This window comes from Thamnophis sirtalis, unplaced genomic scaffold (assembly GCF_051295495.1).
Source record: "Thamnophis sirtalis isolate CommonGarterSnake01/CBP01778 unplaced genomic scaffold, rThaSir2_p1.2 scaffold_8, whole genome shotgun sequence".
In the NCBI taxonomy this organism is placed as follows: Eukaryota; Metazoa; Chordata; class Lepidosauria; order Squamata; family Natricidae; genus Thamnophis; species Thamnophis sirtalis.
Genome location: NW_028261388.1, coordinates 54,577,685 through 54,649,773, shown reverse-complemented (window position 1 = coordinate 54,649,773; position 72,089 = coordinate 54,577,685). Strand labels below are relative to the sequence as shown.

Genomic DNA, 72,089 nt, shown 5'->3' with positions numbered 1-72,089 from the left:
TCTGGGCATCAACAGTTGCTTGGAGGAGTTACTACATTATTTCTATTGATATCCTTTTGTGCCACTTGTCTATGCTGATGATTGAGAAGTCTAACCAGGTTTTCATGGTACATTATCCATACTTAAATGAACTGAGTTCCCAAGATCATATGATTTAGGTTCTCTCACCATATTGGGCTACAATGTAGTTAGTGAGTGGATCAGAGAAAGGCATTTGCAAAACATGCTATTACAAAAAAGTTATATGATTATATCCATCTGGCCAATAAATTCTCCCCAAGATAATTACTCTTCAATGAATAGTGTGTTGTGAGAAGAAAGTTTTTGTGAATGCTAACTCTAATATGATGGACCATTTTTCTCAACCAAAGGCCATTCTTGACCTTTCAGTGGCATGATATAGGGTAAATTCCATGAAATAGTTGAGGTCTGAGGGTGGGGGTGGGGACTAGATTTATATTTAATTATATTAAATGCATTGAAATTATTATACGGGCATTTTTTACTATTTTCATACAAATCAATTTCCTTTTGCCCTGCTGTCATATGAATTACAATTTAACAAAATAATTTGAATACAGTAATTTTTGGGGTCTGCATACAAGGCTTTCAAACACCATTTGAACTGGGCTCTCAGGTTGTGAACCTGTTTAATAAAGCTCTATCAGAAATATTTCTTCAGAACCAATCTTTATATTATTAAAGAAATTTAGAACTAATTGTGGTCAGAATTACAATTTTGAGCATGCTTTTGTGTATTCTTTTTTTTTAAAGGGAAACATCTGACTTTAATTTCCTCAAGCTATAAGAAAAAAGCAATAACTTTACAGGAAGTTTACAAATAAGTTATCTTCTTATTCCAACACTAAAACATGTATTTTATTTTTAGTTTGAAAATATAAATGAATGTATAAAAAGCTAATATCTCTAGAACAAGGTTCATACACATACAGTTCAGTGGTGCCCGGCGGCATCCACACAGACATGTGCAGTGCGCACATGCATCTTAGCACCTCTGTAAGTCTCCGCGACGCTCCAGATGCTCAGCGGAGCGTCGCACAGGTGCTGTACGCTCCATGCACATGTGCGGAAGCACCGAAGATTTAAAATACCGGTAAGGAGCTCGGGTGGGTGGGTAGGCCCTCTGGAGCACTGTACTGGAACGGTATCCGGTGCTCCAGGCATACTCAGGTATGCCCTATACACAAATTTGCTCATTCCCATTACCACAGCATTTAGCTTGATTTCTTTTAAACTGTGCACAACGCTTCTGAATCATACTTAAACCAGTAACACAAAGGTTGACTTTTATAGATTAGAATTCTCATTTCTTTCAGCCACTTAACTATATTTTATTTTAGTAGGGCTTGTGTTAGAAAGTCTCCAACTATTGAATGTCTACTATCAACTCTTACCAAAAATGCTCTCCCCACCATGAAGTCTAGATTTAGTAGAAACTCTTCTACTAAGCCTTATTTAATAAATATATATATTGCTTCAGAGGTGGGTTCCTACCAGTTCGCACCGGTTCGGTAGAACCGGTTCGTCAAATCTTATCAAACCAGTTAGAAGAGGTTCCACCAGTGGACCTGGAAAGCAGGCCACACCTGCAGAAGAGGTTCCAAAAAATTTTGAAACCTACCACTGACACACACACACACAGACTCAAACAGAGAAAGAGAAGAAAGAAAAAAAGAAAAAGAAAAAGAGATGAAAGGAAAAAGGAAAAAGGGACAGAGAGAGAAAAGGAAGGAGAGAAAGAGAGAGAGAGAGAACACATGGCCAGCAAGCCACTCCCACAAAGGAGGCCATACCCACAGATTTGGTTTCGAAATGTTTTTGAAACCCACCACTGTATTGCTTGTAATAAAAGAAATATCAAAATACATTTTATTTACAATAATATAAGTATTTTTTGTATTATACAAACAATATAGGCATTGATTTATTGCTCAGATATACATTCTATTAAATATAGTTCATACATTCTAATTTAGAACATAACATGAGATAAAGATTCAAAATTAAAAATATCACAATATGCATATTATGATATATAACTATTTTAGCTATATGTATTTAGTTTAATTACTATTTGCAAATTCATACCATATTTGCAAAAATGACATTTGAAATTAAAGTTCATTAAATAATTGGAATTCTACCCTAGCAAAGATTTATCATTATCTACATATGAATGTAGATTCTAAACAATAAAATTTTAATATTTTATTTAAAATGAGTGCTATACTATAAACCCTGTTCATAAATTAATCTTTCTAAAAAGGTATGAAATAAGAAAATTCTAAAAGGAATCATTCTAAATTTGCATGCCTAAGTAGCAAATACATATGAACAGTGTAGCATTTTAACAAAAAACTTGTTTTTGTTTTTGTAAAGTGGAATGGATAACAGCCCAAGTGGTTCAGAAACATCTTCAGTTATTTAACTGTGGATACTGGTTACTCTAAGTAGCATTTGGTTCAGTGAAAGGTATCTTTTTATCATCTTCCAATAATTGCTTATTGAAAATCATATCCTATTTTTAAAGATGCATCTGCTTCTTCCATCTTTCCTAATTAGGGCAGCAATGTTCAAGTTTTTTTAGGGAAAAGCACTGCTGCCTCTGGCACTGTAAAATAGCTGAATATATCCAGTAATCCTCATAAAACCACAACAGCAATTGAGCTCAGCAAATCCTAATAAATCCTACCTGCCAATACAGTCAGCCAGTGTTTTTTATTGCGAACTACATCACACCCTTTTAATTATTAAGATTTCATCATAAGATCTTCTTGTGTTTCTTTGAATGATGTACCTCTTGGATTATATGTAGACAGAAATAGAAAGAGGAGATGTTAATGGTTCTGCAGTCATAAGTAATTAAATTGATTTTTGAAATAACATGATTTACTAAACCAGGGCCTTTAGAAGCTACAATAGGCAATATGGTCTTAAATTGATAGTCAATTATTAATATTTAATTAAAATTAATTTAGCATTAATCTTTTAGCTTCTGCTTGTTGTGTTAGAAGAGCACTGTTTACATTTTATTGCCTGAATGTTGGATACAATTAAAGCACACTAATTTTCTTCTTCCTGCAATGGTAATTATCTAATCAGTATTAAAACCAAATATATTGCTGACCACAAATGCAACAAGGAAGTCATTTTTAATAGAATAGCTGGGTTACTTTATGTTTCCCAGTAATAAAGGAAGATGAGCACTCTATAAGGTTCTAAATTCACCATTATGAAATTCAGTACATTTCATACACTGAAAAAGATATCTAAAATTCAACTTTCCAAGGTTGATTAAAATTATTTTACTTTTTAAAAAAGCCATTGAATTCAGTAGATCCAAATAGTATCCTATTCACTGTTTTAGCACTTGCATGATAAGCTGTTGAGATATTAAAATTTCCAGATTTTTTTTATAGTTCTTGTATATGAATTGTGTGGAATGCATAAAGTTTGTATTTCTGTGAGCGGTTTTTTTATAGTACTTTACGCTTTATTGTCCTTAGATGATTACACACAAAACCAGTTTCATTTTGAGTGTCTGTAAAGTGATTCTGTATAGCCAACAGACTAAATTTAAATGCTTGACAAAAATAGATTTTTAAAAAATATGACAAGAGGCCTACTTTTTTATGATATTGCTGTCTAATTTTGGGGACTACATTAGAAAAGCACGTGGAGTAATCATGTCCAAGAAATAACCAGGAATATAATTTTAATTCTATTTTGAGTTTTTTCTGGTTTTAAAGTAAAGATATGTAACATAAATCTGAAAGCTGTTGTTATAATTATGTATATCTTGTATACATCATTTTGTATACATACATTTACTATGCTAACTTTAAAGTAGAAATCTAACTTTTTAGAATTGAAAAGTCCTAATTTCCCATTCTTTTAATGTAATGTTGCTCTTTTGTATTACTTTTCTACTGTATGTTTTAATTATATAGTTCATTATTAAGAAAATATGGAGTAAAATAAACTTGTTCTCTAGAGTGATTGTCTCATATTAAATATCATAACAATATTCCAGTGGTTAATAACAAAATAAAGTCCTTGTTATTCAAATAACCAAAATCACCAAACAGCATTATGTCTTGGTGTCATAAAATGTCACCCTGTTCATGGCATGTTTACTTGGGATAAAGTAAATGCAGATTAACAGTTATATTTTATTCAGGCTGCTCAGATGTAAACCCTAAATCAGGGGTATCAAATTCAAGGCCCAGGATCTGGATCCACGCTGTGGGGTGCTTAGATCTGTCCCACAGGGCCACCCTGGAAAGGCAAAAGGATTGGCCAGAAATGCCTCTGCCAGTGAAAAGGGAGCTTGTGAAGGCTACGGGTGGCCCTCCCAAGCTCTGTTTTCTCTGGCAGAGCTCTCGGGCCACCACAGATGCCCCTGACACAAGTGACATTGAGCTGGCCATGCCCTCCTTGGCCATGCCCACTACACACACACAAACACACACACAGCACACACACACACAGCACACACACACACACACACACACACACAACACACCAGGTCAAACATAAACCTGATGCAGGCCTCAATGAAAGTTTGACAGCCTTGCCCTAAAGAGTTCAGTTAAGCATACTTACAGATAACTACCGGTATTAGGCTTCATTCCCCCATACATAAATGGAGTATTGAAACTATAAACCATGCACATTTACCTGAATATATCCTACTAAATGTAGTTAGATCCTTTTTCAATTAAATACAGAATTGGAAGATACTTAGAAATTTTTCACATAACCTGAAGTAATAGCTAGATGAGAAAGTAGCACATAAATTATATCCTTCCAAATAGTTTTTCATAATCACATTACATATTGTTCTTCTACTACCCTTTTCTGTATTATCAAAGTTATATGATCTGTCATGAGAATTTGAAAGTGATTGCTCAAACTTCAGTTCTCCAACATTTAGCAGTGGCATGACTGCCATCTATTGGTTAATAATTCAACAAATCAATAATTTAGGATAAGTAAAAATATATCACCATTTCTGATAAGCAATAACTAGAATTTGAAAGCAACATTAATCATGGTTTCAATTTAGGCTGGTGCTAAGCAGAAATTGTGGTTCTGTATTCAGACAACAGGAAAACTACCAACTATGGATATGGAATCATGCAGGATAAAAGTAAGGTGTTACAGAAATTTCCATGAATCATCCAGAAAGACTTAGCATATTGTGTAGATGTAGTCTAGATTCTCTCCCCCCAACTCCCTCCCTCTTTCATCTGTATTGTCTATGGGGTGGGGGGTTGTTTATAAAATAAACTCAAAAAGGTCTGGTTGCAAGCTCTGGAAATGTCGCGGCTCCTTCACTTAATAATCAAGAAAGAAACCCCTCAACTCCCTTTTGCAGAATTAAGTGTACTTTTACTGATTTTAAGTAATGAGAAGCTAAGCAAAGCTGGATCTGAGCAAAAGAGCGCGAAAGCATTAGATATCAATACATGATTCATTCCCCTCCCCCTTGGTACCCCAATCGTATATCTCCACAGCTGTCAGGTGGGAGACATCTTCAAAAATCATCAGGTTGGTATGCTGGACAGTTGGCCTTGGCGGGAAACTTCCCTCCTTCCACATGCGCAAACGAATGGTGTGAGCAACTCCCAATTAACAGTCCTCCTGCACAGATTATTTCCCTCACCCAAATACCATGCCCCCCCTCCAAGCAAGCAGCAAAACAGAGGCTGACAGGAAAGTTGTAAATTTGCATAGCTCTCTCACTCAACAGGGAGGAGAACTGGCATGCTGGCCTCGATCAGAAGCTCAGATCCTGAGGATCCAAGCTTCCTTTCGCTGGCCCAGGATACCAATCCCCTTCTGTGGTGGGCTGGAAAAATGAAACCTGGATGTAAGGGATCCAAACTTCCTTGGAAGAAGCTTGGGCCTTCTTTTCTCTGGCCCTGTGTTCCAGTTCTCTTCCTCACAGAGGGAAGAGGAACACCTGCAGTAGGCTGAAGAAAAAAAAAACTCGAATCCTATAGATCCAACTTTAGTTTATCCAGCCCGACAGAGTAATTCCCTTCTGCACATGGAGAGAACTGCCTGCCCGCTTTCAGCAGGCAGATCTTTCACTCCATCCATTTAATGTGGTTGTTTAGTTTAGTTTTAGTTTTAGTTTTCACTTTATTTGTATGCCGCCCTTTTCCCTGGGGGGACTCAGGGCGGCTCACAGTTCAAAGGGGGGGAAAGGACAAACAATTTACAACATAAAGACACAACATCATTTAAGAACTCAACAGTCATACAATTCGAGTAGGGGTTAGAATCTTTAACCCCAGGCCTGCCGGGATAGCCAGATTTTAAGGGCGGTGCGGAAGGTCTGGAGGGTGGTGAGGGTCCGGATCTCCACGGGGAGTTCGTTCCAGAGGGTCGGAGCAGCCACCGAGAAGGGTCTCCTCCGGGTAGTTGCCAGTCTACACTGGCTGGTTGATGGAATTCGGAGGAGGCCTAATCTATGCGATCTTATCGGTCTAGTGGAGGTAATTGGCAGTAGGCGGTCTCTCAAGTACCCAGATCCAATACCATGAAGGGCTTTGTAGGTGACAAGTAGCACCTTGAAGCGCACCCGGAGATCAACAGGCAGCCAGTGCAGCTCGCGGAGAATAGGTGTTACGTGGGTGAATCGAGGTGCACCCACGATCGCTCGCATGGCCGCATTCTGGACCAGCTGAAGTTGCCAAATACTCTTCAGGGGCAGCCCCATGTAGAGCACATTGCAGTACTCCAGCCTAGAGGTCACAAGGGCACGAGTGACTGTTGTGAGGGCCTCCCGGTTCAGGTAGGGACGCAACTGGTGCACCAGGCGAACCTGGGCAAATGCCCCCCTGGTTACAGCTGACAAATGGTGTTCAAAAGTCAGCTGAGGGTCCGGGAAGACTCCCAAGTTGCGAACCCTATCTGAGGGGTGTACAATTTGACCCCCCAGCCTGAGAGATGGAATACTTGGCCAATTCGTGGGAGGGAAGCACAACAGCCACTCGGTCTTTTCTGGATTGAGCACAAGCTTGTTAACCCCCATCCAGTCTCTAACAGCCTCAAGACCCTGGCTCATCACGTCCATCGCTTCATTGAGTTGGCACGGGGCGGACAGATACAACTGTGTATCGTCCGCATACTAGTGGTATTTTATCCCGTGCCGTCGGATGATCTCACCCAGCGGTTTCATGTAGATATTGAAAAGAAGGGGGGACAGGACCGAACCCTGCGGCACCCTATGCGTTAGGGGCCTAGGGGTCGATCTCTGCCCTCCGACTAACACCGACTGCGACCTGTCTGAGAGGTAAGAGGAGAACCACCGTAAAACAGTGCCTCCCACCCCCACCTCCCGCAGTCGTCGCAGAAGGATACCATGGTCAATGGTATCAAAAGCGTTGCTAGCGCTGTATCTTGGAGGGCCAGGGTAGCAGGTGTTGAGGGAGGGAATCATGTGGACACCTCTCTTAATGACCAAAACCAAAAAATGACCAATTTACAATCCAAATTCCAGACCCAATTGTGGTCATAAATTAAGGATTATCTGTGGTCTGACTTCTGTTGAAGGGAATATGCAATAAGTTGAACTTTTAAAAAAGTTTTCAAAGTGCTCCAAATATGCTTCCAGGGACAGACTGGAAATGGTTCTACAAAACGTGAAGCCAGTGTTTCTGGCTAATAACAGATAACCAACAAGTAGATTGGCTTTTTCAACACTCTGGGCCAAATGAGGATGTAAGATCACCCAAGCTGTGCTCCACAGTTATAAGAAGACTGCAAACATCTGGATTGAAAAATATTCTGCACTGGGTTTACTTACAGTTAACGAGGTGTTTAAGCCTTCTTCCATGGAGTTTCAGTATCTGTCCTAATCTGAGAGCATTGTATCGAACTGTCCTTTCATTTAAAGTAAGAGATGTGAGTTTGTTCTCTTTAAGGGAGAAAAGTCCCTCTTTTTATTTACTTTATTTACTTTTGTTCATACTAGGATACTGGAACCACTTTATGCCTTTTAAATGTGCATTTGCTTACAATTAAGAATCAAGATGTAGAATGCTGAGTTCTAGATCTGTTAATCAATATAATCAATCTATGTTTGGGCTCTGTTTTTTGCTGATACCTGGACTGGAGAAGATGTTTTTTTATTGGATTTGCCTAAAGTTAAGGATGAGTTATGGGATAAAGAGTTTTACATCTGTTAATTAAAAGGAGATGGAGAGAGTACTTGCTTTCTTGGGTTTTTTCCTCTCTCTCTCTTTTCTTGTATTCTTGCATCCTTTTCTTTATTTTTAACTTGTTTTTTATTATTGTAAATACAGCATTTAATAAAATTATTTTAAAAAGTACTCCAAACAGAGATCAAAGATGCTTTACTTAAATTAAGTTCCAAGGTCTGTACTCTCTTAATGCACTTCTGAAATTGGGTAACTTCCAGATGTGCTAGGAATGTTGGCTGAGATGCTGGCTGCAAATTCTGCAAATATTTTCCACACATCTGAAGATTACAAGTCCTGGAAATGACACTGAATTAGTTTCCATCAAGGTTACATTTATGTTAGAAATGTTATGTACTACGTTACTCTGATAAAACATTGCTTTGAAATGTGACATGTATAAGGTGACCAGATGTCCCGCTTTCAGCAGGACAGTCCCGCTTTTTAATAATTTGTCCTGCGTCCCGTGGCATTTTTAAAAAGTCCTGATTTTTGGCAAGTAAATTTTGGCAAGTAAATACATTGTTTTCTGGACATGGACTGTAGTCTCTGTACTCTGCAGAATGGCCGTGGAATCGTGAACGAAACCCCCTCCAGCTAATCGCAAACGGAGACTGCTGTTTGCCCTATCAGTCAACACTTGCCGGCTTTCCATTGGACTTGGAGGCATTACTGCATAGCCTGGCATCCATCGCGCGTTGTCATTGACTGCTTTGCTTGGGGGAGTTGTTTGTGACATGGCAGAAGCGATTTTGTGGCAGGTGGGATCTCAGGGGCTATTATTTCTTAGCACGGGCCAGGGACGCCGAGTGGGTTGCTCGCATTGGGACCACAAATGACTGCAGTGTCGTTTGCCAGACACCGACTGCAGTCTGCAGAGCGGCTGCACAATCGTGATTGAAACCCCCTCCAGCTAAACAGGAGTCTTGAGGTGCAGCATGGCAGCAAAGTGACTAGGTTGAGGGCTTGTGGTGGCTCGGGCTTCCTGGAGCAACTATTTAGAGGGAACATTGCCCACAGCTGCCTTCGCACAAGTTTAAGAGGGCGAAATTTGTCTCGTTGGGTGGGGGAAAGGGAGTGATTGGCCGAAACTCACTGAAAGAAAGTTCCATGTCTTTCTGACCCGTGTGATTAATTCAGCCTTTGAGATAAACTTATTGTGTGAAAGCAGCTGGCTTCCCTTCCTCTCCATCATCCATGCCTCAATTAACACATAAAAGCCCACAAGGGGTGGGGGCTGGTTGCGAACCAAGAATGAGCTAACTAAGCTGAGCGTGGGTTGCTCCGCAGAGAGCAACCCATGCTCGAGAGAAACGGCGGCTGTGAGCCTCCTGCCTTTGCTTTCTACCTCTCCGCAACAAGGTAGAAAGCGAAGGCAGGAGGCTCACTGCCGCCGTTTCTCTCGAGGCTACCCACCTGAGGCTCGCATTCCAGGGTGGTGCGGCAGCGATCCTAAACTCCCACCTAGAGCAACTGTGCCACAGAATCCAAATGCAAGAAGCAGGGTCTGTTTCCTTGCGCATCTCTCTCTTTCAAAGAAAGCCTTCCTTGTTCTATCTCTCCTGGCTGCAATCTCAGCTATCTTTGAGTCTCCCACTGGCCAAGTGACATCACATGATATTTGATAACTCATTGGGATTTTCAAAGTCATTGAAATCTGCTTTTAAGCTAATTAAACATCCTATCTGTCAGTTTATCTGTGCAATTTTGTTGGATATTTTTCAGTGACATGCGGTGAGCTTCATGGCCAGTGAGGCAAGCGCAAAAGCCCCGCCAAAGCCCCGGCACCGCGTCCACCCTATAGTGGGACCGGGTCCTGCTCTATGGTGGACGTGGCGCCGGGACTTTAAAGTCCTGCCACCAGTGCCTGCTGCCACTTTAAATCCCTGCCGCTGGGGCCTGAGCGGCCATGATTCCCCCCTTCCCAGCCAGCCAGCCCAGCCAGCCCATTCCTCCCCCCGCCACCGCTGTGTCCAACAGGCCAGGCGTTTCGCATTTATGGTGGACATAAACACGAGACATCTGGCCTATTGGACACAGTGGCAAGAACGTTCCTGGCGCTGCCGCGCTCTGCCGCCTCGCCCCCCGAAAGAAACACACACACACACATACACACACACACACACACACAAATTCCTCACAAAAAATTACAAATTAAATTATCATTTTGAATCCCCCCCTCCCTCCGTCTGATCCACATACCTTTTCCAGCTGTGGATTTCAACTCTCCTCTTTTCTGCCCACCATGATGAAAATGTAAAAAATTAAATAAAAAAGCAACTTACTTAGGCAAGGCTGCCAAGGCATGATTTGCTGCTCCCAGATCAGGAGGCAGGAGAATCACGTGCCTCCTTTGCATAGGGAATTTTTCGCCTTTTAACCTTTGCTTAACTCTGAGCAAGCGTTAAAAGGCAAAAAATTCCTTATGCAAAGGAGGTCCATAGTTCTCTCGCCTCACCCTACAGTTAGCACTAAGCAGATTCAGGGTCACTGTGACTCTGGAGTCTGGCAGCAACTACCTTAGCCTTTTTAATTATTTAAAAAATTCTTGTCTTTTCCTCATGCCACTGGTGAGGCCTCCCCTGCCTCCCCTGACTGCACGTCCCTGGATATTTTGGGTCACTAGTTACTATCACTAGTTATATGCAGAATTGTCTCCCAGAGTTCAGTAGTAGTAGGTTACTACAAGTGAAACCACTTGTATAGAGAGGAACAAATTGCCACAATTTTTTAAACAGTCAGCAAGCATTGTTGAACAGACAGGCAATAAATCCTTGAGTTTACAAATTAATGATGGAAGAAAACTGTTAGACTTTATGCATTGGGATTTTAATCATTTTACTCATTTAAAATAACAAATTGCATATGATACACTAAAATGAAGTATATCAAGTGAAATTCATTAAAATGAAGTATATCAAACATTTACTATTTTAATATTACCAGTATTAAGTGCCATTTATATATTCATTTCAAAGCTCTTTTTTATTTAATCCAAAATGAATTTGAAAAGACAATTGTAGTGAGTTTGCTTTTGAACAAATATTTCTAAATTTATTTGTTTACAATTTTATTCATTTTAAAATTTTATTAGTTTGATTTGATATAACTCCTATTTCGTTGTTGTCTTGGGTGACATCTGTGAAAAAAAATCAGGTGCTCAGGCATGAAAATGTGCCGCTCAAACGCTATACTTTTCCGCCCACACTGGAAAAAAAATTAGAGGGAACATTGATCGGGACTGAAGGGACTTTTTAATATTGGAGAGGGAGGTGAGCTGGAAGAGGACCTGGTGGAGGACTTCCAAGCCAAGGTCGTGGCTGCGGGAAATGAGTACATCGCGATGAAGCCTACCCTAAGCTTGCACAAGTTGCAGATGCTTTGTTAGAAGAAGAATAAGGGCTTGGCTCTTGCCCTCATCTTCCTTCCTTCTCCCGTGATGATGTCCGGGCTTATGCCCGCAAAGCATTTCTTCCTTCCTGTCCCCAACTGTTAAATGTGTTTGTATATTGTTTTTAATTTGGGGTGGGGGAACTCCCAGGCAATTAAAATGTGGGTATAATTGGAATGAAACTCTGAATTGTCGAAATAAAATCCTCTGATGAACTCTAGCAAATTATGAAGACGGAGACTTGCAGGGTGCGAAAATTCCAGGTCGGCAAGGCGGCAGCATACAGCAAACTCTTTTAAAGATTGCTGGTGCTTACTGGTCATTTTTAACTCAAATATAGTAAGGTGGTCTTAACATATCGCATGAACAGCAGGTTCGCGGCAGTATTATATGCCTGTGATTTGGAATACATGACATTAAGTTTAGAATTGTTTTATTTAGTTATGCAACTAAGTATATTTCCCACTGGTAATTTATAATGTCTTCTAAAGTCATCCCATAATAAATTTGAAAGATCAGTAATGCATATGGTTTTATATTTCTTCAAAATTGGGTGAATGGCCCTGAAGCTTTATAATTCATTAGTGAGGAAATGAACTTAATCTTTGAGCTTTAATCCTCCCTTCATTCAAAAGCTCAAAGCAATGAACTTTGAACTCCCTTCTAATTTTCCTTGCAGCAACCACCCTGCAGTGTAGGTTGGAATGAAAGAAAGTTAATGGGGGTGCTAATGGAGGCTAGAGATTCTCAAATATTTGAAGGGGTACAAGTAGTGTTACCTGAGGCTCTAAATGTAAACTTTTACTAAACCAGAGAATTATGAACAATAATTCTCAATGATTCTGAATTATGAACAATAATTCTCAACTGAAAAATGATATCAGAGAATGTTTTCAGATTCCTGTTTGGTTTTCATTAGGGACATAGTCTTTCAACAATGCCATGATTTTATCCTTTATTTTAGGTTATTCTTAGGTCAGGTTTTAAGTGTTTTTAGCTTATTAATAATGGTATGCTAAAATGCTATGCACACATTCATAGAAAATCTTTAAAAATGATGTTTTCTTTATAGTGCTATTGTTTAATCACTACTTTTAAGCTTTCTTTGACAGAAATAATTATATTGATTGATTGAAGGCTAAGAAATGGCTAACCGATCCAATATAGAGTTTTATCTTTTGGCCCTAAAAATATTGTCACCGAGGATGACAGTCTAGTAGAAATTTCTTCATCATTGCTATTGGCCTCAAGTAGCAAATAATTAAACATGGTTTTTAATGTATTTAGTTAGCCATCTGCTTTTTAACATTACATCATGGTATCAGTTTCAAGAATGCATGCATTCCTGAAAACTTGTAACAAACTTGTTGAAGGGCCTATGAAATATTTTCTAGTTTAATGTAGAATAAGTATTCTTAATAAAAGAAAAAGTCATTTTTATTTAATCAATTGCATTCCTTTTTATAATGACATTAACTAAACTGGATATAAATCTGTTTTGCTAGAGTTTTAAAATTAAAAAACCTTACATTTTGTTGCTATTATTTTAATCAGAGTTTTGCCAAGTGAAATTATATAATGATTCCCCATGTCTCTGTAATTTTCTAAGTTTCATCCAGAAGTACCACAGAATCTGGCATTTTCAGCAGAATGATGCTGATGCTAATAAAACATTCTGATTTTTGGTGAAAGGATGGAAGGAGGAAGGAAGGGAAGGGGAAGAAAGACAGAAGGTAGATAGGCAAGAGGAAGGAAGGAGAAAGAATCGAAAGGGAGGAAGGCTAGAAGGAAGAAAGAGGGAGGAAGGAAGGAAGGAAGGTGAAAGGAGGAAGGAAAGAAGGGGTACTTCCACTTGTAGGCCTGGGACTGAATGCAGGAGGAGTCTCTCCATAGGATCAGCTGCTCCTCTGATCATGGTCTATGAAAATGTTACTGCCTGCCTGATGCAAATTTAGACAGACGGTGCTTTGGGCTGCCCCTCAAATCCCCCCCTTTACTCCTCCCCCTGTAGAATTCAGCCTCCTGAGCAGTGGTGGGTTTCAAAAATTTTTGGAACCTCTTCTGTAGGTGTGGCCTGCTTTCCGGGTCCACTGGTGGAACCTCTTCTAACCGGTTCGGTAGATTTGACGAACCGGTTCTACCAAATAGGTGCGAACTGGTAGGAACCCACCTCTGCTCCTGAGTTTTGCCTTTGAGGGGCATCTAAATGTCATGTGTAGTTATGGCGGATGGCAGAGTCAGCTGGAGGTTGAGAGGGGATTGGGGGCTTTTGTCCACCTGTGGAGTTCTCCCCATGGACAGGATGGGATGTTGGCATGAAAGGGATCCGGGCACAATCTCACCTGTTCCAAGTAAAGTTGCCTTTTGCAATTGGTTACCGGTAATCCTCGACTTACGACCAGGATTGATCCCCCAATTTCTGTTGTTAAGGGAGATGTTTGTTAAATGAATTTTGACGCATTTTGCGACCTTTTATTGCCACGTTAAGTGAATCATGGTGGTTGTTAAGTCAGGAACATGGCTGTTAAGTGAATCTGGGCTTCTCCATTGGGTAAGGTGACCAGACATCCCGCTTTTGGCGGGACATTCCCGATTTTTAACAATTTGTCCCGCATCCCGCGGCGTTTTAAAAACGTCCCGATTTTTAAAAAAAATTTAATCAACACCCCCCTCCCCCCCGGTCAATGGTGTCCCTCTTTACCAATGTTAAAATCTGGTCACCTTAGACATGTATTATTTATGAACAAATCTGTTAAGTAAATCTTCTGGTATTAAATCTTTCCTATGGATACAAAAGTTAGAACTCTAATTTCTCTACTTATTGGGTTTACTGAGTGAGATAAGACAATCAAAACAATACTGGAAAGTGCCAATAGTTACAATTTACAAGCAAAAATAGGCAGTCTATATTGCTCTTTTGAAAGCATAAATACATAAATCATTTCTGTACAATCGTTCCAATTGTTGTGCACTGCCCAGAGTCACTTTTGATGAAATACAAATTTTATTAATAAAATAAATGTTTATAAATTAATTTTGGTGAAATACAAATTTTATTAATAAAATAAATAAATTTCTAATCTAAACCATCTTGAACTCAAATTGTCCTCTCTTGTGTTGTATGTAAAACAGCTGTGTTGAATCAAAACAGACTACTTCAGTCATTTTGGAGCTGGTTTGAACTCAAGATACACCTGAACTGAGCCAAACAATTGTTTTGAACTTGCAATAGAGTTTGTTTAAATAATTAGAAATTATTTAAATTCAAAATATTTTATACAACACTATGTTGGAAGGAAAATCCATCTGGTTCAGTTCCAAGCTGGGAGAAAGATGCTGGAAATAAAATGGAGGTTGGAGGCTGATTGGAAAGAAGGTCCATTTATGAACAGAACCATCAGGCTTTGTGGCTCTGGGGCAGCTGACCAAGTGGTTGAATGAGTGGATGGGTCTTTATAGGTTTCTATGACTTTGAAATCTGAACTGTTCTGGGGGTTGTGCAATGAAGGGGCTTATGTTCTGAAAGGGTACAATTCCTATTGTGTCTCATGGCTTTCCTCCTGTGTTGGATCATGGGTGAGGGGGTGCTTGTTCTAATCCTACCATTCTGCTTTTGTTAGCTGTCAAACTTTCCTGTCTTGAATGGGCTTCTGCTGGCAATATTTGCTTTGCTTATGAATGGAGCCATCTAGATAGTTGGCTTCCTCTTTCAATAAGCTCTTTATCTCCTTAAGTGCTGGCATCTGCTGTGGGCTATTGAGAAAGACTGGGGGCTGCTTTCTGCCTCTAAAAACATGTTTCCCCATTTCTCCTTTAGGGAAATATAATATTCTGCCTTTTTAAATATTTTCCAAAATATGAAATATTTTAGTGGGTGGGGGTTTCCCACAACTACTTGAAATTTTCTGTCTACACAATTTTACTTTCTGTTACTCTGTCAAAACAAAGATACTAGGCACCGATATGCCTCTTTTCAGCATATACTTTGGCACAGCAGAGCATCAGTGTCAATATTTTTTTTGTTTTCAAGAGTCGTACTATGGATGATGGAAAAAAGCCTGTTTTGCCTTCTGGCTAATGTGCATTTTCACTGGCAGCGTCCATTATGGCAGCCATTTTGTGAACATACATACCTTCATTCATTTGAGATGTCCATCTAGGCCAGGGGTCCCCAAACTTGGCAACTTTAAGACTTGTGGACTTCAACTCCCAGAATTCTCCAGCTGGCTGAAGAACAATTCTAGGAGTTGAAGTCCACAAGTCTTAAAGTTGCCAAGTTTGGGGACCTCTGATCTAGGCTTTCATAAAACTTAAGGCACATGGAACCTGTTTTATCCCTAGATTGTGACCATAATTTTCATTGCAAAATTCATGGATCCATTCCTTCTAGGAGCCATTGGCCTTTATGGATGTTATACTGAATTTATTTTAAAACTGGGATGTTTATTTCTTTTGAATTATGCAATATAGTGAGGCTGCAGTAAAGCAGACACAAATGATAATGTGCCAGCAGATAGCATGTTTAGTGGCTTTAAACTTCCCTATGCTCCCTTTTTATTTTAAAAAAAGTAATCAGAACGGTGGGGTGTTGTCAAGTTACAAAGCAAAATCTTTCCTTCTGAACCCCAAATGAACCTTATAAGCTATCTTTGAAAATAAAATTGACGGATAGCTTCCCTGTTTTGCTGAAAACTGAAGGATCTGTTTTGTTTAGAGTTGAGAAAATCAAGCGGCGGACAAGGGCAATAACAGGGTGAGGTATGGCTTGGCAGGGGCCTTTAGTGCAGTGACTTTGAAAAGTACAGATTCTTTTTGTCATGGGAATAGCAATTCTTTGATACTCCATATGCTGAGAAAATGCATATTCCCAAGACACTCAATAAATTGATATTAAACATAACAGGTAAAAAGAAAAAAAAATACTCCAGAGAAAAAATTAGGTTCTCTCTAGAGCAGTGTTTCTCAACCTTGGCGACTTTCAGTCCTTTGGACTTCAACTCCCAGAATCCCCCAGCCAGAATTCTGGAAAGTTGAAGTCCACAGGACTGAATGTCGCCAAGTTTGAGAAACACTGCTCTAGAGTATAAAAGGAATATAGCATGAAGGGCAGGAAATTTCTGGCATTAATTCAGGCGAGGTACTGGTGATTCCTCCCCCCGCCCCCATTGGTACATAATGCTGGATCAGTAGGAAAAGACGGAAGTAAAGCCACCATCCATTGCCCTGAAATATCCTGCAATCAAAACTGTGAAAGGTTGTTGAGGCACAATAAAGCTCAGCTCCAAGATGGCTTTCTTAAGACTGATGACACGTCCTCACACCAGTGCCTTCATCTGAGGGTCAGTCTGCCACTAAAGCAAATGCAGGCTGTGTCAAAGAGATCCAGAAGGAAAGTAGTTTCCATGAAAAATCAGTTCAAGTCCTCCTTTCTGTCACCATATGGATTCACAGGGAGGGGAGTGAAGGACCATCCCCTCCCATCTGGCCACAGATGTATCTCCATGGTCATTTCCCCTTTGGTTGCTGGAAACAGCAGAGCCTTGTGGGCAGTCAAGTTGTTCTGTTCTCTTTTTGGTTCCACTGAATGCCAACATTGTGGAAGGTATTCCATGGGGTCAATGTTCTTACCAGCCACCTCCAGTGCATTTGCGGGGTGGGGGTGATAGGGATGACAGCCCAACAAAGCAGTGTTGCAGCTTTTCAAATCAAACGCTGCCACTTTTCCATCTTGTGATCCTGCACATACAGGGTGCAAAACAGGTAGAGCCTGTGGGATGACACTGCTTTTGCCGGTCTTAGAAAAGCATCTGAATCTTTCAGATGCCACTGCCTGTCTTCCACCAAGATATATCAGCCTTTATTTCCGCCAGTGCTGAAGAGAATGACTGCTGCCTCCCAGCATCAGGGGAGTGGCAGTGGTGATCCCAGGGACTTTTCCTAGTTCTTTGCAGTTGCAACCTACCCTCCTATGTGGCAACAATTTGGTTGACCTCGTTTTTGAGACACAGCAAAGGGACAGCTGTTGTCCAGTGGAAGGCAAGAAAACCCCAAGCCAAGGGTGTGGTGAAGAGCCCTTTGATTCTAATGCAGGGATTGCAGTCAGCACCTTGAAAGGGCTCTAGGATTTGAGCCAACATCCCGGAGCTATGCAGTAGAGTGGCCTTAGAGCATAGAATAACAGGGTTGGTTGGTTTTCTACTCAACCTCCTGCTCGAGCAGGGGACCCGATGCCATTTCGATGATCCAGTCTCTTTGAAAGCCTCCAGTGATTGCGATAAGCCACCAGCGAAGCTCTGTCTCCCTATCGCTCGCGGTCTAAGCTTAAGGGCCCGAAGAGCCGGACAAGAACAGCGCCGCGTCAAGAGCAGGACGTAGCTGGTAGCGGGAGAAATCCCCCCGCCCGGCTCCTCGGGAAGAAGAGGGCGCAAATTGGGTCGCCTCCGCTTTTCCTCTCTGGCTTGGGAATGTTTTCCTTGGGTGACTCGCTTGACCGCTCCTCCCGGTCGTCGCCCGCGCTCGCCTATGCCGCGCGTCAGTCCCGTGAAAGCTCAGCTACGCACGGGGCCGCTCCCGTGACGTTGCCGCTCCCGCTCGCCGCATCTTGCTGGCTGCGCCTCCGACCTCTCAAGCGCGCCCATTTGGCCGAGGCGGAAGGCGAACACCTGGCCCGAGCCCTTTCGTCATCCGGGCGCTTTCGCTCCCAGTCGCGGCTCTGGACTTGTCCCGGGAGAGGCTTCTCTGAGGGACCGGAGGGAAGGACGCATGCCCGGAGTTTGCCGCGGAGGGAAGGCGTCTTGCCATGCGAAGGGCTTCCCCGCTCTTGAGAGGAAGCGAGTCGGCCCAGTAAATATGGTCAGTCATGTCGTGGCTGGCTTGCTGGCTGGATGAACTCCAGCGGTTCTCGCTGCTCTCCTTGTTTACAGCCGCTTTGGCCATCCTGACTGTCTACCTGGTGCAATATGGCCTGAGCGTCCTGCGGCAAGGCGGTGGGAAGCCGCCTCCCCGGCCGTCGCGCCCGGGACTTCTGCAAGAGGACGAGGGGGGCTCCCTTTTCACCTGGCTGATGTCCCTGGACAGCTGGAAGAGCGAATGGCAGAAAGCCTGGATCGCAGCGCTGAACAAGGAAGCTGGATTGCGGGAGGTGAGTGAATGGCAGGACCCCACTCCAGCAGGGATGTGTGGGTGTGTGCGTGTGCGCGCGCGCGCGGGCCACGGGAGTAAAACTAGAACGCAAAGCTCTTGCAGCGCCTTAGTGGTCATCATTGTACTGGGGAGCTTCTACAGCTAAAAAAAAATGTGGCTTGACTGGCGTGTAAAGGTTTGCACTGACCTCTAGTGTTTTCTCTTGTTATGCAATCCTGTTGTGTGTGGGAATGTAGCTTTAAAAAAATCATCAACAGGATCTGCTTAGTAATGGTTCGATCCTAAACTAAAATTATCTTGAATCAATGAGGGGGTCTCTTTCAGGGAAAAGGTGATCGTCTCTTCTTCTCTAACCCTTAAAAGTATAGGTAGTCCTTGACTTACAATAGTTCACTTAGTAACTCTTCAAAGTTACAATGGCACTGAAAAAATGACTTATGACCATTTTTCACACTTATAACCATCACCATTCCCATGGTCACAGGATCAAAATTCAGATGCTTGGCAATTGGTCCATATTCATGACAGTTGTAGTGTCCTGAGGTCATGTTATCAATTTTTGCAACCGTCTTACAAGCAAATTCAATGTGGAAGCCAGATTCACCCTGTTACTAGCTTAACAACTGCAATGATTCATTTAACAACTGTTGCAAGAAAGGTTGTAAAATGGGGCAAAACTCAATGTTTCCATTAGCAACATAAATGTTGGGCTCAATTGTGGTCATAACTCAAGGATTACCTGTATTTGCAGGTATAGTCATGTTGACCCCTTCCTAAATTTCTAGAAAGTAATAGTAAATAGGATAAAATGATCATTAATTTTCCCCTGCTTGTTCTTGAGGAATGGCTGAGAGATTTCATTTATTCTACTTAATGTGCTTTTCCAGCCTGCTATTGTGTATGTTCCAATAATAATTTTTAAAATGGAAAAGTAAACAGTAATTTGGGGAAGAGGGTCAAAGAGTAGGAAACAAACTTACTGTAAAAAGTCTGATAGGAAATTAACAATACCTTGCCTGCGTACATCCTTTCCAAGAAAGCAACTGCATCCTCTTCTTTTTAGCTCACTGCTTGGCAGACAATGTTTCTACTTCCTCACTCAGCCTTCCAAATTCAAAACAATGTTGTCATTGCAAAACTGCATTTGTTTTTGCTGCTTCGCCACCATAACAAACGAGCCTTGGAATAAAGGGAAAGCACATGCCACAGATGTTACGTTCTTTATTATTGTATTTGGCAATAAAGATGACACCTGAGTTCTGTTCTCCACTAGATAATTAAATAAGGTGAACATGTTTGTTCCCTCTCTCTTTCATGCTGTTTCCCATGAAAGTATTTCTTATATTTAAATACATTTGGAAATGTAAAGAATAGAGAGTTTGCAATTATAATATATCAATTCATTTTATTGCTAAACAACCAAGGGTTTTGTGATGAACATTTATATTTAGTATAGCATAATTTTATGTACAGAATACCACAGTCTGTGAAATTAGGCCTGACTGTATAAGATAATAGTTCTCTGCGCCTGACTGCCTTTTGTCAGGAACACATTCGAAACACAAATTAAATCATTTGGTTTGGTCTCTTAAACTAGATGCCAGAAAAGGTTGAAGTTACACGAGTAAAAAAATAATTTATGACTGTTTACACTTATGACAGTTGCAGCATTCACGTGATCACTTAATCAAAATTTGAGTGCTTGACAACTAGCATGTATTTATGACAGTTGCACTGCCCCAGGGTCACGTGATCACAATTTGTAACCTTCCATCTGACTTCCAACAAGCAAAGTCAAAGGCAGAAGCCAAATTCACTTAATGACCACATGATTCATTTAGGAGGTGCAGTGATTCACTTAACAGCCATGGGAAAAAGGTCATAAAATGGGCAAAACTCATTTAACAACTTGTTTAACAATTGAAATTTTGGGTTCAATTGTGGTCTTAAGTCCTCAGTTGTATTCAATGAAACATAATTAAATGATAGTTTAGTGCATTCTGTGAAGCATTCAATGTTTAAATGAAGATGAAAAATTATAGCATTTGTTCTAGGGATTATGTTATATTTAATATATTTTATAGCATACTGTCACATCTCAAAGCAGATTACAATAAAATGCTAAATATAATAATATAAAAGTAAATTAAAAGGAAGTACATAATCATTAAAGAGGTGAGGGAAAAAGCAAAGGAAAGGAAAACCAAAATAAATTCATACTAACAAGACCTAGGTGAAGAGAGAGACCTCCAGAAGGGGACTAAAGGTATTATGTCGGCAAGCCTATTATAGTACGCTGTAGTAATCGTATTGAGAAAACCAGGCAGAAGTAGGATTTTTATCCATAGGGTTTTTTATGCTCTAAATTTGATGGCAAAATTGAACATGAACATCCAGCAAAATGCAGAAAAGGTTTCTTAAGAATACATGCAAATATATTTAACAAATTGCAGTTAGTTACAATTCTAAGTTATTTATTCCCATGGAAGTTTGAAACCAAACGGATGTTTACCCCACCTTATTTTGCTTCACATAATTTAATTCCTGCAGGGGCTGTTGCTTTTTCATAATATTTCTTAATCTAGTGCACTTACAACAGGTAACACAATAAAGAACCAAGAGTGTACACTCAAAACCTGTTTTTAAAACTCTGTGAATCAACACTGGTAATAAGAATAATTTGAATTAATTTCACTAAGCAATAGACTGGCAACATAGTGCAGGTGGTTACCAGGGTCTCCTGGTAATGTATAATTAAATATATTAGCTTTGAATGAAATAGCATTTAATTGAAGATTGGGTTCTTAACTTTATTCCTCAGCATCACAGAATAAAATCTACGTAACATGACATTCTTCTGTATAAATTGTTGTAATTTGGCAAAAGCTCAAGCATCCTATTCAAGGGAAATTGAGGGCTTACACAGAAAGCACGTTGCCATGCATCCTGTTAATAGACATTATCCCAAGCACATCTTTCACTGGTTTAGTCTTCTCCAGTATTTGCTGTTTCACTTTTCAATTTCAGTAATGTTTAGGCCTATTTAATAGCTTTGTGTATCTCACTTTTTCTCTTTTTTTCTATCTCTTCCAGAACACCTGCTTGTTTACATTTGATGAAGATGCAGCTCATCAGAATCAAGAGCTTGGAGTAGAAGGAGTAAGAAGTGTAGTAAAATCTGCTGAAGAAAAGGTGAGCTTTTATTTTCTTGACATCCCTTAATTTATACAGCAGAGCCCCATGTATAAAACTGGTCAGCTCCTTACCATGAGGGCTGATGCATGCTCTCTTGAATCCTGTTTCTCTCCCTCCCTCCCTCCCCCCACCTCTCTCTTTTGTTAATGTCATTAGCACGTACAGGAAAAGGGGAAAATGTTTCAAACTGAGGTGGGCATGCTCTCAAAAACTTCAACTTATTTCGTTAGTTGTTTGCTGTTCTGCGCTGTTAAATATATATAATCTATGGATTGTTATCTATGATATATTAATCCTTACACAAAAAGTGTTTATTAGGAATTAATGCTTAGTAGTAAAGTATTAATAAAGGTGGATTCAGTGGATTGACATTTAGCTGTACTGTAGAATAGTTATAGTGTTTCGAAAAAAAGAGTTGCATAGAATTGGCAAAATAATAAAATGGGTACATTAAATAATCCTTTCTTTAGTAAATATGCTAGTAATTTGGATGCATGACAGAATTCAATCTAAACAAATTATATGATTTAACTGATGATATATGTTTTGAGTTGTTTGCAAATAACAGTTTTCAGCTTACTATTTTTTCACACAAAAAACGTAAGCAAGAATACTGGAAGCCTATTGGTTTACCAGAGTCCCATAAAAAGAAGATATAACTATTTAGTCTTTCTGACATCAAAATCATTCTTATTGTATAAAATGAAAGTATAGTTATGAATAAAGAGAATATGTGCCATTATGGAATAAATATAGAAGTACAGTCTATTCCTATGTAAATAAGAATAGGGTGATATCAGTTGGCAAACCAACCTTTGTATTTATATACTTCTTTATGTAAAATGTTATGCTTTCCTTGGATTGTGGCACACCTTAAGCAAACTTCATATTGCTTTGATTACATTATTAAATACATATTTTCTATCTAGAACTGAACATGCATTTATGTTAATAATTGATTTTTAAAAATCATCACAGAGTACAAATCAAAAGGTTAGTAATTATTGCTATATTTCATGCCCCTAGTGATACCTCCAGCAGCTCTCTGGGAGTCTTTATAAAAAAGCAAAATATGTTAAAAATCATTTAAAAGTGATAGCAGAATTTTTTCTTGATAATCAGAAACTTGGACTAAACATGAAGTTAGGAATATGGGGAAGGATTTGATAATTAGGGAAGAATATGTAGACTTACTCTGGTTTGAAAACAACATTATGTCTGATTATTCAGCTTCCCAATTGGCCTGTACTGACTGTTTTTCTAAAACAATAGAAGCATTAATTTCCAGAAAAGATAAACACTGACAAGTTCCTTAGTGCTTCTATTATAATCTACTAATAAAACTTTAGAATTGTTCCAAGGTTGGAAAAACCCTCTTTCATGTATTCAGAAATAGTTAAGTGTACATATGTTTACTCCTTTAAAGTTTAACCTGAAACCTGTATTTCTTTCTAGATATCATAATGTATTCAAACTTGCCATTCCTCACACATTCCATTTTACGAATATAGCTATTATATAGGCTAATGTTTCAAGATCAAAGAAGCCTATATTCTTCCTCTTGCACCCCTTTCTTTTCTTTAACATCCAGGTATCCCCAAAACCTGTTCAAACTACATACTATACATGAAATTTTGGTTTCTTGCAAAGTTACTTGTGAATTTCAGTTATGGAAGAACATGGCTTTGAAACTGGCAGCGCAATCAACAGTCACTCCTTTGTCAACCATCAGTAGCTTTACTTAGCTTTCTGTGGAAAGTTACAATATCTCTTCCACAAAGCTGATTCCCACTTGAGCAGCAACTGGCAATATCAGTCAATTATGTTCTTATTTAAATCACTTTCTAATAGCAGTAGAGTACTCAAGTTTCTGATTAAAGTTCAGAAGGGTTAGGAGGATAAAGGTAAGCAAGAAAATCATTTATCTGATTAGCGTACAAAGATATGTTTTTAAAACACACAGTCTGATATGGTATGAGTTATATTCAGCCTCTACATTTTCATAGTTACGATATTTCTAGTTCTTTTCCCCAACTTGTTTTTGCAATCTTTTAAACTTCAGTGTGTTTAAGTGTGTGGCAGTCTTTACTTCATAATTCTCTTTTTCTAATCTTTATAAGCTAGTAGATTAATCAATTTATACAGCTAAAATATGGTTTACTGCATACATGTTGCATAAGTATAGAAAACTATTAATGCTAATTCTTTGCTGCCATCTAGTGATAGTCCAGACTTTTGAGCAGCTTAGAAATTAAACTGATTCAGACAACCTTATTGTCAGGATTGTGCCTTCATCAGTTGGAAGTGAATGTAGAGGAAGAAAGAAATTGACAGCATTTTTTTCTCTTTTTTACATATAAGTTTTTTTATTTTTTCATTTTCATAACATAAAACCACATGTATATTATTACATAGCCAACATTGTATTTTATTAGTAAATGTTTACATCAATTCATCTTACCATCAACTCCCAAAAACAATTATTGGCTCTTCTGCTCTCCATACACCATATTTGTACTTTATCCATCACTTTCTTCTTCCTCTCTCCTCCCCCTCCCTCCCTCCTTTCTTCCCTCTGTCATCCTTCGCTTCTCTACTTCCCCTTCCTCTCTCCTTCTCCTATCTCCCCTTCCACTCCTCCTTTTCCCCCACTACCCTATTCTTCTCTTCTTCCCTTACCTTTCTCCTCTACTTCACCCTCTTCATCTCATTTATTTGGTGTAATTCAGCTTCTGAGCGAGCTCCATTTTATGTTGATGGTATTTATAATTCCTTTTTAGTATACATGTTTAATTTTAACATATATCTTCCTCCTTTTTTCAAAAAGAGAGAAGAAATATATACCGTGTTTCCCCAAAAATAAGACATGCCCTGAAAATAAGGCCATGTCAGATTTTCAGGGTGGGCAAAAATATAAGCCCTCCCCTGAAAATAAGCCCTAGTGAAGGGATGGGTTTAACCAGAACAGGGGGCAACCCTTCCCTTCCCCGGTCACCTCAGGGCTTCTTGGCCCCTTAATTGGGTCAGCTGAACCACTCCATTCACAAAACAGCTGATTCACGGATGCTGCTCAGGCCTCTGCCTCCAGCAAACGCCGGTCGCTTTTGCAGCCAATTGTGGCTGCAAAAGAAGCCGGAGGCCAAGCAACACAACCCAAATGCCTCATGCCCTCCTTACCTAACGGTGACAGTCACAGCAGGCAATTCCGTCCATGGAATGGGAAAGGAAGGCATGGAAATCAGTATACCTGGGACATCGGAAGAAGCCCTGCAAGGAGACGCTGCTGCTGATGTGCAGGATATCCCCCCCCCACCTGCAGATCGTCCTTTCAAAGAGAGGTTTCACCAGGATGGAGACACAAACGCTGCCTTCAGCCACCTCTTCGTCCTGGTGAAACTCCTCTTTGAAAGGACAATTTGCAGGTTGGGGGGGAGAGATTTCCTGCACTTTGGCAGCAGCGTCTCCTTGCAAAGTTTCTTCCGATGTCCCAAGTGTATGGATTTTCATGCCTACAGGAAGTCACTTCTCACCTGCATATTCACATAGAAGGCTCAAAATGAGGCATTTTTGTAAATGGCTTGAAAATGTGGAGGAGGATATTCCTGCCTCTCACCCTGTTCTGAAGGTCACCACAGACTGAGAACAGGATAGGAGACAAAATCCTCCCTCCCCAATTTCAAGCGGTTTGCAAAAACGCCCCATTCCAAGCCTTCAGCATATTCCAGGATTGCAAGATTGAAGGCTCGAAATGGGGCATTTTTGCAAACGGCTTAAAAATGGGGAAGGGAGATATTCCTGTCTCTCACCTTGTTCTGAAGTTCAGCGCAGACTCAGAACAGGATAAGAGGGTCCCTCCTGGACCCACAGCTGACTTTTGACCATCATTTGTTGGCTGTGACCAGGGGGGCATTTGCCCAGGTTCGCCTGGTCCGCCAGTTGCGACCCTACCTGAATCGGGAGGCCCTCGCAACAGTCACTCAAGCCCTTGTGATCTCTAGGCTGGAATACTGCAATGTGCTCTACATGGGGCTGCCTTTGAAGTGCATTCGGCGACTGCAGTTAGTCCAGAATGCAGCCGCGCGAGTGATAGTGGGCGCACCGCGGTTCGCCCACATAACACCCATCCTCCGCGAGCTGCACTGGCTACCTGTCGATTTCCGGGTGCGCTTCAGGGTATTACTTACCATCTTTAAAGCCCTCCATGGTAGTGGATCTGGGTACTTGAGAGACCGCCTCCTGCCGATTACCTCCCTCCGACCAATTAGATCACACAGATTGGGCCTCCTCCGAATCCCATCCGCCAGTCAATGCCGACTGGCGACTACGCGGAGGAGAGCCTTTTCAGTAGCAGCTCCGACCCTGTGGAACGACCTCCCCGTTGAGATTCGCACCCTCACCACCGTCCAGACCTTCCGCACAACCCTCAAGACCTGGCTATCCTGTCAGGCCTGGGGATAAGTTTCTAATTCACCCCGCCCGAGTGTTGAATGCTGAATGAAAGTTGTGTTTTTTACTGTTTATTTTAGTCACATACTGTTTTTGTTTTATATTGCACTCCCCCTTTCCCTACGAATGTAAGCCGCCCTGAGTCCCCTCAGGGAAAAGGGCAGCCTATAAATCCCAATAAATACAAATACAAATACAAAATCCCCCCGCCTTTCCTGGCAATCGTTCTTTCCTTGGGAGGTCAGCGCAGACACACATACCACAAATGCTCTATCCGAAGCCTTCTCTGCATCTGTGCAGAGCTCCCAAGGAAAGGATTGTGTGTGGGTATGTGAGAGAGTGATCCCTACCCCCCCCCCCCAAAGCATCCACATCCCTCCACTAACCTGCTTTCCTGCTCCATTCTCCACTGCCACGTACAAGGCAAGAAAAGAAGTTTTTGGAACTACTTCCAACTTTGCGAGATCTTTTTTTTTTTTTTTTGCGAGAAGTTGGAAGGTATTTTCTGGTATTTTTTTTACCACAGGCACAGTCTACTCTTCTTGCTCTGTACGTGAAGCGGAGAATGGAGCTGAAAAGCAAGTTAGTGAAGGGATGTGGCTGCCTTGGAGGGGAAGGGTGTGTTTTTGTGTGTGTGTGTTCCAGTGATGGGTTTCAAAAATGTTTGGAACCTCTTCTGTAGGTGTGGCCTGCTTTCCGGGTCCACTGGTGGAACCTCTTCTAACCGGTTCAATAGATTTGATGAACCGGTTCTACCGAATAGGTGCGAACTGGTAGGAACCCACCTCTGGTGTGTTCTGCAGGAAAAGCGAGGCCAGAGCAGCACAGTCAACTGTTCAACAGGGCAGGGCCTTGGAGGGGAAGTGTGTGTGTGTGTGTGTGTGTGTGTGTGTGTTCTGCAGGAAAAGCGAGGTCAGAGCAGCACAGTCAACTGTTCAACAGCCAGCAAAAGGACAGGTGAAGGCTAGGATTCAAGGAGAACTTGAGTCATTGAGGCCACAGGCAAGCAAGTTGTGGGGCTGGTGGGCTTGCTGCCTCCTGCACCTGAAAAATAATAAGACCTCCCCGAAAATAAGGCCAAGCCCTTATTTGGAGGGTCAAAAGAAAATAAGACCCTATCTTATTTTCAGGGAAACATGGTAGTCATACTTTTAACCCCCCCCCCCTTGCCTCATTTTGGCCGAGATGTAGACCTGGTTACAATTCCCAGCTATTCTCATCATTATGTTTATGTAATTATACATTCTTACACGTCCCCACTTTATAATTCTGTCTTTAAATCTCAATAGTTTCCCATTGCAAATATATTTCATGTTCCCTCTCCATTTTTCCATATCTTTAATTTTTCTATAAATGACAAACCTTACTGTTCAATGTTATTCCCTTAATCTACTATATAGAATAACAAGCGGTACACATCTCACTTTGTTCATCATATATATGTCCATGTTTCATATATTTTAACCCATGCTTAATTGTCCTTCTATTGTCATATTCAGTCAATTAGCAACTCAGTTTAATTATCATGTATAAAAGTGAATCACAAACCTCTACTTTACAATCTCCACAGGAGGGTCTGTTCCAAAAACGGATCTCGGAGACAGTTTGTCAGACAGGGTTCATGTAAGACTCTTTAGAGCTTACATCCCCCACGTCTGCCCAGCTGGAGAATTTCAGATTGACTCAGAAATTGACAGCATTGAGAGAGAAATGAAGTTTTCATGGTGATCCTGGCATTTAAGAAGAGTTGTAGATTTTATTCCAATTAGGCTCCCATAAGTGCTGTACAACTTTCAGATTGTACCTAATTATTAGGACCAAGGAACACTTGAAAGCTGCATATTTTATACTTGCCTAAATAGGTTTCCAGCCTTCAGGAAAAAAAGAAAAGAGAAAGTGTGTATATTTAATTTTTAGATGAAGAGCAGCCTAAAAAGGGAACAACTCCTGGTAGTTGTTCACAAGCTCTTCTATTTTGTTCTATGTTCATCATACTGCATTTAAAAATGAGTACTGTAAGCTATTTTGGAAAGCATTGTGAGTTACTCTAATTGAAATGGGTTTTGTTTTCAATTTTAACTTGGCAAACAAATAGCAATGGAATTTAAATTTGAAACATGGTACGAACAAACAATATAATCAAATAAATGTTTAGCTTGTATGATAACCATAATATATACATTTTTATATATTTTATTATATATGTAGTAGAAAAAACTCCACTCTTAGTAGCCAATATGCATAGAAGTGTGCAGATTCCCCCCTTTTTTTCTTCTTCTTAAAAATTGCTTGCTCTACTTACCTGTGAAAGTTCAAACAAAGGTTTGATTGCAGTGGCAAATCCAACTGCTAAATAGGAATTTGGTTCTGAAATCTGTCTATACAGTACTAAAACAAAAGTCTTCATGACTTTTAGCTGGACAAAATAGTGCATCATAAGGCAACAATTTTTGGATCAAGGTCCCTCTAATAGGTAACTTGTAGAATGCATCCAAAATCTAAAACCCATGACGCCCAAGGGAATGAAATTTGGGGAAATCATGGCTGCTTCAGGGCTACTGGCTGCTGCTGTGGTCATGTGATTATTTTCAGTATTCTGTGACTATTTCTCAGTCAGTCTCACAATTTCTTCCTCCCTCACCCAGCCGTAGTCACTCACCTATCTCTAGGAAAGAGAAAGAAGGGAAGGAAGGAATGGAGGGAGGAACAGGAGGAAGGAACCTCACATACTCTTACTGGCCCATGTACCCCCCTGTACAACTTCCCCAATCAATCCTCTACATGCTTTTCCCAACCCATACTGTTAGATCGGCGACAGGAAAGATGAAGAGGCGTCTGAGGTAACCTTCAAACAGTTTATTACAGGCAAGAACAGAAAGAACAGAAACTGTGAGTAGACCGGCACCTCTCCTCCGTCTGACAGTCTTTTCGTCTGACATCCGTCTGACAGCTCAGTATAAAAGGCTGTCAGACGGACGAGCCAATAGCCTTGCGTATGACAGCCCGGCAACTGACAGGCGCGTCTGATTGGCTAAGATGCGCTTGGCTGCTGCCGAGCTGTCATTCGTAAATCCGAGGACTTACGAGGCTACAACACATACCATTCCCGATCCACACCCCCATGCATCCCTTTGCTTTCTTTCTCACTCAGCAATGGTTTACTTGCCTTTGACCTTAGCATCTTCCTGCTGGCCTCCACACTGACTTTCTTCTTGCAACCTTATTACAAACAAAGTAAATGGAGAAGCCAGCAGAAAGACAGAATCACCCCCACTCTCTATTTGCCCACTATTTCTGTTTCTCAGTCTAAGTAAGGAAATAACTCTTAAATATTGACTCAAGTGGGTAGGAGTTGTCTGATTGGTATGAAATTAACAGGACTGACTCCTTCATGGGTTACTTTCCTTTATTACACAAATTTGTGTCCAATCATACTTCACCAATAAATAATTCTATTCCTATTCCTATTCTATTAACAAACAGTAAATTATTTATAAAGTGCTGCCTGAATAACAGTACAAATGTTTCTGTGTCAAAAACCAGAGAGTCACACTATCCATATTTGAAGCAAAAATGATACCAAGTGGTTAATACGTATCAGTAGAAAAATTTGTTCTCAAAGAAGAAGATACCTTGAGACTGAAAAGCAGAAGTGCTCTATGAGGTTACAGCAGTCTGATATTAACACTTTCAAAGGTTGTGGGAAAGGATTTTCTTCCAGACTCCCAAATAAGCCTAAATATACCTTTTGGTACCCTTAAGCAGAAACAGATAAAAGTGATAGGATTTTTCTCTGATTGCTTGATAGTCCTTAAATGCCTAAATCTTAAATTCCTAAATAATAAGTAAAATATTTGTACCTTTTAAAAGAAAAATAAACATCCTGATATGATAAAGTTGGTACAAAACCAGAAATCTCTGCACTGAATATAGGGTTCTATAGTGTTGGAATGGAATGTGCAGATGGTGGGTTGGGGAAAGAGCAGTGAAAGCTAAAATTTAGGTATATCTTTATCAAATATAATTAAGTATCTCTAACAGAGGGAATATCCATGTGGTAGACTTTATGAGGAGGAAGGTGAAAAAAGCAACCTTACTTCTTAATGTAGCAGTAATGCAATCATTTTCAGATTCAAGTCCTAAACATGTAGACAGAGTCTTAATTTAAATAATTTAGATAAGGAACATGAAAAATAATAGCCTCCTCCTCACCAGCCTGCCAATGAACTCCTCCACATACTACTGTTTTAAACTATTTGGAGCCCAAGTGGAAATATTTCCTTGGAAGGCTGGGAAGGCTTGTCCTGTTATGATGCTACTCAATCTTCTGCCAATATCACTCAAATGATATTGAGATACCAACATCCATGCTGTTATATGTGAATTGTCTTTCATATAAGATAGGATCTTGTTAATGCAACATTCTGATTTGTGTGGAATGAATATACTGTATGTACACACACATATAGCTGTAAATGCAAGTACTTTATTTCTTCAGTTTATCATACTGATGCAGCCATCTACAAACATTTTTTTGAGAATGCTCTGGATAACATAGCTTGAAAAATGATCTTACAACATTTCACTACAGGTTCCTGCTAGCTCCTTTTAGTTTGGTTGTAAAATAATAGCATTAGAATTACATCAATGAGCTTTATTTCCCACGGACAAGATTCTATACAAGCTTAATTCACCTAAGAGACAAGAAACAACCTACTTTTTTGGACCAATGCAACTGCCAAAATTTGAATTCGGATGTTAAAAAATGGCAATCACTTTAACATTCAAATAAATGCTCAGGATGCTTTCTCTATAAATACAGCTTGATGATAAAATTATATTTTATTATTTTAGGTGGTTTCCTGTAATGTAATTGGAAATTCCTTCCATTTTCTTGTCAGTGTATACCAAATTGCACGTCTTACTGGAGAATGTCAGTCTTACAGAGTAAAACTATCTCCACTTCATTTGCAGGTAATATTTTGAATGTAAATTAACAAATCTTGCAGTAAGATATCTTACATATGTATTCGTTCATTTAGTCACCTTGGACATTCTTGTAAGTAACAGTACATAACTTCTTCTGGCAGAGGACATATCTAGTCTTTATGTGATTTGTTGGAGGGAAAGCACTTCTTAAAAATAGTATAGTCTGGATGAAAATTAAATTTGATCTAATTTATATTTACATTGGATTAATATAGTTGATATTTTTATAAACTAGTGACCTATTAATTAATATTTTCTACCTTATTTAATTTAAAAAATTATATATGCTTTATTCAACCATAGGTGTCAGTTGTACTCTTTATGTAACTAGATTCCTCATGTTTAATATTGTTGTCAACCATAGATTTCAGTTTGGGTATTGTATTGAAAACCTACATGGAATCTCCTTATAATTCTGTTCTGCAATTAAGGAAACTTCATTTAATTGTAGTTTCCTGCTTGACCCAAATAATATTTAATGACTTTCAAACATTTCAATTTAGAAGCCAAATTTAAACTACAACTCCATATTATGATTTATTTAGAGACAGGTTTACCACTTTGGATTTATTGGGAATATATGTTTAACTAGCTTCTGATTATTTTATTGCTTGTATCAAGAGAACAGTGAAGCAGTTATAATATATATGGATGCTGGTAGCTGGTGCATGTTTGGACTTAAAATCTTAGAGCCAAGAAAGTTTATTTACATTTCAAATACCTAGTCAGCAGTATAGACAGGAACAGAAACCTAAATTCTTTACATTTTATTGAGTACTTCATTTATAATTGGTATAGAACGAACTGATCAGTAGATGCTAAGCATTTAAATTTTAAATTTACTAAATTCCAATGTGTACCCATCAGAAATTATGTCAAAAATGTAAATGCTAAGCACCTACTAATCAGTTGTCCTACAGTAATTATGTAGTTTGTAGTGTTCCCAGTCTGGGGCTCTGGGGAAAGAGATGCTAGGATCAAACTCTCAGCATTTTGTGTCACCAACCAAAGATAGTCCAACTGGTATGATAAATTATGAAAATTGAGGACTAACTGATCCGGAAGATAGCCATAGTTCACTGAACTGTGTATGTACTAGATTGCATTTGGACTACAGAGAGTGAACATACATAACTAATTAATCTGCTGTTCTTCAAGAGTTTTTAACTATATCTTGCATAATTGTTTACTATTGGAATTTCTGGGAATTGATGCCCAAAGTATTTGAAGAGTATATCAGATTTTCTATCAGAATATATATTCACAAATTTAAATTATATTCATAATTTAAAAATTTCAAAGAAGAAAGATTCTGTATCATAAGCTGAACTGCAATTTATATAAAACTGCAACTGACATTAACACCTGCTTAATTTTGCAAAATAAAAATCACAATCCTTAATGAACTGTCATTATCAACAGCTGAAACTTTCAGCAAAATCTGAAGAGGAAGACATCCAGATCAAGTGGTCTTTCATCTATTCCTCTGAAACAAATATTGAAGTTAAACCTACTAATGTGCAAAAAGTAAGTATGTTGCCATTTTCTTACATGTAACTACAGCTGGTTTAAATAAATAATATTTCTAAACATTTGTCTGTCCCTTCTCTAAACCACTAGCACCTTGATTCTACATTCCAAAGGAGTGGCTTCTAATAAATATAATTAGGAGCCAAGGGTATAAAGCTACGGTTTTTGGCATACTAATGTGGATGTGACAGCTTTTTGAAAGGTTGACAATTATAGGCTGCTGTTAAGTTTTGCATGAGTAATTAATTATATGCTGCTACTTCTAAAACAATTACAATAATAGTCTATAAAGCCTCTCAGAATTGCCACTGAGATAGACAACAACAGCAAACTCAGGTATACATCATTACTATCATTTCCTTGGAAATTATCATTTTTACTATCTATACAGTTGCCTGTAAAAAACACAGGCATTTTTAAGGCTATTTGGGCAGTAATAAAAGAGACTGCTTTTTGTCTCCAGTTGTTTATTAGACAGAATTCAAAATATTGCTGGTGATCTTTGCTCCTAGAGGGAGACTTTAACAGATACTCTCTCTCTTTTTTAAAAAAGCATTCTTAAGGTTCAAATGCTTTGTGCTTCAGCTACGTATAACCTGTTGAATGTTCAGGAATTAAAAAAAGACAGGGCATGAAAGATCTATGAAGTTGGCTACAGTGTATTTATGAATAAAAATTAATGGATCAGAACAGTTTTCTTCAACATAGTGGGCACTAGAGGTGGGTTGCTACTGGTTCGCACTGGTTCGGGTGAACTGATAGTGGAAATTGTGAGTGGGTCACTGAACCGGTATGGATGGCAGGTTGGCCATGCCCCCAAACCGGTTCCCAATCGCCCATGCCATTGCCGGCATGTTTTTAGCCCTTTTTAAATGTTCTGCGCATGCACAGAACAATTTATAGGCAATTGTGCACACATGCGCAGTGAACTGGCAGTAACTCCGGCAGCAACCCAATCCTGGTGGCATCCCCCCCAATTCTATGAAATTACAACCCCATGAATTCATAGAGGGAGGGGGCACCCGCTTGATGAAAGCTAATATAGATGGATATAGGTGACACAATGCCGCAGAGTGAATGAATAGCATTTATATGGAGGTTGATAATGCTGAAATGTACTCTATTGACTTTATTGAGAGAATATTCTGTAATTAAATTTTCTGATTATATATTTATAATTCATGGCTAAACATTGCATAAAAAATCACCTTTGTTAAAAAAACAAAACAAAAAAGTTCTCATCCCCCCTTATTTGTGGACCCCTGCATTAGTCTCTTTCCCATTATGATCTCCATCGAAATAATTCATTCTCTCTCTTCTGTCTCTTTGTCTTTCTCTGTCTGTTTAAAATAACATAGTTATAGCCAGATTGACAATTAAACTCACTCCAAGAATGTGCATAACTAGTGTAGAGAATGGGATGGGTAAAAATATTCCTCAGTTAAATGTGAAGTGTAAGCAACCAAGATCAAGGGATTCAGAATTATTTCTCTGCAAATACAAACTAACATCTTGAAGGGGAGTGATACATGTTGGACCTCTTATTTTCTGAATAAGAGCTACTGTTCCTTGAATACTTCAATGCTTCAAAAACTTCAATTTGTTTTCACATTTGGTTATTTACATCTCCAGATAATGGTTCCAGGCCTTATTGATCATTCTGGAATTGAAAAATACAAAGGAAAAAAATACAGCTCGGTGTTATCTAATCTACATACCATTCAATATCTCAATAAACTTCCCAATATTCAAATATAAACTAAATACTCCTGGATACCAAATTTGATGGTTCCTGTAGAAATCCCATGAAGCAATACCAGAGGCAGTTGCCTAGATATCTCAATTGGACATCCAGTTGTGAGGCCACTGCTGTACCACCATAAATGTTTTGTGTATAATTATGTGGACTGTGTGCATATATTGACTTCTCTTTGTCATGTTCTTATCATATGCTAAATATATAATAAGTGTTTAATCATTTTCAGTTTGACTTTTTGCTGTCTGGCTTTCATAACTACAGTGTATTATGTTTGATGCATTGTCACTGAGGTGCATTGGCTCTTTCCATTATGTCTGCTTCTATGTTCCATATCATGGACCTCATTTCTCCATTATGCACAAATCAGAAACAATACATGAGGGGATCTCACATCTATATACATTTGTCTACATCCAAATGTATTATTTTAATCCAAGCTTATTCTTCTAGAATTGGAAGCAGTGTAGAATTTGTAGAGCAGATGATGCTGTAGTTTGAATCGATGCACCAAGCAGCATGCTGTAACAATTTTGAAGATTTTCTCCCATATGTTTCTTCAAAGTTTTATAAGCAATGCCACCATTTTTCTCTTTTTAGGATCAGACTCTTGGGACATGCACTGTATTAGAAACATTTAAAAGTGTGTTGCAGAATCTCATCAGTTGCACATCACCTGTTATGATTCTGAGTACAAGATCTACTGATATAAAAGGAATACAGGTATAGCTTTATTTAAAATAATGGATTTGCTCATTGCTGCTGTGGCTCCTTTTTTGTACTTCCTGTTGAAAGATTCTCATAATTTAATGCCTTGGCTGAGTCTACATAAATGATATGCAATGCTTAATTCAAAATGATGTTGAAATTTAATGTATGAGGACAGCGTAATTTATTGCACATTGATCTTTAATGGAGCTATTTATTTTTTCCTTCCTATATACAGAATACAGGGGCCATTCCTCAGGGTGCTAGTCCTCCTAAGCCTCCAAGGGCTCATGAACTAAAATTGCTCATGAAAAATATCAAAGCAACACTCACCAGTCATAATATTGCAGGTATAATAATTTATACTTTGTTGTCCCTGTACCCTCCTGAATTGTTTAATATATATTCTGGCTTAATTGCAATGATAGATTAAAGCAGATGCTATAAACAAAGAAAAGGAGGTTTTTTTCATCAGTAAATGCATAGCTTTATTGATTGGTTTTAATTTCTGTTCTCTGTCTTGTTTCAAGTATCAGAACTTTTTCATAATAAATCTTTTTTATTCTATGTCATCACCTGAAATATACCTCTTTTTGTTATGATACTGTACTAGAACTATTGGTGTCTGTGAGAAACATTTCAAGCATCTTTGCTAAATTCAAATTAATGTCCAGAGGTGTGTTGTTTCAGGAATTAGAGTTTGCTTTTTACAACATTATGTGGCACAGTTTCCATTGAGAAGTGGTGGATAACACACATCCAGAGATTACTATGTTTAACATGGCTACTTTACTAGATTTATTATAAATTAGAATATACAAAATGTTTGGAATGCAAAATACCCTATTTCAAGCACAAAATGTCTCTGGCTCAAAAATGAAATCACTGTTTTGAGTCTAAAATGGACCATTTCAAACATTTCATTCAAAATCAGGTAATTTGTGTTTTAATCAGATGGCTGTAAATTCCTATTATAAAAAAAATTAAGATCATTGCAATTCAAGTGAACTTACTTTTTAACCAGTTCTTAATACTTAATATTTGTAGGCAGAAGAACAGGAAAGATATCTATATACTCTTGTAGGATAAAAACCTTTCATATTTTTTCTCCCCATCTTTTTATTAGAATTGGCATGTGGTAACTAATATGTTATACAAAGTAATATATTTGCTATTATATTCTAATAGTTACATATTGAGGCTTGTTAATTCATATGAACATTTGTAGATGACTCCCATCTGCCTTTTTCAGAGTCCGGGTTTCACAGCCATAAGTAACAAATGAAAAAAATATTGCCTTAAATTGCATTTGGTTGTGAGGCTGATGTCCTTATTCTTCCAAATGTTACTTAAGCCAGACATTGCAGTTCTTCTAAGTGCTATTAAGTGGTCATAATATCAAGTACTAAGTCATGCAATATGTGTTTAAAGAGGTGAGTACATAACTTGTCCATCCGGTTTTGTAAGCCTTTACCAGCCTGCGCTTGCATACTTCCTTCAGGGAATTCAGGGAAGGTGAGCATTAAGGAAAACAAGTGGTTTACCCACATTGCTTCTACATTCTTTACTGTGTTTCCATCCTGCTTTTTAAACTTTGGCCTTGTCTTGACTGAAGTAGTCTTTGAAATAAATTTTAGTTAGTTTAAAATATGGTTTGGCTACTTTTTTTCTTAATGAAGCTGTACATGACTAATAATGACTTTGACTTCTTAAATAATTTAAAAATATTGAGTTGTATTTTTTTCATTTTATATTTTTGTCATTAAGATTTTATTCATCAAAGCTCTCCCCTGACCATGAAAGAATAAATCAGTCCTTTGCACATAAGAGACATCTCAAGCTTTTAATATCTCTACCTTACTTCTATATGGTTATCACACAGATAATAAACATTACAATATTTATGTGTTGGTACATGTTTAGATTCTTCATTTAAAATCTCCCAAGCACAGCAGGAGTTCTTATATGGGTTTCGAACCTGCATTCCAGTAACCCACTGATCTGAAATGCATAAAACCATTTTTAATGTAGTTGCACACCAAGTAAGAAACTCTTGTTTTATTTAAGTTGTTTTCCATTTTTTTTCATTACAGGTATCATTAACCCCATTTGTATAGTTCAACTCAATGACCCTTTGCAGAAATTTTGTAGCTCTTTTGCCAATTACCCCATGGACCTTTCTTGGAAGAAGGAATTTATTTTGTAAGTACTCTTTATGATATGTTTACAAACATGGTAGAAAACAGTTCCCTATTTTTTTAACCTCTTAGTGTGAAAAATCCTATTTGCTTACTGAGGCTGAAAGCTTACACAGAGCAGTACATAGCATAGCATTATAATGAAGAATAAGGAGCATGATCACATCTTTATTGTAGATTGTTCTGGAGTGTCAATTACATTCAGATTGCACACTGGCAAATATTAGTGTAAGGATGGGGTGGGATTTTAGGTTTTGTTTTTCTTTTGTCATACCGTATGCTATTTGAACTTTTGCACATTTCCTGTGTGAGTACACCTATGTTATAAAACCTCTCAATGAAGCAATCATCTAGCAATATATTTAAAAATAATCATGGATTCCAGCACTGATTGGACATAACAATAGTTAGAGGACAGCTTGTCACTTGGTAAATAAAACATGGAGTAGTGTAATGTTTGAACCTAACAGGTTCAAGCATTACACTACCCCATGTTTTATTTACCAAGTGGCAACAGCTTGATTCACACAAGACAAAGCCAAAAGTAAATAAAGTATGTTTTGGATCAGCATGAGATATGGATTACACAGAGAGTCTCTTAAGTTAAAGTTGGATTTTCTGCATCATTTGGTTGTTTGCTTCTTCTAAAACATGGCCACAGTTTCACTTTAGTATTCTACTTTGACCAGCCTGGCCTGCTGGAGGTACTGAAATTGTTTTGCTTTGTTCCTTCACTGCTGTGTCAGAAGACAAAACAGCCTAGGGGAAGGGAACTTTTCTTTTTATATGATGTGCCTATGAAGTTCCCTTGGTGGTTATTTCTTAAGAGACAGCATAAAAATAAGCAGGGTCATTCTTTTTTTCTCTCCCTCTGTGCAATAGTTTCTTGGGAAGTGACAGCTATTCTTATTAAAAGATACCAAGACTAATTTACTACTCCTGTCTATACTGGATTTTAGGAAGGGGCTAGAATAATAGCTGTAAGCATAATGATTTATGTCTGAATTTTAGATAGAAAGAATATGTTCTTTTTCTCTATGTACTCCTGTTTGACCAAAGTCTTTTTTAGTAGTTCACAACCCTGCAAACCTACTCAGAAGTAAGTTCTACTGAGTTTAGTTATTCTTATTCCTAGATAAGTGGGAATGTGATTACAGATTCCAATCAGAGAAATAAAAATAGTTTAATACAAAGCTACACTTTCTTACAAATTAAACATTGGTAAACTTACTGAATAAGTGAAACTTAATGCTAGTATTAAGACTGTGTTTGCTCAAACAAAATAAAGTATGTTTTTGCCAGCATTGGGGATTTTTTTCCCTTCCAAACAGGTGGTTCTGCTTTTAACAACTACTTGACAAGCAGAAATTCCATTATGCAGTTAAGAAACCATGTTTTAAAATATGGGATTATCTATGTATCTGAATGCTTTGCTAACTACAAGTTATGTTTGTACACAGTGAGTTAAATGCCAAATCAACAGAGCTGCAAATCAGCATTACAGAAAATGGAGAGTTGGATGGTAAGTACTGTTGGAGACTCATTCTCTCCAAAGAGGTGGTTTAATTTATCTTCTCTGTTTGTAAAACTGAAGAGTGCCCAATGAGAAGAAGAGAGCAGCAGGAGAAACTGTTGAACACCATAGAAGCCCAAGTGTTATTTCTCCAGCCATTCTTTCCTCAATGAACTCTAAGCAAACAGTGAAAACCAAGATCTTGTTTAACCATCTAACGACTAACCCATTTAGTTTTGGAGAAACTAATGGTTGGAGAACGGTCCAACCATTATGGGTGCATAATGGGTGATTAACAGCATAAAGGCAAAACACATATGCTACCCTCTAATATCATTGTCTGAGGAAATGGCCTTCAAGGCTTTCCAGGAGGTCGATAGAATCAGGCCCATCTGGATTCGGGGGGGGGGGGGGGGGAAGGCTATGGGACAAGCATAACAGAAGCATCTTTGGTTCTACTAAATAACATTGTTTCACAAAGCAGACCTGCCACCTGAGGAGGGATGGGCAGAAACCACTGGGGTCAATTGATCCCACTAATAACTTGACCTTATGCAATGCAGGGCTTTAAAAATGACAAACAGAATCTTGAATAGCAGTCAAAAACCTACATAAAACATGGGCAGAGACATATAACTGAATATTATCAACATGTTGTTGATTCTTAGCCCTCTGCCAACAAATTACCTTGTCATCTGTTTCATATAGATGGTAAATTGGAAATTAGCTCTGGAGCACTTGCAAAATAGGATTAGGGCTGGTTATCTTTACCAGAACCAGAATCAATTTGAAAAGAGGAGGACCACCATGAAACTGTGTCCTGCACTCCCAGCTCCATGGGTCAGTTCAGAAGGATACCATGTTTAATGATACTGAAGGCTGTTGGAAGATCAAGGAGGCTTAGTACAGATACACAGCCCCATCTTAAACCTGCATAGATTATCCATTAAGTGGCTCTGTAATGTGGCTTGAAACCCCAATGAAAATAGCCCTGGAAATCTGTTTCTTTCATGTTCCTTTGAAGTTGCAAACCTATCACCACCTCAATAACTTATAAAAAGAAAAGATTGGATACTGGGCAAAGATTGTCCAGTACTGTTGAATGGTGTCTTGAGGAGAGGATGAATTACCACTTTCTTTAAAACAGTAGAATATGTCTCCAAGGTCACCTTAGAGGTGAGAGAGACATGGATCCAAACGTAAATGGCAGAAATCAGAGCCCCAATGTCTACTTCCTCAGTGACTTCCTTATGAAGTGACAAATGGTACACTGGAAATAGTAACTTCTTTTCTGATTTACATCAAAGATAAAAGTAGTTTTTAATATAATATGTCCCAAAATATTTAAAACTTGTTCTCAACATAATTTTCCATACTGAAAATTTTAATAAATTATTTCTGTTTTATTCAGGTGATTCTTCTGTTTCTGCTAATGTTCCTTTGGATTTATTCAGGAAACAGCCTTCTGGACTGCAAAGTTTTGCATTGAACAGCCAAATCCGCAATAATAGCTCTGCAGTAGGATCTGTGTCCGCAGAGGTAGTAAGTTTAAAATTACTTGAATTTTATTTTCTTGAATATATCCTGACCCTAGTCATTTGACTCATTATGCATATAATGATAAACTGTAGACAAAACAGTAAAGTATCCCATCTCAAGCCCATCAGAGGCCATAAGTTTGTATATGATTTTTTAAAAAGGGGTGCAACTGTGTTGACACTTACAGGTTTTTAGAATGATTTGATCTATTCCTTTTCCCCACAAAAGCCAGATATATTTTCAACTATCCTTACTTTAAGATGTTAAGTATTCTCTTTCTTTAGTTCTTGTACATAGAACCATCAGAAACCAAATCACTGCAAGTTCCTGCCAAGCTTCCTTTTGCAAAAGTAGAAAAGGATCGAACTGTGATGCCTTGTGGGACTGTGGTCACTACTGTAACTGCTGTGAAAGCCAAGACTGCGGTGGAAGGGAGATCATCTGTTCTGCATTCAGGTGAGAACCCAACAGGAAGTCTTCCTTGCTACAGTAACCTGATTTTTTTAAGACAAAATTCTATGCTAAAGTGTAAGACAGCATACAACTTCGATTGACTCACTATTTCCCAAACTTATTTGGCCATGGAACATTCTGGGACTGACGATATTAACAGACAATATGCAAGCTAGTTCTTAAAAAGGAGGGTTCTTTAGACTGAAAACAGTGATTAGATTGTTTTAAAAGAACATGTTCAACCTTTGAATCAATTAAAAATAGTAGTAATTGTTAGATCGGCGCGAATAGATCAGGCGAGAGGCTTGAATGGCTTTCAGCACTTTTTTATTTCTAAGCCTAAGCAATACGCTCTGCCAGCTGGGCTGCAGGAGCTCACCCTTTAAGGAGCTCTGGCAGACCAGCTGGCCAATAACAACAATTTAAACTTCCCATGGTTTGGCGAACCAATCCACAGGGACATGTAAATCTGGGCTATGTCTGTCTGTACGTAACACCCCTCCCCTCAAAGAATGAACAGTGTCCAATTCCCGGCCCACGTAGGTGACGTAGTTCTTCAGGTAGGCGGGGTGCGTTGGGTTTCTACTGGACCTGCACAGCTCACTTGTTCCTGGGATCTCGGTCAATGCGGTTGACCCTATAGTCTCTCTGGCTCCCTGGAATGGAAGCTCCTGGAACTCCCTGTACCGCAAGTCGAGTTAAAGCCTGGTTCCCTTGGTTCCTGTGGCCTCGTCTCTCCGCTGGATGCCTTCGACCCCAGATAAGTGACCACATATTATTCTTGGGCTGGAACATAGTTCACCTCGATGTCTGTGTGTCTGTGTCTGTGCTTGTTCTTGTTCGCCCGTCTTTCGACTGGTGGTTGTGCATGCTCCTCGGGGCGGAGACCCTGGTTGTTCGCAGTTCTGCCCTGGGTCTGCCTGTGCGGCCCAGTCATCTTGGTTCCTTAATTCTGAGTCCTCCAGGCAGTTTCTGAACTGGTTGATGTGTCTATCCCATCCTCCAGTTCCACTTGGTACGATTTGGGCCTGGTGACTATCCGGCCTCCTAGCCAGGTCGGGTATCCAGTACAATTATGTACAAATACCCAGTCGTTGATGCTGAATGCTTGGGTAGGCCAGCAGAGTCCAGAGGTGTTTCAGGGAGGTCATCGGGGTTGAACCTGTCGAACTGGGATCTCAGCCTCTTACACATTAACAGCTGGGCAGGGCTCTTGTTGGTGGTCACACTGGGGGTAATGTGTTGGGTTAGTAGGAACTGGTCTACCTTCTCCTGCTAATTCCCAGGGTCCATCTGGGTGGGGGTCTCCTTGATTAATCTCACCATCCATTTGGCCTGTCCACTGCTTGCTGGGTTGAAGGGTGCGATGAGGACATCCTGGATGCCCTGTTCTGCGAGGAACGCCTCCATGATCTTGGCAGTCAACTGGGGTCCATTGTTGGAGATCAGGACATCCAGCATCCTGTGAGTTGTGAAAAGCTGCCGTAGTGCTCGGATGGTGGCCTCTGCCATGGTGGTGGGCATGATGACAACTTCCAGCCATTTGGAATAGGTGTCCACACAATCAGGAACGTCTGGCCCTCCACTGGCCCGGTGAAGTCGATGTGTATTCATGACCATGGACCCTTGGCTGTCTCCCACTCCTGGGCTGGTGTCCTTGGCGGTGCTGGCCATGTTTCTTGGCAGGGTCTGCAGGTGGCCACCCGTTTGGTGATGTCCTTGTCCATGTTGAGCCACCAGATGTAGCTCTGGGCCAGTGCTTTCATGTGCAATATTCCTGGATGTTCCACATGTAGGGCTTCCAATGCTTGCCTCTGTAGCTTTTGGAGCACTATGACTCTTCCCCCCCATAGCAAGCATTCCTTAATGGTCGACAGTTTGGATTGCTTACTTTGGAAGTTCTTGAACTCTTTCTCCAGCTTCTCCTGTAGCCTGCAGCCAAGGCTTCCTTGTCAATTTGGCTGTAGTTCCGTTCTGCTGGTGACAAGGTCTTCAAGTAGTAGGCTATCGAGGCTTCTGACCCATCCGGCAGACGGTGGCTGAGAACAGCTCTGATGCCAAAAGGGGAGGCATCGCAGGTTATCAGGACTGGCAAAGTATGGTTGAATTGTATCAGGATGCTGTCGGAGGAGAGGAGGTCTTTTACTGCTGCAAAGACTCGGTCTTACTTCTGTTCCCAAGTCCACGGCATGGTCTTCCCTAGGAGCTTATGGAATGGTTCAGCATAAGTTGCATTCTGTTTCAAAACAATGCTATAAAACTGTAGCAATCTTAACAAGGCTTGTAATTCTGTCTTATTGGTCGAGATGGGGGTGTACTTATATTGCGTTCACCTTACTGTCTATGGGATGGATGCCCGACCTGTGTATGAGGTAGCCTAGGAATTCTACCTGCCTCACACCGATCTTGCATTTATCTGGGTTCACCTTGAGTCCCTTTTCCTGGAACCTCCCCAGTGTCTCATGTACATGTCCCATCAGTTGTTCTGTAGAGTACCCCAAGATGAATATGTCATTGAAGTATGGCACCCCCCCCCAAACTGACCCCAAACTGCAGCCTGGTACTTTTTTTTTTTGAGAATTTTTTTTATTTTTTTAGTTAAACCAAAAAAAAAAAACAAGAAAAAAAATCATCTTTCGTTACATCTTGTTGAAAGCGTATCGATTGGTTACAAATATATTCCGGGAGTTTCTTCCACAGTCCTTATACTTCATTCAAATCATGTTGTACATTTTAAGTCAAGAAAGAAAAGTTATGTATTTTACTATCCCTGTTCCATAATTCTCATTTGGTTACCATTGTTTAAACATGTTTTTATCTAGAATCATTTATATTAGAAGACACAACCACCTACTGGCGTTCATTTGCAATTTCAATAGATCTCCAATACCATTGCACCTTTATTATATATTCCAAAATTAATTCGGTTAAGTAAGATATCTAAGCATTCCCCCCCCCCTGTAACACACCTGTATGTATCATTAAATATTGTCCATTAACATTTCATTGTTATTATTGTAGTTAACTGAGGGTTATTTACTGATTATCTCACCTCTCCTCTCCAGGCCCACACAATATTATAACTTTATAACCGTCTTTAAACAATGATTTATTAATAAGATTTATAGGACTTTTCCCACAATCCCAAATTAGTTAATTATGTGCTAAGAAAATAAACATTAGACATCTAAGACAATCTAAGAGATATTAACATTTCTACTTGACAATCACCCAGAATGTACATTAGCATTTCTATGGCCTGGTTATTTATCCTAACTAGGATTATTATTTCTCTATTAGTATCATAGTGAATTTATGTTAATGGATAAACATTCAATGGTAATCTAAAAGTCTATAAGGTACTAAAATCTCTAAACTAGGTTTTTTCCATCAATTGGCATTATTAACCAGTATCTTTCCAGTAACAAAATGGTTCTTCATCTCTCACCAGTTGTTGTGTCAATTCTCTGTCCAGAACCTTTCCAGGGTTTAAGACTTCTCTCTGCACTTTGAAGATTAAACGATCTCTCATGTGGTTTTGTTGCCCTTGAGTTGTTATTAATGTAAGCTTAACTTTGGTTGTCAGGTTTGTTTCTGAATAGATTTGTCTTATTAACTCCATTTTTTTCGCTCTTTCTCTTTCTCCTGCATCTTGGAGTTTGGGATGAAGCACCAAATTATCAAAGTCACTTTTCCAGCTTCCCTTCTTTCCACCTTCACTCATGTTTACTCCATTTATAAGTTCATCTGAGTTCTTATTTTTGTTTTCTGTATTTTCATTCCTTCTTTAATTTCTGGGGCTGTAACCCCATCATCTTTTTTTGTGATACCCCATAGTCTGTCCCATTTCTTGTCAAATCTCTCAAGTCCTTCTGAGATGTTTTGAAGTCCAGCCAAAATGTTTTGAATTATCAAGTTTTCTTCATCTGAGTATTGCTCCATTTTTTAGTGTAAGGAAAAATATAAAGAAAAAGCAGGAAGAAGCATTTGGTACTATCTGCCTGTCACAGATTTTGAAGAATATATCTATTTTTATTTTAAGTCTTAGACAAATGTTCTTTTATGGTTTTCAAAGAAGAAGGGTTCTAAAGTTTTTTTTTCCTTTTCCAATTCTTGCCAAAATATTTTCCACAAACCACTATATGTGACCTTGGGTCTTTATCAGGTTTTAAAGAGACGTTCCAAACCCTTCTGTTGCACAGTCAGTGTAGTCAGATAAGGATGAACAAAGGAAACATTGTTGCAACAACAAAGGAAAAGAAGCTTCAAACTTGGGCTTCCAAGTGGCAGATTCAAAAAACCTCTTTCCTTAAGTATCTTTAATATAATATTGTAACAAGTAGAAGAAGAAATTTATTAAAATAAAAAGAGTTTTAATTTAAGCCAAAAAAGTTAAAGTAGTGAAGGGAAATAGAGAAAAAAAGATCCCTTCACCTCAAGCAGAAAAAACGGAAATGTTGCAATCACTCAATCCACAAAAGATCATTACAAGCAAGAGCAAAAAACTTTCTAAGGCAGTCTAATAGGGATTAAATACGCCACTTTGTTCTTGCTTAATGGACTAATTTAGCTTAAGAAAAGAGTTTCTTAGGGCAATCTTCTAAAAGAAAAGAAAAAAACCCTCACCAGGTGGAAACACTTTTATTTCTCTCTTTCTGGAGCCGTCTCCAACTATGTCAGCCGGGGGGGGGGGCGGTTTGCCGCCGGTTGGAAGCGCTTCCCTTGGGTCGATCAGGGACTTTGCGATGTTCCTGCGACCAGCAAGGTCTTGTCTTCCCAGTCACCATCTCTTTGGGACAGTTTACCTCCTGCCAGACAGGTCCAGGAGCAAAAGTGTCATCAGCAGATTCGAACAGTTGAATCCGCAAAATGTAACATTGCGATGTTGGCTCCTCCTCCCTCAGCCTGGTACATTTGAATGCCGTCCAATGGGACACTATTGTTTGTGCTTTTGCGGTGGCTTCGCCCACTGATAACTGTTGGTATGCTTGGGTAAGATCCAGTTTGGCAAAAACCTTCCTACTCCCTAGGGAATGCAACAGATGTTGCACCACTGGCACTGGGTATGCACTCCATTGGAGGGCTTTATTCAGTGTGCACTTAAAATCTGCGCAGAGGCAGATGGAACCATCTGGCATGATGGGGTGATTATGGGAGCCTCCCACGTGGCGTGGTTGATTGGCACTAGGATTCCTTGGGCAATTAGCTTGTCTAGTTGCTCGTCCACTTTGGGCCATAGATAAGGTGACCAGATTTTCAGATTGCCAAACAAAATTTTGATCACATGACCATGAGGATGCTGCAATGGTCGCTAAGTGTGAAAAATGGTCGCAACGGTCGCTAAGTGTGAAAAATGGTCATCAGTCACTTTTTTCAATGCCATTGTAACTTTGGTCACTAAATGTTTTCCCCCTCCTCGAGACACCTCACTTCTTCCTTCATTCCTCTTGCTTATCTACCTTCACCTTATCCATCTTCTGCTCTTTCCCTCTCTTCCTTCCTTTCTCTTTCCATCCTCTCTTCTTTCCTCATTCACTCCCTTCCTCCTTTTCTCTTCCTTCCTCCTTCCATTCTTTCAGCTTCATTTCTTTTGCCTATCTACCTTCTCTGTCTTTCTGCTCTTTCCATTTCTCTCTTCCTCTTCGCTTCTGTTCCTTCCTCCTTTTCTCCTTTCCTATTTCTTCCTTCTTCCTTCCTTCTGCCTATCTACCTTCACCTTCTCTGTCTTTCGGCTCTTTCCCTGTCTTCCCCTTTCCTCCCTCCCTCCCTTCTTTCCTTTCTAGTTCCATTTTTTCTTCTTTCCTCTCTCCCTCCCTTTTTCTTTCTTCCTTCCTTCCTCCTTCTTCTTGCCTATCAACTTCATCCTCTTGGTCTTTCTGCTCTTTCCCTATCTTCCCTCTCTACTCCTTTTCTTCCTACCTCCTTCCCTCTTTTCTCCCTCCCTTCTTCTTTTTCTTCCTTTCTTATTCCATCTTCCTCCTTCTCCTTCCATTCTTTCTCCTTCCATCCATCTTTTCTCCTTCCATCTTCTCCCCCCTCCCTACTTCTTTTCCTTCCCCCCTCCCTCCTTCCTTCCTCTCCTTCCCTTTCTCGCACACAGGAAGGGGAGGGGGCGGCTTTCTAGTCGCTTTCACAGCATAATTTCTTTATCTAACTTTTAAAAAACTGTGTGCAAATCAAACTTGAGATTTTCATAACCTGCGAAGCACCAAGTTATTATCTTCTGTTGTTGTTACAAATTCGCAGCTACTCCATTCTTTCCGATAGGGAACTGCATTTCCCAAGATGCCTCAGGTCCTCAAAGCGCTGAACGCGGTTTTGCAATTGACTCCAGCGAGGCCTGGTAGCCGCCACCGGGGGTGGCTGTCACTGACGGCGGAGCAGACGCGCCCAGTTTATTACTGCTTCCAGGGATTGAAACGGACGAGGGAAGCGGCGGTGGCAGACGTCGGACGTCGGCAGAGACTGTAATGCCCGCTCGGGCGAGGTGCGGAGGAAGAACGGAAGGTCCCTCCTGCCCACGACGACGGCTCCAGCCATGGATGAGCAGGCTGGCCCTGGCATCTTCTTCAACAACAACAACAACAACGCGCTGCTCTTGCCGCTACCTCCGGGTGGGAAGCAATCACGCCTCGCAGACTCGCTTCCCACTGCAGCACACCTGTGCTGCGGTGGGAAGCGAGTCCGCGAGGCATAGTTGCTTCCCACCCGGAGGTGGCGGCAAGAGCAACGCGTTGTTGTTGGGGCCAGCCTGCTCGTCCATGGCTGGAGCCGTCGTCGCAGGCGGGAGGGACCTTCCGTTCTTCCTCGCACCTCGCCCAAGCAGTCATTACAGTCGCTGCCAACGTCCGACGTCTGCCACCGCTGCTTCCTTCGTCCGTCTCGATTACTGGAAGCAGTAACAAACTGGGCACATCCGCTCCGCCGTCAGCGCCCTGGCAGCCACCCCGGGCTCTGGAAGAGGCGGAGGTAAAGAAGGCAGCGGCGGCAGCGGCGGGAGGACCCGCAACTCGCTTCCCACCACAGTACAGGCGCCGCCAGCGGGCTTGCTTTGCTGAACACGGGGGCGACTGACACTAGTTTGAGCGGCCGCGGCCGGCACAAACTACCGTCAGTCGCTCCATGCTCATCAAAACAAGTCTGGGGAGGTCCTTTGCTAAAAGGGCCACAGTTCCCCATTCCTGTTCTAAAAAAGCATCAAGGAGTGAGACCACATGGAGGTACTGCTCAGCACACACTCAGCTCCGCTAGCTAGTCCCAGCAAGTAACATTAGGCAAAGGGGCAGAATAGCCCGACTTTAACTTGCTTCTTTGACAACTCTTCTGTCCCGAAGAACAGGAGAAAAGAGTCTGGAATTTAGCCCGGCCATCATCCTTCTGCATTACAGACATACGAATCCGCAGGAAAGCGATAATAACGCACTGAGCATTAATCTCGTGGAGACTCCAGAGAACACCAGGGCTACGGAAGAAGGCAAAAGATGCTCCGAAGCAAATCACCTTTCTCCTCTCGGCACTCACCATTGCTGCGCTCAATATTAATCAATAAGCCAGGCTGAAGGCACTTGTAAATGTTGGAATCCATACTAAACTGCCAGAGAAATCTCAAGACGCCTGCAAACTAGCCCGCTACCGCACAAGAGCACTCAACCACTGCCACCGTTTTGAATGGGGCACGCCGAAAAGGCTGCCGGGAAACAATGTCCGTCCAGAGACTTCGACGTTTGCAGAACTACATCTCCCAGCATGCAGTGGGAGCTCCTCGCGTTGTCCACTTTAAAATTACATTTCCGAGAGGCTTGGGAGCAGAAGATGGTAAAATCGATTCAAATCTGATGCAGGCAGTTCAAAAAGTGGTAGTCCTTCTCAGGGCGGCCCGCCCAACTCCACAAAGGGGGAGAAGGAGAGGAGGGCCATCTCCTCCCCCCAGCCGCCCTACTGTGGAGGGAGAAAGGCTAGTGGAGGAGGTGGGGCGGGGGGGAAGCCAGCCCATGGCGGCTACTGCCAGCCCGCGGCCACCCTAGGCGAGAGGTCCATCTCCGCATCCACATGTGGAATTTGCTTTGCCTGGGCAGCCGCGGGAGGCGGAGCTGGCAGCTATGCACTGGGCCGGGTGGCAGAACCGGGAGGGGGCGGCAGGGGTTGCTGGCATCGCAGCGCGAGCTGCCGAGTCACTCGGCGCACCCCGCTGTGACTGGCGGGGATGGCGATGAAAGCTCGGGCTCCGCTCCTCCGTCTGGGGCTGCGGCTAACGGGGTGGCCAAGCGCTTTCCTCAAAAACGGCACTTCCCACGACCTCCCGTCCCTCCCCGCAACTCCCCAGATTTTGGAAGCTGGGTGTGTGTGGAAGGCGGGGGTGCAGGGGGGGGGAAGGAAAATGCAGAGACCGGCAGCGGAGAAACAACATTGCTGTAGCAAACAGAGCTGGCGACTGGGTTTTCGCTAGAACAATGTTTCTCCGCTGCCGGTCTCTGCATTTTCCTTCCTCCCCCCGCACCCCCGCCTTCCACACACACCCAGCTTCCAAAATCTGGGGAGTTGCGGGGAGGGACGATCTTCTTCCCCTCTCTCAGGTTGCCCGGTCCCCCCCCCCAAGTTCCTCTCATGAGTAGCTCACAAGGGAAGGCCTTCCCTTCCCTTGCTAAAGGCCGCCGCCGCCCAGCCGAAGCGGCGAAGCCTCTCGATTCCCACCGGCACCGCCGGAATTACTCACCAGGGCAGTGCAGCAAAAGCAAATGGCGAAGGTGAAATGAAATGGAGACTCGTGAGAGTTGCGACTCACGTGGCATGCTTAAGCGGACTCCAGCCAGTCAGTGAGCTGGCTGGGATGGAAAACTTTAAGCACGCTGCGTGTGTGCTTAAAGTTTTCCATCCCAGCCAGCTCACTGATTGGCTGGAGTCCAGGCCAATCAGTGAGCGGCAGGCTGGGCTGGCTTAGATTTTTAGTGTAGATAGAATAGATGGGGGAACGGAACGAGCGAGCTAGCGGCAGCTGATGATGGGCGGGGGAGCCAGCGAGCACCAAAATAAAGCAGGGTTTTTTGAGAACGGCCCGGGACGCGGGAAAAATTATGAAAAGTCATGCCTGTCCGGCCAGATGAGGGACGTCTGGTCACCCTAGCCATACAGCAAAGGGGACCCTTCAGCGTTTTAGCCTGATGGGGTTCACATGGGGGTCTAGGTTGAATGAGATGGATTTCTCCGTATATTTACCTAGGCCCCCATCGGAGATGTCTGCGAATTCCGCCAGCAGTCGGTCCATGTCATTGGTGGTGATCTGATGCAGCCCTGTGATGTCCAGTCCTAGGGGCTTGAACCATTCTACTCCCAGCAGGGATGGTTGGTTGCTTGCGACAACTGTGAAGGGTAGGCAGCCCTTGAACTCATGGAACGCCACCTTGATTTCCATTCTGCCCAGTACCTGGATCCACTTTCCTTGGTAGTCGTTTAAACTGATATTTGGTGGCTTGAGGTGCTTTCTGCTGGCGGTGAGGTTCAGTTTCTTGATCATTTGCCAGGACACAATGGTGAAGTATGATCCTGTGTCTAGCTCCATTTTGCACAGTCCCCCTTCAGTGGTCACAGTGGTGTGGTATTTCTCTCCCTCAGAGGTGTCTGAGTGCCCTACGGTGGTGTGGTTAATTTCTCTGGAGGTTTAGTATTGGTCCTCCCAGCACCTGTTCCGCTGATGGCTGGCTCTTGGGTTGTTAGGTCTTCCTGGCGGTGCCGTGGGCTTGGGCTGGAACGGGGTGGGGTAGGTTGCTCTGCAGGCCTCGCCGATGTGACCCTTTTTCTGGCACTGGCGGCAAATTGCCTCTCGGAAACGGCAAGCCATTCTTATGTGAAACTCCATGCAGCCAAGACAACGGGGCTGCCTACCTTCCAAGTCTCGGGTTCAGGCACCTGTCCGGGTAAATGTCGTGGATGGCATTGGCGTGGTCCCACTCCTCATCATATTCTGGGACTTCGGTGGACCAGTCAGGCTCTCTGTATGTGTGGTGCACTCCGCTGGTCTTCCTGATGTCTGCCGCTGAGTTGTCTGATGATTCCACAGCCCTTGCTTCTTCCACCACATCCTTAAATGAGACCCCTCTCCTGATCAGTAGTTTCTTCTGTAGGGTGAGGTCTCTCATGTCCAGGATGATTTGGTCTTTCATCATCTCTTCTGCTCTGTGAATTCGCACTTGGTGGTGATTTACCTGAGGCTGGCAACAAAATCGTTCACTGTCTCCCCCTCCTGCTGGCGCCGGTGGTAGAATTCGTTTTGGCTTACATGGGAGTGGCAGATGGGGCATAGTGGTCTCCTAGGGCGTGTTGCAGGGTTGTTCATGACACGGATTCCACATAGGCTGGGGCGATCAGCATCTGTGCCATCTTGTATATCTTGGTGCCACAGTACTTGAGAAACAATGCCTGCTTCCTGTTGTCCAGCAGGTTTTGGTAATCGTTTGCCTCCAGGAACATTCTGAATCACCCCATATATGTGTGCCAGTCCTCAGTATGTGGGTCGAAGATTGCTGGTGCTGGGGATGTCTGTGATGCCATCTTGTGCTGGTCGTCTCAGGGTTCTCTTGTTGTAAGATGGCCGCGGTTGCCATGAGGTGGGTTCTCAGGTCCCTTTGTCCTTCGTTGCCAATGTTAGATCGGTGCAAATAGAGCAGGTGAAAAGCGCAAATGGCTTTCAGCACTTTTTTATTTCCAAGCCTAAGCAATATGCTCTGCCGGCTGGTCTGCCGGAGCTCGCTCTTTAAGGAGCCCCGGCAGACCAGTTGGCCAATGACAGCAATTTAAACTTCCCGCAGTTTGGCGAACCAATCTGCAGGGACATGCAACTCTAAGCTACGTCTGTCCGTATATAACAATAATGAACCTCAAATAGCCTTATATTCTACCTTTTAACAACTACTTCACTTTTGTATATAATAGAAGTAATTGATTATTTCTTTCTTTGCACAAAATATTTTAAATGGGATTAGTGTTTTGGCTTCTGTAGTTGCTTCTTTCACACAGTGTGAAAATCTTGTTTCACATAAATGCAGTGAACAATTGTCCGTCCCTCCAACCTGCCTGCCTGCCTGCCTGCCTACCTACCTACCTACCTACCTACCTACCTACCTACCTACCTACCTACCTACCTAATTACCTATCTACCTACCTACCTACCTACCTACCTACCACTTTTGTTGTATGGGAACAGAACTAGTAGACACACACACACATTTATTTATTTATTTATTTATTTATTTATTTATTTATTTATTTATTTATTTATTTATTTATTTATTTATTTATTTATTTATTTATTTATTTATTTATTTATTTATTTATTTATTTATTTATTGAATTTATTGAATTTATTGAATTTATATTGTTGCCTATTCGCACATGGAGACTCAAGAGGGCTTACAGAATAAAAAAGGATTATAATATACAATACAATAATCACCCCCACCTGACAATATCAGATCACATGAGCCATTTAATGGGCTCCATCCCACTCTGGGTTCTCCAGGCCTGCTGGCAGAACCAGGTCTTCAGTGCCTTCCGAAAGAGTGGGGGCCATTGTAATCTCTAGGGGAATGATGTTTCAGGGAGAGGGAGCCACCACGGAAGGCCCAGAAGGCCTTCTTCTGGGTCCCACAAGGTGTATCTCCCTAGGGGATGGGACCCACAACATTCCCTGCCTTCCTGCTCTGATGGGTCGGGTAGATGTGACTGGCAAGAGACTGTCCCTCAGATAAACTGGTCCCAAGCCATGAAGGGCTTTAAGGTGACAACCAGCACCTTGAATTGCACCTGGAAGCAAATAGGCAGCCAATGCAGTTGAAGTCCGGACATCTTCAAGTTGCCAAGGTTGAGAAACACTGCTCTAAGCACTGCGAGAGGGAGGACACAGCATCACTTAACTCAAAATAGGCCAAGACATACAGCTGAGTATCATCAGCATATTGGTGATACCTCAGTCCATGGTGATGGATGATATCACCCAGCAGCTTTATATAAATGTTGAACAGGAACGGAGAGAGAACTGAGCCTTGCGGACCCCTGCAAAGCAGTGGGCAAGGACTGGATCTCTCCCCTACTATCAACACTGACTGAGAGCAGCTGCAGAGGAAGGAAGTGAACCAGGATAGCACAAGGCCTCCCATTCCCATCACCTGAAGCCATTCCAGGAGAATACCATGGTCGATGGTATCGAAAGCTGCCGAGAGATCAAGTGGAGCAAGAATGAATGTACTATCCCCATCCCGCTCCTGCCAGAGTTCATCAAAAAGTGTGACCAATGCTGTTTCTGTCCCAAATCCAGGCCTGAATCATGACAGGTAGGGGTCAAGATAATTCATTATATCCAGAAACTTCTGGCGCTTCCGGGCAACCACCTTCTCAACAACCTCCCCCAAAAAGGGAAGATTGGAGAGGGGCCAGAAATTATCCAACAGGGTGGAATCCAGCGATGGCTTCTTAAGAAGAGGGCAGACCACAGCCTCTTTAAAGTGCTGGTCCACTATCCCCTCCTGTAGGGAAGTGTTAATCACCACCAGAGTCCATCTGCCTGTCACTTCCCAGGAAGCTTTTGCAAGGCAGGAGGGACATGGGTCTAAAACACATATGCTTGTGAGCATTCTGTCCACTTCCTCAGGAGCAACAGGATCAAACTGTTCCCAGATAAGGGAGCGAGAACCTGCCTCAGGGGCTTCCACTAGACCAGCAACCATGCCAGCATCTAACTGGGAACAAAGTTGAGCAATTTTGTCTTCCAGAAAATCCATAAATTCCTCAGCGTGCCCCTTCAGGTGGACCTCAATCTCCTCCTTCCCCAGGAGGCGACTCACCTTAAAGAGGGTTGCTGGATGATTATCTGCACATGCAATTAGTGTGGAGAAGTAACACAGTATGAATCACCACCAGGTAGACCTTAATAGCAGCTCTTACCCATGTTCAATCAAGTTCATCCCATGTCATATAAAATTAATAGGGTACCTATTAGCTCTGTTCCCATAGAACAAAAGTGCTGAATTGCCTTGATTATTTTACATAAAGCAGCAGGCTTTAGTAGAATTGTAGAATGATCCATAGTTAATATTCTACCATGACTTCTCCATATTAGTACTATCAAATGCATTAGTTCAAATTGTTTTTTTTTTCAGTATCAGTAAAATAATATTCAATTTTCAGAATTACTATAAATAGGAGACATATTGTGTACCTATTTGTATAATCTTGCAAGTTAAACATTGGAAAAATAAGTTTCAGATGACTAAACGAAATCCAACATCATTCAGTTTCTTTGCTGATATGCTGGCCACTAATTCTGTTTGGGACAGTTGCCCATCTCCTCAGTCAAATCTTGAAGATGCATGGAAAATTGCGAAGGAACAAAGATTTCCCCTCATGCTTCACTAATGATTAACTATGCAGTTAAAATTGCAGCAATAAATAAAATACAGGACAACAGTAGTAGTAATAAGCTAGTTATTAATTCTTACACATAAGTCTTTTTTAAAGATTTGTTTAAAATCCCTTCCAAGCATGATACTAAATTAACTATGCTGTTCAGAACAAACAGATGTTGTATGCTGTATTGTGAATGTAGCTTCAAAACAAAAATAAGAGTGAAAAATATGTGCTGTGAGAAAGAAATACAAACAGTAACTGTGTGGTTTGACTGCCTTATAAATGGTTCTCTATCTCTTGAATTTTTAGGCAGTGTATGCTCATATTCCATAAAGTATAATGTTTTTAAAAAAATCTGAAATGAAGTAGGGAATAGATTGGAATTATTCATTACAATAATTAATAGTTTGCTTAATGGTTTGCTGAACATTTTGTTGAATGAATATATATTATGCTGTATATACCCTGCTTTAAGCTAAGTCAAAGCAAACAATTAACATTATGGCTTAGTACAGTAAAGTTTTTTTTAATGGTCTAATTATCAGATCTATGTATTTAATTTCTTATCTATTTGTCAAAGGTGAATGTTTTGCTGGGTTTGTCCTTTATAATGCATAAATGAAACAATAAACAAGCTATTTTATCTAATAGTTTCCCCAGTGCAAAGTCCTGCTAAACTGAAAGGGATAGAAAAGGATTTATCCATTCAAGCAATCCATTGTCAGAATGTTTCAGTAAGCAAGGCTTTATCTTCCTCCGATACTGGTGAGTTTGGGTTTTCTTTAGCAATGTATGGGACAATCTTCAGACAGTGGTATTCTAATGAACTCATATCAAGCAAACATTCAGCTGGCATATGATCAGTGATGGGTTGCAGGCGGTACGCCCCAGTAGGGGCATACCAGAGCCTACCCGGAGCATTGGGTACTGTTCCAGTATGGTGCTCCGGAGGACCCATCCGCCCGAGCGCCGTACTGTGATTTAAAGCTGCCGGCACTTCTGTGCATGCTCATGGCACGTACAGTGCCTGCGTGACGCTCCACCAAGCAACTGGAGTGTCGTGGAGGCTTGCGGAAGCATCATTTCCATTGTGCCCATGTGCGCACGCACCATGTGCGTGCATGTGGGTTACGCCAGGGCTGTTCCAACCATACTGGTTGGTTTTTAGGGTCAATCTATATAACTGGTCTTGAATTGGAAGACACTGAGTTATGTTAGTCCTCCCCCCCCCCTCCAAATGCTTGTTTTGATACTATGGCTTACTTCACACAGAATAATGATAAGCCTGATTTCTATATATGCCATACGTGCCAAGGTGAACAATAATACTTAAACTTAACAGAGTCACAAAAATTGAGCAATTTGAATTGGAAAGGAATATCTAGTGACTCATTCTTCCTTTTATGAAAAAAAAATACTCTAAAAGTTCACTACATTTTCTACGACATCATAATCTTCCACTAAGAGAGTTATAGTTATGATAATGCCATAGGAGATATGAAATATCAATGAACTGCTTCTATGTAGTATGAAGAAAATACTACTACTCAAATCTGCTCCTTTGAGAAATAGCTATAGAGATTCTATCAGATTTCTTAAGAATTTGTCATGTGCTATTTTTTTCTTTTTACACAGTTTATGCTATGTCATAAACACAGGAATTTTTGCCCCTATTTCTAAATATTTCTTTTAAGCTACTATCCACATTGAAACCAGGGAATAACGATAAATGCATCCATTATATATATATATATCCCTGTTTGTCAATGTTTTTTAAAAAGGAAAAACTAGAAAAATGTGCATTCCATTTTAATCTCTGGTATTTAGTTATAAGAAACTGGTTGATAGAATCTGAAAAGCAAATCTGCCTCTGAAGTGCTTAGGACTAATTTGATATGAAGCTGTTTATATATAACCTATACTGTTCACATGGTGTATTTTGAGTGCATGTATATTTAAATTTTGAATTGCCTCTATTGATGAAATGCAAGCAAAATCCTCAGAACTGTTTCTTGAAATACAAAGCAATGGAAAAATATTGCTTTAGTTTTTAAAGAATTGCAATTTAATTTAAAGAATACATTTCTATTAAGGCATTTTTCCTTGATTCTGTATTGTTCACTTGATTATTTTATCTAGTCATTCTCTTATTTATGTTTTTATTTTGGCAGAGTTACTGGTGTTGAGTGGCACAGATCCTGTGGCTGAAGTAGCCATTCAACAGCTCAGTGAATCTGCAAAGCAAAAGTTCAAATCTCCCAGAAAAAAAAGCACCATCATAATATCAGGGATTTCAAAGGTACAAAATAATCATGATTTTTTTTGTTTAATGAATTTAAGATCAGTTTTTTCCTACTAAAACATCTTTAAAAAACTCCCCGCTGAACTTATATGCTATTTTGCAGTTTAATTTCTAGACTAAGGCATGGTTTCCCAGAGAAGAAAAGACATTTCTTATGAATACTGCAAGCATCAGAAATATTAAGTTTTTCATGTCATGCAGTAAAAACAATAATTTGTGCTTCTCTTTACTTAGGGTAAAAAGCATGGTCAATAGAATCAGGCAGTGTATAAATGTAATGAGTTAATTAATTAAAATTTGTCTAGAACTGAAGAGAAAGTATTTTTTCAAGCTTGCACAAAACAACTTCTAATTTTATTATTGAAATCTGTGATGTAACACCTATGGCACTTTGGTGATATTAAAGACCCTCCCAGCAGTCATTGGCTGGTACTGTCAAAATATCCTGGCTACTGAGAAAATAATGTCTGCAGTAGAATTAGTGTTACAGATGGAAATGAGCACTTCACTACACTTTAGATGCTTCTGGATTGAAAGGATTAGTCAGCTATAAACTGTTGCCCAGGGGACACCTGAATATATTAAGAACATATATTCTTTAGAGAGGTTTCCTTTCACGTCTCCTTTCATGTCATTCGTACAGTACAGCTGCTCTTTTTGTCCTATCAGTGTACAATTGAGGACCTCATGGTGGTGTGGCAACACAATTAAAGTTGCTAGTTCCTGGGCAAGACTTGTTTAAGTTATACATATTTTAATCTTGTATTTTATATGTAAATTTTCATGTTATAGAGTATGCCTCATTTTAATTGTGATGCTTCTGACACAAATAAACAAAGTAGAATTAGTTCAAACATATCAGGTATTGCACTGAATATGAAAGGATAATTTGGCCTCAAAATTTTTTCATAGAAGTAGCCGCATGAACAGAAATTAGAAGAGATCCCAAGTTGCAGTATACTAAGACATGTAGAGCCTGAATATAGATATTTAAAAGAAGAGAATGCGAAGTGAATTCAGAAATGAGTAGGTATGACAAAAAATGGGGGGAAGAAGAAAGGGCCATTGAAGAAAGAGAGGAGACCTGCAGCTGAAGCTGAGAACCAAATGATCCTGGACAAAAGGTTATGTAGACCCCAGGGCAAAAAGTGCCACATGCTGTGGACGAGAAGGAAAAGAACAGGGAAAAATCCTTAAGGAGGCAAGATCCAATTCCTAAGAAATGCTGTACCACTTGATGGTCTTGCAGAAGAAGAAATCAAGCAGATTTTAACCACTTCTATTCCAGCCCAATGATTAGGGATCCATGGGTATGTATTTCCAAATAGGCTCACTGCCCCATTATGTACGATTTTATAAAAGAAATATTTGTATTAAATTTTACTTTAAATGTTAATTCAAACAGTATGAAGAATGTGGGGAAAAATAAACATGGTTATGAAATTAAAGAAAACACACTTTTTATTCCAAAGCATGTCCAAGTGTGCATGGTATAACATTGCCACAAATACTTTAAGCGTATCTAAAAATTATTTTTGGTCCTAATTTTATTCCAAACTAATGGTGTTTTGCTTGTGGTATTTGTTTTTTCATATTTCAGACTAATTTATCTCAGGACAGCAAAACTGCACTAATGATGGACTATGCAGCAGCCATGGATGGCTCCTGTAAACAAGATGATACTTTTAGTTTTGAAGGGTGTCTTGCACAATCCCCTTCTGATGAAAAAGTATCACTTGCTGCCTCCCAAACGATATCTGCCCTTGAAGAACCCCAGGAACACAGCCATGGTGCCTGGACCTTAGATGACAGCCACCATCAATGGCACAACAATGCACTACTAGACCAAGACTGTGATAAGATATCAGGGAGCTCTGTAAGCATCTCAGAATCTGAAATTGTGAAGAAGTCCAAAGGTATGAATATTTTCTATTAAAGGGGTATCAATGTCATAGCCTTCTCCAGTCAGCTATGGCCTTTTATGACTTGTGGACTTCAATTCCCAGAATGCTGGCTCAGGAATTCTGGGAGTTGAAGTCCACAAGTCCTAAAGGGCACCATAGTTCCCCATCTCTGTTCTAGGCATCTTTGGAATTCCAGTCCAAAACTTTTTAGAGTGCCAGAAGTGGGAAGCTGTTCTAATTAGTCTTGTATTTAAACCACAAAATATTATTAAGCCTTGGGCACACTTAGAAAATGTACAGCATATCGTGGGGGTGGGAGTGGGGTGCCCCACCCCCAATGGGGTTGGGAATAGGGATTAGAGGAAAGCTGGTGATATTTCTTGCCACTTCCTCTTGTACTTTACTTTTTCCTGGTAATAATTTGGAACAGCCTTCTTAACAGAGCAATCATGTTGCTATTTTGTTTTACTTTCAGATTGTGTCTTTGAAGAAAACACTTAAAAACTACAGAATTAAAAAGAAAAAATAACAAATGGAAATTGTGTGTGTGTGTGTGTAACAAAACCTCTCTATGGTTTTTCAATATTCATGTGTTATTCTAGAACAGTTGGACAATTTATTTTCCCAAAGGGCCACATGAGAAACTGGGATTATTATGGAGGGCCGAACCAATAAGCTGAATTTAATTTTGTTCAATATTAATTTTATTGCTTTATAAAAAGCAGTAATTTGTATGATTTTATTACTATGAAAATATATAAGCACATGTGCATCTCCGTACCTAAATTGAAAAAGCAGTCACCTTTAAAATAAGTATTGCATGCATGGTACACTTATTTACATTTGATTTCTAATTTCCAATTGACCTCAAATGGCCAGACAGGAATAGCCAAATGGCCAGATATGGCCTGGGGACCATAAAATATCCAGATTTGTTCTAGAATGAATTGTTCCCATGTAAATCCATTTATCTGTCTTTTAAATATACCATTTTTTTGGAGTATAAGACACACCTTTTTCTCTCAAAAAAGAGGCTGAAAATCTGGGTGCGTCTAATACATTGAATACAGCATTTTTTGCATCCCAAAATCCCGCCCCCTTCACCAAAATGGCCATGCATAGCCTTTAGGAGGCTTTCAGAGTGCTCCTGGGGGCTGGGGAGGGCAAAAATGAGTGAAAAATGGCCCATTCTTTTGTTCAATTCCCCCCCCACAAGCCCCCAGGAGCACTCTATAAGCCGCCTAAAGGCTATGCATGCCCTTTTTTTTGACAAAAACAGGCTGTTTTTTTGCTCATTTTTGCCCCCACCCCCAGAGCACTCTACAAGCCTCCTAAAGGCTATTAATGCCCTTTTTTGGGGGGGGGAAATGGGCCCATTTTCACGAAAAACAGGCCATTTGTGGGAGGTCTGCAGAGTGCAAAACCTTTTTTTAAAATTTGCCTCTTCAAAATCTTGGTGCGTCTTATACTCCAGTGCATCTTATACTCTGGAAAATATGGTAAGTCTCTTTCTTCTGATCTATGTAACAGATCAGAGTTTTGTGATTGAATATGGTGATTGAGGTGAACAAGCATCTTTCTGCCCTTTGATTTAAAGCTACAGAAATTGTTATTGAATATAAAAGTCCCTCCCTCCCCCTCCCCCCCCCCCCGTGTGTGTGTGTGTGTGTGTGTGTAAGGAGAGTAGTGTATGGTAATATTTGAGGATATGTAGTTCTTGTGGTCAGGTTTAGAAGTAATTACAATTTCCTACAATATGGGCAAGCAGTCTAGAAAATTCCCATGACATCAGTTGCAAGTGACAGTATGAAATTGCACAGCTATAGATGGGAAGATCTAAGCAAAAAATATAAGTATAAGCATTATCTTTATTGTCATTGTACTTAAATACAATGAAATTGGTGGATAAAAAGACTCTTTTGTGGGTTCTTGGGATTTTAATGTAAGAAGACCAGGCATCATTTGTGGGTTTTTTATCTTTTGCACAGCATAGCAGCAGGAGCCTTTAGTTTTCCTCCTAGGCAATATTCCTTTTTTTCCTGTTCTCTCAGCTTCCTGGAACAGATAACGTTAGCTCAGTAGTGGGTTACGGCTGGTAAGCCCTGGTATGGGCGTACCAATGCCTGCTGGGAGCACCAGGTACCGTTCCGGTACTGTGCTTTGGAGGGCCTGCTCATCCACCCACCCTCCTTACCTGTACTTGACCCAACCAGGCCATTTTTAAGAGGTAATTGTAATGGCCTTTTCTCTACAGATGTCTCTTTTCTCTGTCTTTTCACCTTTCTATGAAAGCTATCTATAATGCATAGATTTGTTTCCACATAATTCTTTTTTTTTTCTTCAATGGCTGTATGATCATTGCAAGAGTCTTGGCCTAGGCTATCCTGGAAAAATCATTCTTTCATAACCTATGCAATTGAAATCCATTTCGGGACTTAGCTTCTGATTTCCACATATTCTTTTTGCTTCCTAGAAGTTTTGTTTGATGTCTCGTCCTTTCCAACTTAGTAGTATTCCCTCTTTCTGATGTGAAAGTAAAGACACCTTATGCTCAGTTTCTTTTTATCAACTAAAAAAAATAACTTTTAGTTTTGTACAGACTTCTCTTATTTTAGAATCTTGTACTCAAGACTACAGCCCCTCAAAGTTGTATATCTTTCCTTGGTCTTCTAAAGTGCTAAACAGAGGTTGAACAAATTGGCAATATAAAAGTTTGAATCTTTTTTTTGACCCATTTTCCTAAAAGTCCTTTTCCCTCAGCCAGGCTGGAAGTTAGAAGTAGGTCCATCTAAAATGAAAAGTTTACATAGAGGAAATGCTTAGATGAAAGTAAGCTTTCTGATTTGAAATCCAACCAATCACTTATATACTTCTCCCAAAGTTTGGGGAGAATTCTTGGCATACTTTGAAAAATAATAGTAACTCTATGTTGTTCAAAGTATGCAAATAAGAGGTTTTTTTGGGGGGGAAGGGAGGAATAGTAATCAAAGCTATTATTGATTTTCCTTATAGTTTTAATTATGATTATTTTTTATTCATTTTGAAGAAACGTTTGCTCAATATTAAAAACAATATTTGCATATTTAATGTATGAAATATTTAATTTAAAATCCTTTATATTTGTTGAATATCTATCAGAATATTTGTACCATCACTCACAGGAACATTTGATATTTTGTTCCTTCTTCCAGTAGGTGAATGCAGTTTCCTTTTCTATTTATCCTTTGTACTCTCTATTTAGCCTTCCAAAAATAAATATATTTGAATACATTAGACCTAAAAAAAATCTGAAAATATTATTTCTAGAGGTAATTGCTACTAAAGTATTATTTGAGGTTTAATTTAAAATGAGTAATTATTAAAACAAACTTAATAAAAATGAGCCAGAATTGCATTTATTTTGTAATATCAGCAAAAACCTGATGAGCAGGTTTGAAGTAAAACCTATTCATTCAGTTTAGCTAGTTTACTGCAAGAGAGAGGGAGGGGAGAGAGAGAGAGAGAGAAAGAGAGAGATGGTTTAACTGTTCTTGTTGAATTCTGAGCCAATTCAATGTGTTTTATTTTATCTGGACTTTGTCCATGTTTTTCTAGTCATTGATTCAGCAAGTCCATGTTATTTGTTTCCCAAAGATAACTGAGAAATCTTTACTATTTGAAAACTTATTTTCTCTCTGTCAAGGAAATTTCCTATGGAAAACCTTTTTCTTGTTCTGCTTCGTCTTCAATAGTCAGAGATGGCTAGCAGTTTTAGCCCAAAAATGACACTTTTAGGAAATCATCAATATATAATATGTATAATTGTGTTTTCAGATGTTTTCTTTCAGACTCCCAACTATCAGTCATTTAAGGAGCCATTTACTGCACTTCAATATCAAATATGCTTAGAGCTAGATAAACTTCTCTTGACATGTTTCAGTTTGCTGGTTCTGAGTGACATTCACAGGCATATGAAATATGATGGTGTATAACTAAAGGTCTTAAGGACCCCATTATTTTAGTTTTAGCTCCCGTTTCCCTGAGGTTAATTACCTTTTCATTACAGCCTGTGGTTTAGGAAACCCTGAAGGTCTGCAAGGTTAATGTGGGTTGTTTCTGACACTTTGGTATCTAAAATATTTCTATTAGTAAAATGTATACTGTACATCAGTGTTTCTCAATCTTGGCAGTTTGAAGGTGTGTGAACTTCAACTCCTAGAATTTCCCAGCCAGTTATGCTAATTCTGGGAGTTGAAGTGAATTTATTATGAATTTGTCATTTTAAGCTCAAAATCTTTCCAGTTTCAGGTGGGAGCCTAACATTTTGAGATTTTGGACATTTCTGATTTTTTACAAAACACATTTAATTTGATGTCCTGCAGATACTGTTAAGAAAAGGTGTGTACCATGTCAACAGCTCCTGCCTTTTGAGGTGATGCTCAGAAACATTAAGTAATTATCGGGGAGGGGATCACAATCCTTAGATTAAAGTCCACACCAATCTTGACCAGAATTTATGAAATTGATGGGATTCAGAATAGCTGTGAAGCATTCAATTGCCATACTTTAGGGAACTTCGGGATTTCAGATAAATTTGATTTGTGAAGCTAACTATATATTTTCTTTGTTGCAGGTGGAATATTAAAAAAGAGTGCAAAGTTATTTTTTCTTCGAAGACACCATAAAAAAGACCCAGGAATGAGCCAATCACATAATGATCTCTCCTACCTACAACAACCCAGATCTGATGGTACTCAAAAGAAAGGAGGAACCTTAACACGAATTCTAAACAAGAAAACTATTTTTAAGAGCAAAACCAAATTGAATGGCTCATCAGTTGGACCACATGCATAAATTCTAGAACCTGCCAAATTGTATCAGCTGCACATGACTAATTGTTTACAGAAAAATGAACTACCATATCCTTTTTGAGCTTTACTAGCAAGGTAGTTTGCAGAAGATAGCAAAGCATAGATAGGGAATGATTGGATTTAGAACTATGGTTACTAAACTGTAGAGAATAACTCATATTTATTTGGAAATTAGCTAATTTAATTCAGTAGGCCTTAGTCTAAAATATACTGTAATTTCTAGAAATTAGGTTTAAAATGCATTTTTGCTTGAAATTCAAGTATAGCTGAGAGTTACAATGAAAAACTATTGCATTAATACATATCTGTGGTGGTTGCACTTTTAAAGAGCCACAATGCAAATTTTAAATGGGCTATTGTGCCTGCGGGAAAATGGGAAAAACACAAGAAATTGTGATAAAGGTTGAATGATTTAAGAAAATTGTAGGAGAGATCCAAAAATCAGATGGAGTCTGGATTCACCATTGCAAACTAACACATATTGTTAATATGCATAAGCTTTCATGAACTTGATGAAGGCTGATGAAATAAGAAGCAGCTCATGAAAGTGTATACCTTTTAATGAATTCTGAAAATATGCTATCATATTCCTTCAGATTTATAAACTGGGAAACATTTTACTGTGCAAATGTATTCCCAGATAAAAATGCATAAAATTTCAGCCTTAACATGTTTCTGGAGGAAACATAAAATATTGAATTGGGAAACATGATACAGTAGTTGTTAAACACATATAAATGGTATTGCTTTTGATAAGATGCTAGTAATACAAACTGGCAATTTATATAATTACTTAATAGGAATATAATTTTTTTTGTTCTGTAGATATCCTTTTAGTCTAAGATAAGGAACCACAGACTATTGAAGCTTACTTTTCTTACTTCCACAATACTTGGAAACAACATTGCCAATATTGCAATGTGCCTTGGAAATCCTAAAATAGAATATATTAATAATTTAATGGCAGCATACTGATAGGTGACATTAGAGCATGCTCACTCTTTTTAAGTTTCAACTATTATGTTTCTGTTTTGACACAGCTTGCTTATTTGAAAAGATAAGGGAAGTGTTCCCCATTTCTTTATATTGGATATTATAACTTGTTCATCTAAAAAGAAAACATTCCTTAGTGATTTTGCCTATCTTACCAAACATTATGTATTCTGACTCAGTAGGGATTTGCTGTGGAATATATGGCTTGATTGTAGATCCTAGAATCAAGTTCTATTACATTTGTTCAGGGTAAATCTGGTGCCAGTTCCATCACTGTGATTTAAATCAATAAATGAAAATAATTCGTTGAAATAAAGCTGTTCCTCCTGTGGATCAATGATTTGCATAAACTGCAATAATGATGTTAAAAATACAGCCTAATGAACTCCAACATACAAAACATTATTGAAATGAAGTAGCAATTTCTGGAAAGTTGTGGAAATTCTCATTTTTGTAATGACAGGATATTATAGACTGACTGTGATGGGGTTATCTGCTACGTCCTGAGGTCTTGAGAAAAACTTGTCAATCAATGGGGGAAAAAGGAAGCCGTTTACTCTGGCGCGAGTTCAGGCTTGAGGAAGCTGGGCGAGCTTCCTATTGGTTAACAGTTTGACAGCTCGCATATAAAAGGCTGTCAGTTAAGTTCGTTACTTTGTTTGTTGTCAGCTACATTAATAAAAGGTTAGTGTTACATTGTCTCCAGCAGTTTCTTGAGGAGACATTCTTGCTAGACGTTTCGCATTTCGCCGGTGTGTTCAAAAAGAAAATGAGACTGTCAGCCAATTCATTGTAGCTTTCAGACAAGCTGCGATTTATTGCGAGTTTCCAGATCTCAACGAGGCATTACTGGAGCAACTAATTTATGGCAGCAGGGATTTAAGGCTTCAGCGCCGCCTGCTAGCTAAAACAGAGCTAACTTTAGCCATTGCTTTAGACGAAGCTTGAATGGCTGAACAGGCAGCCCAGTCCGCTGCTGTAATTCAAAAATGTCAAGCCTCCCACATGCCATCCTCAGTAATAGCCGTAGTTAACCAGCAGTCTACTGAGGAGGCAGAGGAAAAACAAACAATGGATGAAGTAGCACGTATCAAGTTGACAGCGGATGGCAGATGGAAGCCAGCAACGAATGCTTCTCAGGCAAACTGCCTGAGTTGCGGAGGGGACCATCTGCGGTCCAATTGCTGGTTTAAGTCAGCCGTCTGCCGGCATTGTCTGCCGTGCCATCCTGCCTGCCACAGATGTTGGTCGTACTGTGAATAGAGTGGCACAAAGACAATCAGGCTGTGCCAGGGAGGCCTGCAACGCCATCGACCAGGACAGTGAAGAAGAAGGAACTGTCAACACAGCCTCTGAAGAAAAACCCAGCTGTCAGAAGATGTTTGCTACTGTTTTAATTGAAGGATCTCCTTGTAAAATGGAGATTGACATGGGGTCGGCGAGATCCATTATTTCCTGGGACAGCCTTAAAAGAATCCTGCCCACAATTTCTAGAGCAGAGTTAGTCCCAACTAGCTGCATTTTAAAAGATTACCAAAAAAGAGCTATTCCAATTGTGGGTTGTGGTCAATTTCAAGGTGAGCATGGCAATTTTAAGGGCACACTACCATTAGTAGTTGTTGAGGGTCCGCTTGCTTCATTATTGGGATTAGATTGGTTTGAGGCATTGGGGTTCTCTATTTCAGGAATTCACACTACAGAAATTGCTGCCGGTTTTGAAGACCTGACACGGGAGTTCGAGGACGTTTTTAGCAATGAATTGGGTAAATATAATGGAACACCAATTTCTTTTAATTTAGATCCAAATGTAGCACCCATCAGGCTTAAAGCTAGGCGAGTTCCTTTTGCACTGCAAGAAAAAGTGGATGCAGAGCTAGATAAACTAATTAGGCAAGGAATATTAGAACCAGTAGATTATGAGAAGTGGGAGACCCCAATCATAATACCAATTAAATCAGACAGATCCATAAGGATATGTGCTGACTATAAAACAACGATTAATAGAGGATTGCAAGCTCATCCCTACCAAGTACCTGTAGTGCAACACCTGTTGCACTCGTTAGGTCGTGGACGCCTCTTTGCTAAGCTTGACCTAGCTCAAGCTTATCAACAATTACCAATCAACGATGCAACAGCAGATGCCCAAACGATCGTCACACATAGGGGAGCATTTCGTTGCCATAGAGTCCAATTTGGAGTCTGCGTGGCTCCCGGCATTTTCCAGAGCATCATGGAACGGCTACTCCATGGGTTACCTGGAGTGTTACCATATTTTGACAATGTGCTCATCGCAGCACAGAGTCAGGGGGAGCTACTAAATAAACTTAGAACAGTTTTCCTCCGTTTCCGGAAGGCAGGTCTGAAATTGAAAAAAAATAAGTGTCAAATTGGTGTGCGGGTGGTAGATTTCCTCGGGTTTCATATTGATGCCCAGTTTGGCAGCTCACGTATAAAAGGCTGTCAGTTAAGTTTGTTACTTAGTTCGTTGTCAGCTACGTTAATAAAAGATTAGCGTTACATTGTCTCCAGCAGTTTCTTGAGGAGAATACATTTCGCTATCTGTATGAAATACTTTATTTTCATAGTATGTGCAGGTAATCCTTGCTTAACAACTCTAATTGGGACCAGAATTTCCACTCAATGTCATCATAACTTCAGTCACTGAATAAATGGTTTTAAACAAGGACTACCTATGCTATGTTTAGCTTAGACACATATCTTTGGATGTAAACTTGCTTCCATGTACCTGGAGTTAGAATTGGTTGCATGACATTCCATCCTGTCTTTTTAAAAAATTGTATAGCTTTATGTTGGCACATAAGCAGACTGAAATGCTAAATTAAAAACAAAAGGACTTGCTCTGTAACTCTTAAAAATACTTGAACACTTTTTAAACTGTTATTTGAATGACTCAAAATTATGTTGCTGGATTTTAAAGGTATGCCATGTGGTTTGTGATTTTATCTTAATTGTTTCAATAGAAATGAGTAGCAATAACACTTAGACTTATATACCATTTCATAGTTCTTTACAGCACTCTCTAAGTGGTTTACAGAATCAGCATATTGCCCCCAGCAATCTGGATCCTTGTTTTACCAATCTTGGATCCACACCAATCTTGAGCCAGTGACATTGAACTCCTGGCAGTGAGCTAATTAGCCTACATTCCAGCCACTGCACTACCACAGCTCCAATAGCATTCTAACACTGCAGTGGGTTGATATATTGACCAACATTATTTCTGTTCAAAGCAAAATGATTATATAAGGAAGATACAAGTTGATTTAATACTAGGAAAGATTCAATACCAGGAAAGATTCTGGAAAAGATAATTAAGCAACGAATTAGTGAACACCTAGAAGTAAACAAAGTAATACCCAAAAGCCAACATGGATTTGTCAAAAACAGATCATGACAGACTAATCTTATTGCATTCTTTGACAATGTGACAAAATTAGTGGACCAGATATAGTTTACTTGGACTTCAATAAGGCATTTGATAAGGTAGACCATAACCTACTACTAGATAAAGTAGAAGAATGTGGTTTAGACAGCATCACCACAGATGGACTCGTAACTGGCTGACCAACCGCACTCAACGTGTAGTCCTCAATGGAATTGCATCTTCATGGAGGGAAGTATGCAGTGGAGTACCCCAAGGCTCTGTTTTGGGCCCAGTACTCTTCAACATCTTCATCAATGATTTGGATGAGGGAATAAATGGGGAACTCATCAAATTTGCAGATGACACCAAGCTGGCAGGAATAGCCAACACTCCAGAAGATAGGCTAAAGATACAGAAGGATCTTGACAAACTTGAACATTGGTCACTATCTAATAAAATGAAATTCAGTGGTGAAAAGAGTAAGGTTCTACATTTAGGCAACAAAAACAAAATGCCCAGGTACAGTATAGGTGGTACCTTGCTCAACAGTAGTAACTGTGAAAGGGATCTTGGAGTCCTAGTGGACAACCACTTAAATATGAGCCAGCAGTGTGCAGCAGCTGTCAAAAAAGCCAACACAGTTCTAGGCTGCATAAACAGAGGGATAGAATCAAGATCATGTGAAGTGTTAATACCACTTTATAATGCCTTGGTAAGGCCACACCTAGAATACTGCATTCAGTTTTGGTCACCATGATGTAGAAAAGATGTGGAGACTCTAGAAAGAGTGCAGAGAAGAGCAACAAAGATGATTAGGGGACTGGAGACTAAAACATGAAGAACGGTTGCAGGAACTGGGTATGTCTAGTTTAATAGAAAGAAGGACTAGGGGAGACATGATAGCAGTGTTCCAATATCTCAGTTAAACTATTCTCCAAGGCACCTGAGGGTAGAACAAAAAGCAATGGGTGGAAACTAATCAAGGAGAGAAGCAACTTAGAATTAAGGAGAAATTTCCTGACAGTTAGAACAATTAAACAATGGAACAGCTTGCCTCCAGAAGTTGTGAATACCCCAACACTGGAAGTCTTTAAGATGTTGGATAGCCATTTGTCTGGAACGGTATAGGGTTTCCTGCCTAGGCAGGGGGTTGGACTAGAAGACCTCCAAGGTCCCTTCCAACTCTGCTATTGTATTGTATTGATTTATAAAAATTTAAATATAGTTAAGATGTAAATCATTGGAAACATCTTGCTCATATTCTTCTGAAATGAATATGCCCCATTTCTATAGACAAGGGAAGCTTTACAAAAACTCAGATTTTTGCCTCTTATCATTTGATGATACATGGGTTTTCCTAAAAAGAATTATATTAATAATGTTGTCTTCCCTTTTTAGCATTCACTTGCCCAAATATGCCCAATACATATATTGCAATTATTAATTAGTAGTATCTTTTCAAGATTACTTCAGTCAGTAATTGGGGTAGGGTGACATTTCAAGTTGCATTTATGGAAAGAAAATGAGTGATTTTTTTTTAATGGCACTCAGAAAGGCAAAATGCAGTTTTCTTCTTTCCACTTGTCTCCTGGCTAGGGATTTGAATGCTTTTGAGATTTATATGGATGAAAACCATAGATAGCATAGGCACCCAGGAATAGTCAGATGTTTAAATTCTTCTAACTTTACGTATGGGAACTATCCTAATTCAAGATATAAAATAGAATATTAATTGTATATTAACAATATTGGCAAAACTTTTTTCATATAACATGAAATCAACCTTATATAGTATTCCTTTTTTCTCCCAATATGCTGACTATGATGATATTATGGTCTGATTTCAAAGATTAGATAAGCCTACAATTGTGAGATGCAGGTATAGTAGCTGAGTTTATCCACTGAGTTGAATTCTGGTTCTAAATTAAGAATAAGAAATCAGACTTCTTAATTATTATTAATCTTAGAATCTCAACTCATGATGCAAAGAAGCATTATGCTTAGAATTTAAAACATTTTATTTTACTGAATCTAATTCTGACTACAAAAATCACAATTTGGAAGGGCACTGGGAACAACACCAGAGACTAAAATGCCAGTTGCTCATACACTGTCCCCACTAGTGTTGATTGACAACTTCCCCTCCCCCTGGAAAGAGGCAATTGATCACAAGCTGGGCTCTTATGGGCTCTCACTGGTATTCGTAGTGTCTCTAGGCTTTGACCAAGCAAAGCAAGTAGTAATCAATAGAATGAAGGACATGGAGTTCCAAGTAGAACTAAATAGGTTGCCTCTCCACAGTAGGGACAGAATCAAACACAGTATGTGGAAATCGGCAAGATATCTAAATGACCTGATCTTCTCAAAAGAATAGCTTTCTTCAGAGCCAGATTTAACATTCTTCCTTCAACATTCTCCTCCAGGGCAGGTATAAGAGAATAACAATAGCAGAACAGGTTTGTATATGTGCCAAAGGAGAAGTTGAAGATACTGTATCTCACATGTTCTATTACACTGTGAGCTATACAGAGTTTGTAGGTCTGCACATATTCTCTCCTTATTAGAGAGATTGCCAGGGAGAGCAGACAATTTTTATGTAGGCTTTCTCCTCCAGGACACAAATCCGGCTACCATGTATGCAGTGGCAAAGTTCTGTGTTGCTGCAATGTCCACAAGAAAAAAATTGGTTACAGAGGTATAGTTGTCATCTTGTACTAATTATTTGGACATATCTCTAACAATTTCTGGACCATTGTATTTACTCCCATACTTATCGGTTTTGCGTCCACATAAACCAGGGAGTGACCCGAACAGTTTGAGAACATGTATGTTATTATCCACTTTTAACGTCAATACTTTTTAATTATATTTTAATGTCAGTACTTTTAACATATGGTAAAAAGTAATGCGTATTGCTGGTTTTTGACTGTAATAAAGATTTATACTATACCAGTTAACTGCTCATAAACAGAGAAGTTGCCCAAGACAAGAAAGCAATTAAGATTTATGGGGTGGAATTACCAATACTCCACATAGCAGACACACAAACCAGTTACAAGTACCTTGGTATCCCATAGTCATATAGGAACATGATGAGGCAAGGATGAAAAAGATCCATGCCATTGTGTGTTCTGCCACTCATCAGGTACTCTGCCAGGTCAAAGAAGGACACAGAAGCTGCCAAAGCCCCTTACTATGTATGGAGGTTTTTACCTCAAGGCCAACACCCACTACCTGGAAAGACGGTGGTTGTGATGTAGTGAGTGTCAAAGCCACTGTCCTGGATGAAACTCAGAGCACCCAGAAATACATCATTAAGATGGCACCCAAATCGAGCTGCTGAGAGAATGTTTGAGGCAAAAGCAGACATGGGAAGAAAATCAAGCAGAGGAAGAGCTATGGCAAGACAAGACACTGCATGGCATGTACCATCAACAGTTAGCTGAGGTAGCAGATACTGGGAAATCCTACCAATGAGTGGAAAGAGCTGGACTAAAAGAGCACTGAGGCACTGGCCATAGCAACACAAGTATAGGCATTAAGCATTAGATTCCTATAGTAGAAGCAAGAGTCTATCACAATAGGTAAGATCTAAGCTTCGGACTATGCAGAGGAGTCTCAGAGACAGTCCAATTCATAGTGACAGGATGTAAAATACAGGTAGGAACAGCATACACAATGGCACAACCAAATAGCTGGCATTGCATACAGAAACATCAGCACAATATGGAGTAGACTGTCCTAGGTCCAGATGGGAGATCCCACAGAAGATCTTGGAGACTAAGAAAGCTAAGATACTGTGGGACTTCCAGACCCACACGGAAAAGCAGGTACTAGTCAATCAGCCAGACAAGGACCAAAAGGCAGCAGTAGTGATAGATGCAGCAGTGCCAAGTGACAGCAACATTAGGAAGAAAGAGTGGGAAGCTAGAGAAGTACCAGGGCCCAAAGGAGGAACTGAAGAGGATGTGAAAAGTAAAGGTCAAAATGATCCTAGTACAGGTAGCAGCATTTTGGGGCTGTGACTCCTTAGATGGGAGAGTAGCTCCAACAGATCCCAGGAATGACATCAGACCTCTTGAGTCCCGAAGAGTGTGGTGCTAGGAACAATTAAGATCCTGCGCAGAATCCTCAAAATCCCAAGCCTCTCATGGAGAATTCCTAG

The 72,089-nt window shown here is 40.1% G+C and overlaps 1 protein-coding gene across 2 annotated transcripts; it reads left to right on the top strand.

Annotated features, from left to right (window-relative positions):
- The first annotated feature begins 18,230 nt into the window (after positions 1-18,230).
- Positions 18,231-64,855, top strand: C2CD2 (C2 calcium dependent domain containing 2). Of its 2 annotated transcripts, none has more exons than XM_014061939.2 (14): positions 18,231-18,766; positions 21,862-21,960; positions 31,264-31,383; positions 32,821-32,925; positions 35,285-35,407; positions 35,631-35,742; positions 37,486-37,594; positions 39,051-39,112; positions 40,515-40,645; positions 40,927-41,098; positions 55,142-55,255; positions 56,662-56,789; positions 58,393-58,708; positions 63,309-64,855. In XM_014061939.2, the coding sequence occupies exons 1-14, from the start codon at positions 18,485-18,487 to the stop codon at positions 63,527-63,529; spliced, it is 2,094 nt and encodes a 697-aa protein (XP_013917414.2). In that variant the 5' UTR covers positions 18,231-18,484; the 3' UTR covers positions 63,530-64,855. The 2 variants fall into 2 exon arrangements, with proteins under 2 accessions (XP_013917414.2, XP_013917415.2); XM_014061940.2 differs by having other exon boundaries at positions 18,232-18,766; positions 40,515-40,642.
- The last annotated feature ends 7,234 nt before the right edge of the window (positions 64,856-72,089 follow it).

Coding starts and splice junctions, on each gene's coding strand:
- C2CD2 (XM_014061939.2), top strand. CDS start 18,485: ATGTCGTGGCTGGCTTGCTGGCTGGATGAACTCCAGCGGTTCTCGCTG. Junction 35,408..35,630: donor CTGATATAAAAGGAATACAG/GTATAGCTTTAT, acceptor TCCTATATACAG/AATACAGGGGCCATTCCTCA. Junction 37,595..39,050: donor TGGAAGAAGGAATTTATTTT/GTAAGTACTCTT, acceptor GTTTGTACACAG/TGAGTTAAATGCCAAATCAA.